The sequence below is a fragment of the Callospermophilus lateralis genome, unplaced genomic scaffold, assembly GCF_048772815.1.
Source record: "Callospermophilus lateralis isolate mCalLat2 unplaced genomic scaffold, mCalLat2.hap1 Scaffold_63, whole genome shotgun sequence".
Classification (NCBI taxonomy): Eukaryota; Metazoa; Chordata; class Mammalia; order Rodentia; family Sciuridae; genus Callospermophilus; species Callospermophilus lateralis.
The window spans coordinates 12,396,611-12,464,865 of record NW_027514713.1 but is presented as its reverse complement, the minus strand read 5'-3'; the positions used below and the strand labels follow the sequence as shown (position 1 = coordinate 12,464,865).

The window sequence follows — 68,255 nt, the reverse complement described above, 5'->3', positions numbered from 1 at the left end:
GGCGGGCTGCTGGGGAGTCGGCGGCGGGGTCTGCGTCTGAAGCGGTGGCGGCGGCTCCGCGTCAGGGGGCCTGAGGCCCGGAGTGGGGCCGGGCAGAGGGGCGCAGCGCCGACGCTTCGGGGAACCGGGGCTTAGCAGCGCCGCCTCGAACTCCATGGGCCGCTTCAGCGTCGCCCCGCACGCCATGCCGCTGAGGGGCCAGGGACCAGGGGCGGTCGCGGCGGCTGCTGCGGCCCAAGCTCCGGCTCCTCAGCGGGGCTCGCAAGCCAAGCCGGGTCCAATGGCGCCTCCAGCACCCGGCAGCCATTTGCACATTTTAAAATTATGTGTTTTAAATTGTTGATTTGTATGAGACACATAATTTGCAAATATTTTCTTCCATTTTCTGAGTTGTGTTTTCCCCTTTGTCATTATGGTCTTTGAAGCATAATGTTTTATTTTTAATATAGTTCAATTTACCTATTTCCTCTTTTGTTAATTGTGCTTTTGGTGATGTACTTAAGAAATCTTTGCCTAAACTAAGGACATGAAGATATATATATGGGTTTCCTTTGAAGAGTAGGTGATGTTGCATATTTCCTATCATAACAGAACTCATATTGCTCAGTGATATTTTGCTTTGAGATTGGAGCTAGGGGAGGAATATGAATATATTCTCCCCCCATCGATTAAATAAAATCAAGGCAATCAAGACATTTGCAATTATTGAAACCACATCACTTGAAATTTTTGACTGGACAGTCTTCATACTGTGATAAAATTTGTGATTTATTTGTTCATTTATTGTACTAGGAATTGAACCCAGGGGTGCTTTACCACTGAGCTACATCCCCAGTCTTTTTTTATTTTATTTTATTTTTAATTTTGAGACAGGATCTTGCTATGTCCAGGTGGCCTTGCTTGCACTTGGTGATCCTCCTCCTTCAACCTCCCAACTTGCTAGGATTATAGTTGTATGCCATGGTACCTGGCTAAAATTAATAACTTAAAATTGTTAATTTGGGGCTGGCCTGTAGCTGAGTGGTAAAGCACTTGCTCTGCATGCACAAAGCCTTGAGTTTGATCCCCAGCTCCAAAAAATAAAAGACAACCCCCCCAAAAAAAAACCCACCTAAAATCATTACTTTGATTATGGGAAATGTTAGTTTTCTGGAAGGTAACTGCTCTTGATGGCAGAAGACTTGGATGCTTGGGGTTGGAATTCTTTCATTCATTGACTTTTTTATTTTAGAACTATTGATTATTCCTGACATTTTTGTACAGTTGCCTTGCATTAGAGCTAGATTCCAATGTTCATTGCATTTGCAGTTGGGAGGCCAGTTAGCTTTTTCAGAGCAGAAAAAGCAACAGAAGCCTTATTGGAGCTGATTGAGGAGTAAAAGGAGGAAGTGTGGAAAGACTAAGTGAAAATCAGTTTTTAGCTAAAACAGAAGGAGACGAATTAAGGGAATTTCTTTTTTCTTTACTCCATCCTTCCTTTCCCACTTCCCCCCTTCTTTTTCCTTTGCTTTTCTTCCTCTCTTTGGCTTCCCTCTTCTCTATGCTTTCTTCTTTCTAAATTGAATAATATTAAGTATATTTATAGATTAGTAGTAAAGAATTAGTAGAGATATTGAAATACAGAAGGAGGGGATATCTGGCGTGACAAGATACTAACATATGGGAATAAGTGAACCCATCTGGAGGTTCATAACTTTCATAAGTGAAGTCATTCTATTAAAATAATTAAATAAAGGCCTAAAAAAGGAAGGGAGAGAGGATTGGGCAGTTGAAGGAACCTAAAGATTTTTATTTTTATTTTTATATGAATTAGCTTCATCTGCCAAGAGTAAGTTTTGACAAATCTGAAAAGTGTTGGGGGTCTATAGTACTTGATAAAAGATAATTAGTAGAATTATTAATAGTTTTGAGAAACCGAGAATTTTAGTCACCCAATTTCTATATTTGTCTTTATATGATTTTCCCTGTATGAAAAAACTGAATTACAATGTGGTATAGAGATAACATAGAAGGTTTGCAGGAACTGTGAGGTTGAAGGGTAGAGTGGGTAGGGATGGGAGTTGAGGTTACTAGAGAAAAGGTAATGAAGTGATTGGTAGTCTGTGGAAGATGAAGTATGGCCAGGAAGAAACTGAAAGGGGAGGTATAGGGCACTGGATTCTTTGATTAAGGTCAAAAAATAGATAAATGATAGGAGGAAAGAGATTAATGTGATTGGTTTCAGAGATGAAGCAAGTGTCATGGTAAAGTCCAGATTATTGCATCACAGTAGACTACTGAAGTAAGGTAAATACAATTCTGTTTGTTTAGATAAAGTATAGTTGAGGCATGTACATGATATGGGCTATGCTCTGAAATTGTCTAGGATAATGTCATGGTGAGGTAGAAGGATCTCAGAGCTTAAATAATCATTGAATATGGAGAGTGAGGATGAAATGGATTCAGTAAGGAGCATTAGTGTAGCAGAGGTGGATAGCATGTGTCTCAAAGAGCAGGGTGCAATAGGGGCTAGAGGTAGCCATGAATTAGGATACTGATTTTTCCCCTCCTGTTGAGTGTGTTGAATGTTGCAGAAGGGGGCATATTCACTTGATTGGGTATCATACAGCTAGTAGTGTTCTGTCAATACAAACTACTTTTAATGGCAGTAGGATCCAAAACAATGAATTCCTTTTAAAATGAAAGTCTGAGGGCTTCACAGAGCTCAGTGGAATTGATTGGAAAGGAAGAAAAAAACAGGATGATCAATAGGGGATTGAAAATATAGTGGAAAGGAGATGAGGTTGTGTGAGAAGATAGGTGACTAGAGGGCTCAGCATTTTGTGCAGGGCTTTTGGATTATATTGTGTGATTGGAAATGATTAAAAACAATACTGTCTGGCAAATTTGTCAAAGAAAAATGAAGTCAGTTTTTGCTTTTGGGTAATAATATGCCCACCAGGTGGCACTCTGGCTTCATATTTAGCTACACAAATAAATAGCTAGAATAGGCTTGTAATGGGGCCAATGTTATCTAGGTCTTTCTCTGCTTTTTTTTTTTTTGTTATGAATTTTGGTCATATTTTTTTCTGTGTATTTTTAGGTACAGTTATTTATCACCACTGCAAATAAAGCAAATACCTATTCCAAAACTGGCTGCTCCAAATTTTCTTGTTGTTACTTGGGTGGCCAACCAACCGAAGCACCTACATTTTATTAAGGAAGAACTTTATCCTTCTTGGTCTGTGGAGATAATTGCTGAATGGAATTGGGTAAAAGTAAATTCAGAAGTTAATTTATTGTTAATATAGTGTGATGTACAGGTCAAATAAAGATAATACCTACTTTTTAATGCTTAATATCTCACTGTTGTAATCCTTCAACAGGATCTAATGAGAACTTATGCTCTGCAGCTAAAAACACCTGTATCTTCCTATTCTCGCTGCTTTTACCATGTCTTTTTTTGGTGTGTCTTTTTAAAAAACTTAATTAATTAATTTTTATTTGGTCTTTTAGAGTCTATGTCTTTTTATAGTAGAGTCCCAAACTGCTGTCCTTGGGAAGTCAGTCAGGGAGATGTCAGAATGAATTTAAAAAAATATATATATTGGTGTATTATAATTATACACAATATTGGGATTTATTGTTACATATTTTTACATGTGCACAATATAACAATAGAATTTGGTCAATTTGCAGAACAAAAAAATTAAAAGCTTTGATATCTCTTGTTTAAATAACAACACACAAGAAATTTGGAAATCTATCACCAAACAAAGAGTGTTGCCCTTCCTCTTCTTCCACTTACTTACCCACAATTTCAGTTATGTTTTGTGTCATCTCCCTCTATCCCCTGTTCTCTATTGTTTCTGGGATTGAGGGCAGAAATACCAAAGATAACCATTATAGTGAGAATGAGAGGATGTATAATTAAGAAACTTAAAAGTGAAAACTAAATTTTAACTTAGGTTCTTAGTGTCTTACACACTACTAAGCCTATTTTATTTTATTTTATTTTATTGGTACAAGGATTGAATCCAGGAGGGCTTAAACCCTGAGCTACACCCTCAGCCCATACATGTGTGTGTGTGTGTGTTTGTGTGTGTGTGTATGTGTGTGTGTGTGTGTGTATACACATACATATATATGTACATATGTATGTACGTACATACATACTTTATATATATAAAGTATGTATGTATATCTATATATATGTGTATGTGTATATATGTATGTATTTGGTACTGAGGCTTGAACCCAAGGGTGCCTTTTTTATATTTTAGAGACAGGGTCTTGCTCAGTTGCTAAGTGCCTTGCTAATCTGCTGAGGCTGGCTATGAACTTGCAATCTTCTTACCTCAGCCTCCTGAGTTATAGGGATTATGGGCGTGTAGCACTGTGCCTGGCCTGAGTCTATTTTTAAAATAAATGGTTTCATCTTATTGGTTGAATGATCTTTAATATTTTGCTGCATGCTACACGAATACAAATAAAAAATGTAGAAAGAGTAATGTTTTAGTTCAGAGTTCATTGGATATACTTTTAAAAATATATTGACTATGAATTCCATAAAAGCCCTCCTGACAAAAAAGATAAGCTAAGTTATAACCAATTCAATGTTTATTATTAATATAGCTAGTATATTATTTTAGACACAGTAGAGTTGCATTTTTTTAAAGAGAGAGAATTTTTAATATTTATTTTTTAGTTTTCGGCGGATACAACATCTTTGTTTGTATGTGGTGCTGAGGATCGAACCTGGGCCGCATGCATGCCAGGTGAGTGCGCTACCACTTAAGCCACATCCCCAGCCAAGTTGCATTTTTTTTAAAAAAAAATATTTTCTTAGTGGTCAGTAGGTGCTCAGAATCGAACCCAGTGCCTCACACATGCTAGGCAAGAGCCACAACACCAGTGCCCTATAGTTGCATTTTTATGAGCTTTCTTGGTCAATTGGAATATCTTCTAAAAGCTGTGTACATTTACTATTTGTACCTACCTATTTTATAAGAATTGGTAAGACAAATATTTAATTGTATTTTTGCTCTCATGATATAACTTTGGTTGTGGTTTTGGTTGAACTGATAAAGAACCATGATGGGAATGTAACATCTTTTTCCACCCAGCACATTATGATAGCTTTTCTCCTCTTTCTTCTCCCTTTTCTTCTTCTTCACTCCCTCCTCCTTCTCATCCTTCTTCTACATCTTCCTCCTCCTCCTTCTATCCCTGCTGCATCTTTCTCCTCCTCATGGCTTTGCTCATGCTAAGCAAATCCCTACCACTGAGCTATATCCCCAGCCCTAATACTTTTTTAAAATATTTTTTTGTTCTAATTTGTTATATATGACAGCAGAATGCATTACAATTCATATTACACATATAGAGAACAATTTTTCATATCTCTGGTTGTATACAAAGTGTATTTACATCATTCATGTCTTCATACATGAACTTAGGGTAATGATGTCCATCTCATTTCACCAACATTTTTACAACCCTTGCCTCCTCCTTTCTCCTCCTTCCCCTTTGCCCTTTCTAGAGTTCACTAATCTTCCTAAGCTTGCCCTCCCAACCCCACTATGATTTTGCTTTCTTATATCAGAGAAAACATTTGGCATTGGTTTTTTTGGAGGTTGGCTGACTTTACTTAGCATTATCTTCTCCAAGTCCTTCTATTTACCTGGAAGGCTCTCTGAATTGCACCTACTTTCCTCATCCACTTCCATTTTCAAAGGTCAATACCAAGATTTCTTAGTTGTTTCAGGTTACTGTTATATTTTGATCCAGATAGCCTCTACCCTGTTAGACTAGGAGAGTTAGGTAAATGAAGATAGAGGGACAGTTGTGGAGAGAGATTTGGCTACTGCTTCTGTAGTCTCATTTTCTGAGCAAATTAGAGTCTTTGGTTTCTTTCTTGCCCCCAAATAGAAAGGAAAAGAATCAGAAGAACATGAAATTACTTTGTTGAACATGCTGTAAGAGTCAAAAAAAGCTTGTCTGGAGACTGTGGTTGAACCTACCTGCATGTGATCACTTCTCCACAATTTAAAGTTGCAAACAAAAATAGTTTCTGATAAAGCTATTTATTTGCTTGATCAGTGGAGTCTACTGAGTTAAGAGTTGATAGAATCCAGCCTTCTAAAAGATTAAGAAACTAATTAGGTACTATAATATTGATCCCCTAAAATCAAACTTTTTAAAAAATAAAAATATTAAAGAATATTTTTAAATTAAAATATTTAATTTTTGTAATGAAACAATTAAAATTATATTTGAATGCTGTTTATGTCTCTGTTTTGAAAACTTCTTGCAATTGGCTTTTTTTTCTTTTTTGTTATTTTCTGTTACTTTCTAGAGTAAAGCTAGTTTGTATCTGTTGTGGGAAATGGCTCCCAGATGACATCTTCCTGGGCCATCTCTCTGGCCAAGAACTCACCCCCACCAAGAGCAAGATCCAAAATTTATCCATTTCCACACCAAATCCCTGGAATCTGATTGCTACTTTACTATCATTATGTTTTAAAGTAAATGAAGATTTTTAAACAAGTATTAATTTTATGAATCTTTCAATTTAATTTGCTTTCAATTTAATTTTCTCACATTTTCACTTTATATAATAGAAGATATTCATTAATTTTACCATTTAAAGTTTTTGTCAAATATCAGAATCATTAATTTTGTTCATTTCAATTGTTTATTTCTTATTCTACATATTTTTCTTCTTTCCTCTCTGCATTTGATTTTCTTTCTTCCTACAGTTGTTCAGAAATCTTATTTTTAATGTAAATTAATAATCAATGCTTATGCATCATAGAATTAAAATATTTATTTTATGTAAAATTTAGCTATAAATCCCTTAAAATGAAATTAGTGTGGACATAAAGTTGGTTAAATTGCTACAGAAAACTGAAAGTTCCAGAATTACTTGTTTTAAAATACTTTTAGTTGTTCAGAAATATTAAAAATGACTCTATCTTAAATATTTTAACTTATCAATTATTAATTTAAAATTACTGATTTTTCCCTAGTTTTACTGTAGTGTTTTAATTTCAAACTTTTCATATGTTTGAAAGTATTTTAGAATGCATATGCTCTTGAATACATTTACATTTATATATCTTATGTTTATATAAATTATTCCTGCCTGCAATTTATTTTGTTCTTAGTTTTCACTTTTACATATGTTTACATTGTCAGCACCATGGATACATCAAGAATGACTGTTGAAGTGACTTTAGAGTCCCTCGAACTTATCCCCTAAGTGATGAGATACTAACTTTGTAATATTATAGTAATTCTCTGAAACTGAAAATCATGTACTCTTATATTTACTCTCTTACATTGGGTAAACATTTAATTTGTATGTTAAAGTAAGCAAATGAATCTACTTGCATGACAAATTTTGCAACCATTATACCCGAAAACAACCATCTTTGGCAGAAGTAATTCTGGACTCTCTTTAGCAGAAAGTAGGAAATAACCTTTATGAGACCAAGTACAACACTATATGATCAAGCTTTAAAAGTCATTTACACAGTTTCACACTTACGACTTGCCTCCAGCATTTGCAGAACACCTTATTTTACCAGCCTAATTATGCCTCATTGGTGGTACACTGGGAACCAGTGAAGCAGAAGAAATATTGAAAGAATTATTTGTGCAGAATACTTTCAAGACAGGGAGTGATGGCCTCATAGTGATGGCAATAATCAAAAGAATTATTAAATAAAAAAATGTTGTCATTGCATATCAGAGACTTTAAGGCATTAGCAAATACGATAGCACTGGAGGGAATCTTTTTTTTTCCATTTTTTTTATTGCTGTTAATTCAAGGAAAAAAGGTTGCATAAAATCCAATCTGTTCTAGAAATATAAGTGGCCTTTCCAGTACATAACATTTCAAATATCAAAGTATATGGTAAACATACAAATAACGAGAAGGTAACACACCTCCTATGTACAGTACAGTATTTTAAATCATAAAATACAAAAAGTACATAAAGCTCCATAAAGTACAACTGGCAAGTGATTCCCAACGTGCTCACAACACGTTGTGAGAGCATATCAACACTCTCACCTGAACAACCCAACTGCAGCTTAACAATTAATTTAATAATGTGGTCCAAAAATACCCAGATCAAATAAAATATATTTAATCAAAATAATTTCCTTTACTTGAACTTTTTTCTTTCTAAATTAAAGCTTTCATCTACCCCTTTATAACCCCTTCCCCGTAACTCCCACCCATGAAAGTTTCAAAATGTACATTGGTGCTATAAATATAAATGCTACTTATTAAGCATTAAATTAAGCTTCTTTTTTCTTCAAGTTTTTCTTTTGTCTAGCAATCTGTTAGGCTTCTGAACCAAGACCAAATATTTAAGTTCCTCTGCTGCATACCAACATTATTCCACAGACAAAAATCTATCATTTCTGCTCTGTACTGAGGAATAGGAAAACAAAACCCCCCACCCTTAAACCTATGACTACACAGTGGTAGTTGTTCATTGCTGTTGAATGCAGCAGTCACCAAAAAATACACCCAATCTTCCAGATAACCTCAGTGCACTTTAGGAAATCAAAAATTACCTGGAAGCAATTTAGTACATAGATTGGCTTAAAAAAAATTTTTTTTTAAACAGCAGCATTAACTTAGTGACATGACACTGACATGATTAATACCATCTTAACACACTCAGAATTCAGTCTTTCACATTATAATCAAGCATAGTGGTAAACGTTTATAAAAGTGACTTTGCTATGAGAGACAGGTTAGGGAACAAATACCTGACTTTTTTTTTGTAGAAACCCATAGCTTCTGTTCGGATTGCAATAAGCCACACACATTTTAAACACAACGTAACACTGTAACAGTTGGTATAGCAAAAGAAGAAATCTTTACTCAAGTAGTGTCTTTGTGCAGGACATGGTGGTAGACGACAAGTAGAACTGGCTGTTGATTTTCATCACAAACACAAGCACACAGAGAATGATATTCACACCAGTGTGTTCACTTTGTGTCTCCCTGAAGCAACAGGCTAGAAAAGTATGATGAAAGGAGAGAGATGTTATCTTTTTCTTTTTTTTCTTTTTTTTTTTTTTTTAAGAAAAAGCTTTCTGTCCATAGGTCATATCTTTCAGCTTCATATGGTTTGACTTCTTCCTCTTGCTCCCACTTATTTTCATGTTTATTTGGACAACAAGCACTGCATATATGTATTTGTGTGATGCTGTTTATTACATATATACATACTATCTTGGGAATTTAACTTCTCATGTAGGATTAAGGTGAGAAGTTTACCCTCCCTTTATATGCAGAGCAGTTTACAGAAATGTGGACAAGTACACTGCCAGGTACTCGTGCCGCAGGCCAGGGAAAGGGCAAGGGTGGCTGGCCAGAGCAGTGTAGTTTAGGGTGAGAGTGAGAAAAGCTGGGGAAGAAGCAGTTTCTTTCTTTTTTTTTCAAAACCATATGACTGTCACCAGTGTTGTAAAAAAGGGTCAAATACACAGTTTTAAAGATTCAGTAAACATTGCACAAAGCACGCATCAACATTTTCCTTTATATATATATATATATATATATATATATATATATATATATATATATATATTTTTATTGGTTGTTCAAAACATTACAAAGCTCATGGAATATCATCTTCCATATATTTGATTCAAAATCCATAAATTTTCCTTTTGATAGTTTGTCTGAAGTTTAAATTACATGTATCATACATATAAGCCTGTTGTTGAACCAGGAGACCAGAGGCTCAGAAGCATTGCATTCTTTCTTATTTTGGACATTGGTACAAGAGAAATAAAAACTCCCAACTGCATAGAAATCTAGGAAATGTATAGACAAAGAAACAAACAAGGAACCCTGATTCAGGGCTCTTAAAATGGTCTTGTCAAAAGTCACTGAAGACAATTCCTTTGGAAGCTTCAGTAGGAATTCCTGTAGTTCCTGGTGGGTTTTTGTTACTGTTGTGACTGAAAGATCAGACCAGTTTACTTTGAAAGTGTACTCCCAAAATTTGTCAGCCCTTTTTCTCTAGACTCCTTTCAACATTATCTTCTCGATGTGTACAGCTTCTCACTGAGCTCTATGAGGTGCCATGGTAAGTCCATCCTGAAGTATGGGGGCTTGTTCTATCAAGCTAGTCTCATTACTTTGCAAGTAATCACCATGAGCAGTGTCATTCTGGACCCTGGAGCCGGCAAAGTTGCACGACTCCACCTCCGTTTCTTCTGGGGCCCCCGCGGAGCGCGGTGCGGAGCCTTTCCAGATGCTTCCTCAGGGTGACCCGCTGATGGAAGGAGAAAGCCGGGTGCAGCGAAGCCATAGTGAAGAGCAGCAGCAGTTCCTCCTGGGCCCTGAAGCCGAGCCCGCCTCCTGCCCCGGGCTCGGCGCCGCCGCCTTCCGGGCCGTCCTTCTCGGCATCCTGCTCGCCATTGCCGTCCTCGCCACCCGTCTCGTCCTCCGCGGCACCCCGCGAACCCTCGCCTCGGGCCGCGCGCAGGCTCTTGAGCACCGAGTCCACCTGGGGCAGGAGGCGGTGAAGGCGGCCGGCAGCCTCCCGGTTTTCTGAGCCCAGCAGACGACGATGAGGCGCGAGCGCACGGCTGGCTCTCGGAAGTCAGCCAGAGGCCCTGGGTCCAAGAGGCCGTTGGCCTTGGCCTCGGAATCGCGCATTAATGGTAGTCCTTGCGCGCCAGGTCCTCCAGGCACGAGCCGAGGAAGCGCAGCTCCAGCGGGTTGCACAGGTCCAGCAGCCTGCACATGAACTCCAGGCGCTGCGCCGAACCCAGCACCAACCCGAACCACTCCTACACTCATTCCTGCTCGCGCAGCGCCGCCGCGGGTCCCCCGCCACCGCCCGGCATGCCCGACCCCGCCGCCGCCCCGCCAGCAACAGGCGGCCCGAGCCCCCGGGGCAGCGGCGGCTGTGGAGGCTGGGGGCCCCTGGAGGGAATCTTTGAATATCATTATTTATTCTGAAAAATAAATGCAAGGAAGTAAATGAATACTTTGAAACAAGATATTGAGCAGATGTTACATGAGGCTGATGCTATGGCCCTGGTGTAAACAGGTTATAAATGGCATAAAGGTGTAAACGTCAAGAGTTTAATCTGAAAGTTTTATTCACATGTAATCTCCTATATATGAAAGATTGCTCATAAATTTTAATTCCACAAAAATTGGTATGAGAATATGAATAAATAAATGGCTACAGCTTTGTGCAAAGATAAAGGATTAGCATGCCATATTTACTGTTATATACCAAGGTACACAAAAAACTGTCCAAAAGATACTTTTTTCCTCAAGAGTTTATCAGCTAATAGAAAAATGGATTTTGAGCACGTTTGACTATTCTTACTGTAGATTTGTTAAAGGTGAGTTATTCACTTCAAGAAATTGCTAACATACCTGACTTTTTTAGAGCACCTGAATGAACTTAATTGAAAACTGCAAAGCCCTGTCAAAAATATTACGTGCACAGAGTTTATGGATTTGAAGAAAAAAATTCTGCTTTTGAAAAAGGATTAAAATGACTCTTTGTGATACTTGGGTGGTATTATATTTTAAATCCTAAAGAAAAATAGTATTAAGACTATTAACAACACTACAAAGCCTTGAGGTAACATTTTATTTCAATGTTCTGAAACACTTATTATTGGGAAAAGTTTTGAAAATCATTTATATTTCTGTGAGGAATTTCAACATTACCTTTGTGAATGCAGGAAAAAGAAGGCATATGAGACTTATACATTTTCCTCTCATGGAACATTTTTATCCTTTGAAGAAAAAGTGATAAATATTATATTGCCCTTTGCTGACACCAACTTTTGTGAATAAAGCTTTCATTAATGGCAATCATCAAAAATCTGATGTTGCAAAAAAAAAAAAAAAACTTGTCACAAAAACGATATTTTATAAATGCAAGCTCAAATGTCTTATTAAAGATTTTTACAACAGTGTAGTTGGAAGTTTTATAGATAGTAAATAGTTTACATATGTCCTAAAACTCGATATTTCATTTTTCTTATCATAATTATATGTTATAAGGGAAATGTGATAATTTTTTTCATCAAGTTCCTTATAGGCATTTCCAAAGTGTCTCCAGGTTTAACCCATTTTGCATGTGTGAAAAGGATGTGGGAGGCCCTGGAATAGCAACAATTTTGGGGGGGGGGGTTAGAGGGTGGGAGGATGTTTTTCAAATGGAAACATGGGAAGAGCCTAGAGTGGCAAAGGAAAATCTAAAGCAGATTTTAACATCACTTGATAGCCATTCTCCATTAGAATCAAGATTTAAAAAAGCATTAAAAATACAATGAAGACAGCTTCGTCCACACTTTTCCCCTCCTGTGTTTTCAATAGATATCTAGTTCATTAATAATTATTGCTCTGTACCTATGGAAGGGGAAGTTCTGCTAACCTTGTGAATCTATTTTTATTTTCCCAATGCCTTCAAAGATAGCAATTAAGGTTAAAAAATATTTTAAAAAGTCAATGGCATATTTAGGGATGGAAATCCTTTACTGTATTCTAATTGTTTCTAAATATGTATGTTTTACTTGAGCAAAAATTAGAAACCATATGTGAGTATTTGCACATTTTCATTCATTTGGTTTATGTAGTGCTATTAACTGCTAATACATTTAATACATTGCTGGGAGCCATCAGCCAAGTAGGTATGACAATCTCCTTGCCAGCTTACTCCCATGCTGTCTAGTGGAAGGACTTCTGAAAGGTGACCTTGCTCAAGGACCAGGGCAGTTTAGCATAATAGGAGATTAGGGTGTTCCCCCTTTAGAATAGGGCAGTTTAGCATAATAGGAGATTAGGGTGTTCCCCCTTTAGAATAGGGCGTATCCTGCTGCTGAGTTCCTCTTGAGTTCTTAGGGTCAGACAGTATATTTTGGGAGACAGAAGCCCATGCGGAGTGGATTTGGGCAGAGTAGTGGATTTGGGCAGAGAGTGGATTTGGGCAAAGAACGTGGATTCCCCCAGAACATGTTTGTAGACGGCCGGTGTGAGTTCAGGAATAAAGAATTGCTGTTTGAATCTACAAGCTGTGTGGAGACTCGTGATTTGTGCCCAGCCAGAGACTGCGGCAATACATAAGATCTATGGTTTCCTGTTAACACTTTATAAGGATATTATAGTTTTATGGTTAACATTAATTTGAGGTATTGCTTTAAGAGTAAACAGGTACTTTAAAATAATTATTTCCCTGGTGTTTAATTTAGTGTTAATCATGTTAACAAAGTTTTATGCAGGCAAGAGCACAGTAACTTCATATTATGCATGTAAACTATGTAATAGAGTAATAAAATTTTTGCTTAATATTATAGTGTCCTTAGCTAAAAACATTTAATTGTGTGTAGACTTATTTTAAATTTGATTAATTCTGTTAGCCAAGCTTGTTCTTTTAATTGTCCCCAGAAATGCATTTCCTTGGCTCCCATGTTACAAAACTCTGGAGTTTTTCCTGTGCCATATTTGCACACTTAAGCAAAATTAATGTTATAATGTAAAGAAGATTGTTCTGTCAGGGGAAAGATTTTAAGTCAAATTCATTATCTCCATACTTAGGATCTATCTACATAAGTTATTGATCAGATTGCATTGTCCAGCCAATACCAGCTTGAGGTGATTCACTGGAATCAGATTGAGACAGACTGAGGTATTGACAATTATCCATTCCTTTCACAAATCTAATAATAATAGCAAGTTGGGACTTCCTTTGCAAGGAAAGCATTGTTTTAAATAATTTCAGTTTTTAGATCAATTCATGTTTACAGAAAAACTGATGGAAAGTTATAGAATTTCATGTGTCTCCCTTCCTCCCCACAGGTTCCTTCTCATGTTATTAACATCTTGCACAATGTGGTGCAATTGTTACAACTGATAAACCAATGATACATTACTGCAAGTTCACAGTTGACAATAAGGTCCATTATGTGTTGTACAGTTCAGTGGGTTTTCTTAAAATATGATGTCATGTTTTCACCATTATTGGATCATACAGAATAGTGTCACTTCAAAGGGTGTATTTTAATTTAATTGCAGTCTAAGATAGATTTGTCAGTGCCCCCACATTTTAAAAAATGATAAAGCTTTTGTGTTTGGAAAAAAGAAAGTGGAAAATATTGTTCACGGTTTTTCCATCATATCTGTAAAGAAGGTACTTTTAATAACAGAAACAAGTTGATTCCAGCAAATTATATATTTCTTTCTAGAAGAGCCAAAGATTCATGATATTTGCCTTACTTTCTTCATCTTCAAATTTCAACTTTGAATTTAATTATAATTATTAAACATGTCTCTTGCTTTAGTCAATTTTCACTTAATGTTTTTATCACAAAAATATCTTTGAAAGGCTATACACTAAATTTAATTTATCAATTATGAATATATATTACTGGTGTAAACAAGATTCTGTAATTTAGCAGTTTTCCCTCCTTATTTCCCCATTAACTTTCAAGTTTCTGTTAAAAATAAAATCCTCTTGCCAGTGGTGCACCTACCAGCTTGGGGGGCTGAGGAAGGAGGATCACAAGTAGGTGATAAGAAATTCAGTGAGACCCTGTCTCTAAATAAAATACAAAATAGAGCTCAGTGGTCGAGTGCCCCGGAGTTCAATTCCCACCCCCCCTGCAAAAAAAAGAAGAAGAAAGAAAGGAAATCCTCTTGTGTATGTTTCAGAGCATGATCCTAGAGCAGAGGTAAATCTTGGAAAATTTGAGAAAATATTCCTAGCTACACCTAGATCATAGGTGAACATGACAACAGACAATAAAAGTTAACCAGTAGATAATGATGGAATTTACATTTTCCTGTTGGAATTAATAAGCATTCTAATTTGCATAGCTTGAAAATAATAATACATCACTAACAGTGATAAAGCAAGTAACTGAGTCAGGCACTGGAAATGGAATACTTCCCAACCTTTGGATGAAGTCAGGAGTAATATCTCACCTAAGGGAACTTTCTCAATTGAAAGTGGACTAATTTTAATTTTAAGTATTAATTCTTTGTACTGGCTGAATGTGCAAAGGGAAGTATATAATGCAATATACATATTCAAGCTTGAATAATACCCCCAAAACTTTGCTTATTTTAATATTAGATCAAATGAAAATTAACATTTTTTTAGAACTCAAAAAAATTTAATAACAGATATATTAAACCAATCCATACTCGGTATAGGTTAGATAGAGATAATGTGAAACAACTAATTAACTTTAATTAACTGAACTTTATACAATTTCCTCCAAAATGCTTCTCCAGTGTCATACTCTCTAGGGTCCACCATTGCTCATTCATTGGATGTCTAGAGACCCTTTGTTTTAAAAATGTCACTTTTTTTTCCTGCTCTGCAAGTGCATTTTTCTCCAAAGCCCTCCTCTTTCCCTTACTATTATTGTGTACATCTGGAATATCTTCCCAAATTTATTATGTTGAAAGCATGATCTCCAATGTAGCAAGGATTAATCCAACAAGTGGATTAATCCATTGACAGATGAATAAATTACTGGGAGGAAGGACCTACTTGGAGTCACTTATTGTGCTTTATCTGTCCTTGACTACTTCCTCTGTCTGTGGCCTGGCTGTCAGAAGCTAAGCAGCGTTCCTTCACCATGACCTTCCACCATATACTGAATCCTCTGAAACCATAAGCTTTGGCTTATGACAAGATATATGAGTTGCTCTTCTCATATATATTGTGCATAGTGATGCAAAGAAAACTAAACACTCTCTGAAAGCACTGACACCTGGATCCAAAGAGTTAACTAGTGCTGAATCAAAAGAACAGGCACCCATAGTAACCAAGAGTTAATTCTCCTCTTCTGTCTGCTCACATTCTCACTCCACCTGAAGGGGCTTCAGCTACTGCCCTCTATAGGACACTTCGGATATATTCCAATTTAATTACTTTTCATGCACTATTTACCATGGTGCTTTCTAAAGTCTAAATTTAGCAGTTACCAGTCCTCTGTAATTTCTTTAATTTTTATTTTTTAGAGCCTTAGATTTTAATACTCAAGAGTCATGATTTTACATTCTTTGGCACTTTCTTAAGGAAATGACTAGAAGTAGAAGAGCCATGGGCACAAATAGCTGCCCAAGTTTTCCTTCTCCATCTGTAGAACAAATAGTGATTTCCACTTCAGGAGGCTGTCAAGGTAAAAGTGTATATAACCTGATTTTAAGTGTGCTGCACAGTACCTAGAATTCAGCAAATACTCCTTCAATTTCTTGCACTATCAACAAATTAATACAAATTCAGATTATTTGAAGGACCTCTATTGTTTTCATCACTAAATGTTGCTATCGCACATTAAGTTTCCAATCTGTTTCTAGTTTTTTGAAAAGTTGCAAAATTTTAATGGATTATAGAAGGAGAGTTAATGTTGTCCCTATCACCATTAGGTGTCCTAGTAAACAAAAGAACCACTATCAAGAAACCAAAATGAGTCTATATTCTGCCATTCTAGTCAAGTGAAATCTTTAATAAAGAAGCAATACTGTAGTAATTATTGTGGACAAGAAGTGCAAAAAAAATAGTTAAAATGGAGAATTTATGGCACTTAAGTCAGGGAATATGCTGGCATCTTCTGAAGGACATCTTTGGGGACTCCTCCCCCGGAATGATGGCCTGGCTGTAGGACTGTGGTGTGGAAAAATGGGAAGTGTTACCCACAAGTTGATGAGTGTGGGATGTGGGTAGCTGTGAGGAAGGGAATGACTATGGAATCTCAGCAAGGTTCCAAAAAAAAAAAAACAATTTCAGTTTTTATTTGGTTTTCTTTAATAAAAGATAAGCAGTAAATGTCCTTGTTTCCTAGGAAATATCCCTTCTTTTTTAAAAAAAATTAAATCACATGGCATGGAAAAATTGAGTAATTCTATATTAATTAGGATACTTCTACTCTAAAGATAAACCTTATGGTTTAACATAATTTAGTTTGAATATTATTTTATTTTCATTTTGAAATGACCAGGTTGAAGAAGGATGATATGTGTGGCATTATATGGAAAATAATATATTCAATAGTTAAAGTATTTTATTACTTCTATCAAGAATTTTATGTTTATGAAGGGAAATAAGCATCCATGTTATTTGGCTGTGGTTTTAGGTACATTGTAGTGAATTTATATTAATGAAAATAAAAGAGCTGATATCATTTTGTATAAGGGTAGGGGCAGTTTGTATAATTTTTTCTTAGATCATGAGAAACGTGAAAGGCATGTGGATATGGTTTGTGATATGTACCTGTTGATTGTTTTCCAAAGCATATCCTATGTAATTGGAGTCAGAATATAGCATCAGTCATTTATGGAATTGAAAAATTGCTTTTTCTTTTATGTTTTTACCTGCTAATCCCATAGAATTTTTCTTCAAAAAGAACGATTAAGGATTGTAAGGAAAATAATCTTCCTTAGAGAATATTTTTTTTATTATTTTATTTTGTCTTGAATATGTCCAATTCTTCATTCATAAAAACAGTTTAACTTTTGTTATTTGTTGAGACATCAGTGGATTGACATTCCATTTTAAAAATCAGTGATTTTCTTCAATCTTAAGTCATTACTTAAGATTGAGATAATTAAGATCCTGAAATTTTTTTGATCCTTCTATTCTTAAGGCATACTTTTTTTAAATTTTAAAATTTACTTTGAGGACATTTTTATTTTCATGTTTGGGGAAATTTTATAAAATTGCTGTTTAAGTGAACTATCACAAGTACCAGGAAGGATAGAAATTGCTAATTATTCACCTTTCAATAACCATGAAGTCTTGTACTTCTAGAGCATAAAGCACATTCAACATCAATAAAGAAAAAGAATCATAGCAGTATTATTTCTTGCTTTAAGCATTTCTTCAAAAATTATGCATTAAGATGATATGCAAGGAAATATACAGAATATCCAAGATAATTAAGGAAATTTGTCTTTATCGGCTCTATCAGTGGATATCAGGCATGTCTGTGAAACTGGTAGTAGAGCCAAGATAGCTTACATGAATTTAGAAAACATGGGGTTTGTTCTACCTTCAGTGACAATGAGATTAGGAGTGGAAGGCAACTTCCTTGAAATGCATCAAAGTGAACAGCAAGTGTAGCTGACACTGTGTACCCAGGGGACTGTGGAGAGGAGGGAAAGGCTTTGAAATGAGAGATGCCAGGCCACAAGCCCAAACTACTGTGATACAATCATCTCTTGGTATCTATAGAGGATTCATCCCAAGACTGCAGCATATAAAAAATCCAGGGATGCTCAAGTCCTCGACATAAAATAGCATAGAATCTTCATATAACCTATGCATCTCCTCCCACATATTTTAAATCGTCTAGATTTCTTATAATACCTCATACAATGTACATGTCCTGTTAGTAGTTTATCATCTTCTATAGGCAACAATGATAAGAAGTTTGCATGAGTTCTATATATATTTCAAATACTTTCAACCTGCATTTGAGGTTAGTTGAATAATCTGGGATGCAGAACCTACAGATGTGGAGAGTCAAACTGCATTCTATGAAAAGAAAATGTTGCAAATCATGTAAAACTAAAATTTGTGTTTCAAGCTACTGCATTTTATCATCTAACCTAAAATAGATTTAAGTATAAGTTGTCTTTGTATTTGTTGTGTAGTTAGACGTATATTTGCTATCTTTTACAGTGAAGTTTAGCAACTGCAATGGAAAAAGAAAAGTATAGTATGAAAGCAGCAAGCCTGCAGATTTCAAGGTGGATGAAGATGACATGGTCTATGCCATGAGAAGCTTTCCACTCTCTTCTGAGCATGCTAATTCCTAATATATGCCCAAGACAAGGAGACCCAAGAGAAGTGGCAAGTGGCAGTAAAACTAAGTCTCAAGCCAACCTCAATCCAGGAGTTGGCAAAGGTATAATATTGGAGCTGATGTCTACAAAACAAAAATTAATACAGTTAACAAAATGTGTGTGTGTGTGTGTGTGTGTGTGTGTGTGTGTGTGGTACACACATTTTGCTTCATATCACATGAAATAGATGGCCAGTACTTGAATTTTTTTATCAACTGCAGTTAGTTTACCAGTATTTTTAATCTTCTAAAATACTTAGACATGTATATTTTAAGTGACCAGAAATTATATTTGAAAGATTTTTTTATACTTTGAAATTATAATTTAATTAAAATTAGAAGTAGTTTGTTTTGCATCTTAGAAGCTTTATAAGCTGTTAAATATAACCACAAAATAAACAATTTCTTTGCATATCATCACCAGTCAAATTTATTAGATGGGAAATACAGATTTACAGTAGTAACAGTAAAGCATGTCTGACAATGAGTGTTAGGATCTCTTTTGTCCCTTAATAATCAAATTGGGAGTGTGAATTATTTATACTACTGATATGACTTTTAGGAATTATATATACTCCCTCTGGTGGAAGCTGTTGTGAGCCCACATAAAATAAACGAAGAACATTTCCAAGAGAGTACTGTTCAATTCAGTTCAGAAACATTTATTGAGCACTTACTTTGTATAAGTCACTATATTAAGTACTTTGAACAAGATACAATAAATTCTTTAGTAAAGTTATGATAATATTATTTTCAGACTATTCTAGTTCTTTGATTTAATTAAAAACAGTTACTGAGGGAGCAAACCCATATATTCTAAAGTTCATGGTTTGATGAACTGTGACTATTACATTTTGCACATTTATTGTACTGTGAGAGACAAGAATACACACAATCAGTTCTGGTATTTAATTGTAAATGTGATATACACAGCCATAATCAAATGATAATGAATACATGTAAGAAAAATGTCATTTTTTTCTTGTGCTATTTGTTGAGATTTCATTATATTAAATTTTAATTAATCAATTAACTATTAAAGGTAATCATGTCATTTGCATAATGTAAAATAAGAACCTGGTGATTAATGGAGTAAAAAGACACTTTTATTGTTTTTGATGTTTTGTGTCCTAACAAACTAACTTGGGTATTTGCACTGAAGCAGGAAGGGCTAATGGCAAAAATGTCTACAGATATTGGGAGAAACAGAAGAAAATGTTGACATCTATCAGAGATTAATACCTAGTGTGCAAAGTGGGTCATTTGAAGCATCCATCATGGCTGACATAGATTTAGAATAATTACAGCATTAATTCTGTGGGATTTAATAGGGTCATAAATATTTGAGACATTCCTTAGCAGTATGTATTAAACTTACCTTGGAATTCAAATTATATTTTAGCACATCAAGATCTAAATTTAATGTACAGTATCACATTACCTGGTATGTGGTTTAAACTAATGAGAAATATATAAAAAGGTAGTATTAACTTTTGCTCAGTACTAAGCTACTATCTAAGATGGTTTATAGAAACTGCAAATAGTTAACACACCTGAGCCCAATAATAAATTCAGTGAACAGTGCAATTCAGAAATTTTATGCTTTTTGTTTTTTATTATTTTAATAAGGGGATAAGGAAAGGGCCTCCATAGTTATTTTCTGTTGATAATAAACTGTGGTTCCTACACTTTTAGGTACCCATTAATATTGATTTTCTTTCAGAAAATATTTTTCCTAGTACTCAGGAATATCTTGTTATATTTTAATGCAAATGAGTCCCAGGAAATTGAAGAGATAGTATTTCCAAGACAATCCACCAAACACAGTGGATACCTACAAAGGCAAAAGAGAGACTGGGTCATTCCTCTCATCAACTTGCCAGAAAATTCCAGAGAACATTTTCCTCAAGAGCTTGTCAGGGTAAAATGGTGCAATTTTAATTATTCCCATGGCATGTGGGTTTTTTAATAAATCACTTATTTGTGTTGTATATTCTGTCCTTTGTACATTGTAATTCAGTTTATCAATGATCAAAACCCCCAAACAAAGGTGCTATTTTTCTGTTAAAAAAGTTTTTGTGTTTTTTTACAAAGTAAAGTTTATGACATCTGTATGGAAAACATTTTTTTTCTGTAGCTAGGTTTTCTATAACACTGTAGAAACCTATAATTGTTTTCCTTGGTTATCTCTTGCAATATTTGTAGGCAGCCCCCACTGTGGTCCTGGATGCTATGGATGTAATGCTTGTTCTGTATGTGAATACTAAGGCTACATGCATCTCCATCCACTCCTCAGCCACTCTCAGTACAGACCCTGGGGCTGCCTTGCTAGGAGCTGGGCTCTCTGTGGAGATCTCTACCCTCCACAGACAGCTTTGGGGCCAAAGGGAAAAAAAAGGAAATCACTGCTAAAAATTCCAGCACCAAGTGCATTTGAAAGTTTTTTAAAAGGGAAAAATTACCTCTGATACTATTATCAGAATCCCTAGGGCAGTGTAAAACCAAAGGCTTTCAAATCTGAAGTTAGTTTTTTGTTGTTGTTTTGGTTACTCCAGATGCATACCTTCAGATGAAGAAATTCAAAATACAGATTTTTTTGCATGTTGTATAAAATTATCAACCCATTATTCATGACAAAAGTATAATAAGACAAAAATCATTATATTTCCATTTGCTAAAATGTAAATGTTCTTATGAATGATTATTTGAGCATGCACACTCGTGTTTATTGAGAGATGTGGGTTTTTTAATAAACCACTTATTTGTGTTGTATATTCTGTCCTTTGAACATTGTAATTCAGTTTACAAATGAGCATAACCCCCAAACAAAGGTGTTATTTTTCTATTTTAGTAGAATATGAGAAAATAGAGAATGGTGCTTTAACTTTAAAAAAAAACACAACGAGATTTTAATAATTAATTTATTTTATTTACCCAACACATAAAAATCTATTATTATTTCCTCTAAATGGTATTGCCCAGTCATTGCTTTTTATGCCTCCCTGCCTTCTTCTCTACCTATAGATTCTCTTCAGCCTCCAATGGCTACTCATACATTGACTTAATTTTCCTGGGAACCATTGTATTTGTAGGAGAAGAAAATGTGCTTATAGTGGCTCTACAGTTTGGGAGTATAAAAATATCTCTTGAGATCCTTTCTCATAAGCTCCTTATTAATAAAGAATTGTAGTATTAGTTGCCTTTTTAAAATGATATGGAAAGCTTTCTTGCAATGAAGAGTCTTTGTGCAAAGCAAGTAAAAATCATGGTGTCCAGGCTCCACCATGTTGGAGTTCTGTGAAAGCATATTTCACACTATGAATAGATAATTGTTTCTTATTGTAACTGATGAAAAAAGGTGAACAGCTTTTATTTCAATTAACTTGGACACCTGTTACTATGTTAAACAGTCTAACCCAGAGTTTCTGTCTAAAACTGACACTCCTAAATTTTGACTTTTTGCACTACTCCTAGTGAGCATTCTTTTAAAGGTGAACATTGCCCCCAGTCTTTCTGGGGATAAGTGGCATCTCTTTTTGAAGGTTGTTTCCAAGAAGCAGAGAGGAGAGGCAGGCACTGGGGATGTTTCAGTGGCATTCTGGAAAGAGAAGGAGCAAGTTTGTAACAGAACAAGGGAGGAAGTGTGGCATGTGCTATCTCTGATAATGAGCTCAGTTAGTCTCTCATTTAATACCATTGTTTTCTTGGTCTTCAGATCAGGTCTTATAGGGATAAAAACCTTTCACCGTGGTACAGTGTCACTAGGCCCAGAGCTGACCAACCTCCGACTGGCATCTTTATTATCGACCCCATCTCAGGTCAGCTGTCAGTGACAAAGCCTCTGGATCATGAGCTGATAGCCTGATTTCATGTAAGATTGCAACCAGCTGATAAATCTGTGTGTTCGTACTCTTCTAAATGTGTGTGGAATTAGTGGTTGCCTCCTATGAATCTGAAATCCTGGATTCTGAGAGTTTCAACATCAGAAATGAAATTTGTAGCTTTTTGTCTTATTTTGATGATTCTAATGTCTTTATAAAATTTATTAGTGCTCTTGGTAAAAACAAAACAATGCCAAAAAAGGAAAATTGCTCCAAACTGCATTACTCTTTACATTTTATTCCTTGCCTTCAGTTATAAGGTTAAGAAAAGCTATAAGAGCAAATTATGAATGGGGTCAAAACCATTGAACATAAAATACATAGAGATCAAACCATTGTTCACGGATACATAGAAGTATAATCAAAGTGAATCCCATATTCTTATTTTCTGTTAAATATTCTTCTGGATTTTTTTTCTCTTTTTATTACTCAGAACCTTTTATCAATGAAAGATATTAATGCATTGTTTGTTCTACATGTTCTTTTTTGTTTGTTTGTTTGTTTGCTCCTAAAACCCTTAATGTTTATGCAACAATATAACATAGCTTTTAATATTGTAAAATTGATTTTTGAAAACATTTTATAATACCTTCTCATTTCCAGAGGTATTGATAAAGGTCTTCCCTCCTCCAAGATGCTTATCTCCCAATTTTTATCTGTTGGACTAACTTTTTACATTTAAAATTTTAACCTCTGTGGATTTATTTGAATAAAAGGAGAGAGAGCTACAGGCCCACTTTTCTTTTCCTTTGTGGGTAGCCTGTTTTCCCATGTATTGAATTTATTCCCACAGTAGTTTAAAACCTTCCTCCTACATAAGCATGTGCTTACAAAGTTTTTGTTTTGTTCACTTATACAATTGTTGAACTCTTGGACTTGCTCAAAGCTTTAAAATTATAGGAATTTCTAAACTAAAGTAGATTCCTGTAGATCTAAACAGACAAATAAGCATATGAAAAATTGAAAATGTTTTAGGATAAATATTACTCTGTATTTTCTCTTCAAGATTTTGATTATTTTATCAGCCCATTCTTTTAAAACTCTTGAAGGAACAGTTTATTCTAATGTTGTTTATATTGTCCTAAAACACAGAGAAAGAAATACAACTTCAAATTTTTCACAAGGACTGCATAGCATTTCTAGGGAATGTGGATTAAGATAGCACAAAGTACAGCTGGGCACTGTGGAGCATGCCTGTAAACCCAAGGGCTCAGGAGGATGAAGCAGGAGGATCCAAAGGTCAAAGCTAGCATCAGCAACTTAGCAAGGCCCTAAGGAACTTGGCAAGATCCTGTCTTAAAATAAAAAATAAAAAAGCTGGGGAAGTGGGAATGTGGGTCAGGGGTTAAGTGTCCCTGGATTCAGCCCCAGTACAAAAAAAAAAAGATTGCTTATAATAAAAGACTGTGGACTAGTCCAATTTGTGATTATAAAGATTGATAGAAAAAAATTTTCGATCTTTTTCTCTATGAATTCTCACTTCCTGATCTTCTGTCATTAAAATTCAGAAAATATATACATCCAGGTCCATTTTATAGTAAATTATTTTTCTTTCAGTGCTTGCTTCGTATATATTAAAAGAGCAATACTCATAGCAAAATAGAGTTTATTATAGAATTATAAGTATTAAGAATGAGTAACTTAGTGAGGCCCTGTCTCAAAATTAAAAAGGATGTGACTCAATTTTTAAGCACCCTCGATTTCAATCCCTGGTACCAAAAAAAAGGATCAGTATTAATATTTTACATAATTATAAATGTAATTAAAGTTCAGTATTAAAAATCTGTTAAGGAGAAAATAAGACAAGGGAAAATTATAACTATATAATATTGAAATTCAGTAATAAAATTTAGGTAGTTTTCTGTGTTTAATAACCTCTAAATAAAGAGAGGCTGTGTTGATGTTTCTTTAACTTAAAGAACATATCTGATGGAAGCCAACAGCCAGTATCAGACTAGCATTCCAGTTAAAAAGAAACAGTTCATGCCAGGAGGAGTAGTGCAAGCCTGTAATCCCAACAGCTTGGGAGGCTGAAGCAGGAGGAATCAGAGTTCAAAGCAAGTCCCAGCAACATCTGGGTACTAAGCAACTCAATGAGACCCTGTCTCTAAATAAAATATAAAATAAGGCTGGGGATGTGGCTCAGTAGTCAAGTGTCACCCACCCAAAAAAGGAATGGAATGCCTCTCTTTGTGCGGAATTGATTGAAAGATTTTTGAAGATATTCTACCAAGAGTAGCTAATTGATTATACTTGCTTTTCAGAAAAAGACATACAGAAATATTTGAAAAATACCTACAAAACTATGAGCTAACCCTAAATACATATAATCACATATTTTAATATATATGAGTTACTTTAAAACTGAAAAACAGTAAAAGCTTAGTATGAAAATTTCCTATGTACACTCACTTTCTATACTCCTGTTTCCTTGATCTTTACGAGCACTCTTTGGTGGTACCATATCTATCCTTACCCTGATTCTTATCATATATAATCGTTCAACAAAAGGATTTTGGAGCTGGCAGAATTGACTTTGGATCCAGATTCTGTCAACAGACAGAGGATTGTGACCGCCACAAGTTACCTAGCATTTCTGAAGCTCAGAGCCCCCAATTAAAAATGTTGACAGTGTCTGGCTCACTCTTTTACATATTGATTTCAATCATTTAAATTGGATTAGCACAATGTCTAACATAAGGTAATGGATGGTTTTTTGCTGCTTATCTACTGTAATTATTTGGAGTTAGGTTGACTACAATTTTTTTTAAGAGAGAGAGAGAATTTTTTAATACTTATTTTTTAGTTTTCAGTGGACACAACATCTTTATTTTATTTTTTAGGTGATGCTAACAATCAAATCCAGTGCCCTGCACATGCCAGGCAAGCACGCTACCACTTGAGCCATATCCCCAGCTCCTGACTACAATTTTTTTAATTAATTTTTATTGTTGGTTGTTCAAAACACTACATAGCTCTTGATATATCATATTTCACACTTTGAGTCAAGTGGGATATGAACTCCCATTTTTACCCCGTATACAGATTGCAGAATCACATCAGTTGCACATCCATTGATTTACATATTGCCACACTAGTGTCTGTTGTATTCTGCTGCCTTTCCTATCCTCTACTATCCCCCCTCCTACCCTCCCCTCTTCTCTCTCTACCCCCTCTACTGTAATTCATTTCTCCCCCTTATATTTTTTCCCCTTTCCCCTCACTTCCTCTTGTATGTAATTTTGTATACCCCTGAGGGTCTCCTTCCATTTCCATGCAATTTCCCTTCTCTCTCCCTTTCCCTTCCACCTCTCATCCCTGTTTAATGTTAATCTTCTTCTCATGCTCTTCTTCCCTACTCTGTTCTTAGTTACTCTCCTTATAACAAAGCAGACATTTGGCATTTGTTTTTAAGGGATTGGCTAGTTTCACTTAGCATAATCTGCTCTAATGTCATCCATTTCCCTGCAAATTCTATGATTTTGTCATTTTTTTAATGCAGAGTAATACTCCATTGTGTATAAATGCCACATTTTTTTTATCCATTCGTCTATTGAAGGGCATCTAGGTTGGTTCCACAGTCTTGCTATTGTGAATTGTGCTGCTATGAACATGGATGTAGCAGTGTCCCTATAGTGTGCTCTTTAGGTCTTTAGGGAATAGACCAAGTAGGGGAATACCTGGGTCAAATGGTGGTTCCATTCCGAGGTTTCCAAGAAATCTCCATACTGCTTTCCAAATTGGCCGCACCAATTTGCAGTCCCACCAGCAATGTACAAGTGAACCCTTTTCCCTACATCCTCGCCAGCACTTGTTGTTGTTTGACTTCCTAATGGCTGCCAATCTTACTGGAGTGAGATGGTATCTTAGGGTGGTTTTGATTTGCATTTCTCTGACTGCTAGAGATGGTGAGCCTTTTTTCATGTACTTGTTTATTGATTGTATGTCCTCATCTGAGAAATGTCTGTTCAGGTCCTTGGCCCATTTGTTGATTGGGTTATTTGTTATCTTATTGTCTAATTTTTTTAGTTCTTTGTATATTCTGGATATTAGGGCTCTGTCTGAAGTGTGAGGAGTAAAGATTTGTTCCCAGGACGTAGGCTTCCTATTTAACTCTCTTATCGTTTCTTTTGCTGAGAAAAAAACTTTTTAGTTTGAGTAAGTCCCATTTGTTGATTCTAGTTATTAACTCTTGTGCTATGGGTGTCCTATTGAGGAATTTGGAGCCCGACCCCAAAGTATGTAGATCATAGCCAACTTTTTCTTCTATCAGACGCTGTGTCTCTCATTTGATATCAAGTTCCTTGATCCACTTTGAGTTAACTTTTGTGCATGGCGAGAGAAAGGGATTCAGTTTCATTTTGTTGCATATGGATTTCCAGTTTTCCCAGCACCATTTGTTGAAGATGCTATCCTTCCTCCATTGCATGCTTTTAGTCCCTTTATCAAATATAAGATAGTTGTAATTTTGTAGATTGGTTTCTGTGTCCTCTTTTCTGTACCATTGGTCCACCCGCCTGTTTTGGTACCAGTACCATGCTGTTTTTGTTACTATTGCTCTGTAGTATAATTTGAAGTCTGGTATAGCTATACCGCCTGATTCAGACTTCCTGCTTAGCATTGTTTTTGCTATTCTGGGTCTTTTATTTTTCCATATGAATTTCATGATTGCTTTCTCTATTTCTACAAGAAATGCCATTGGGATTTTGATTGGCATTGCATTAAACCTATAGAGAACTTTTGGTAATATCGCCATTTTGATGATGTTAATTCTACCTATCCATGAACAGGGTATATTTTTCCATCTTCTAAGATCTTCTATTTCTCTCTTTAGGGTTCTGTAGTTTTCATTGTATAAGTCTTTCACCTCTTTTGTTAGGTTGATTCCCAAGTATTTTATTTATTTTTTTTTAGGATATTGTGAATGGAGTGGTTTTCCTCATTTCCATTTCAGAGGATTTGTGGCTGATATACAGGAATGCCTTTGGTTTATGCGTGTTGATTTTATATCCTGCCACTTTGCTGAATTCATTTATTAGCTCTAATACTTTCTTTGTAGACCCTTTTGGGTCTTCTAGGTATAGAATCATATCATCTGCAAATAGTGATAATTTGAGTTCTTCTTTTCCTATTTTTTTGCCTTTAATTTCTTTCGTCTAATTGCTCTGGCCAGTGATTCGAGAACTATGTTGAACAGAAGTGGTGAGAGAGGGCATCCCTGTCTTGTTCCAGATTTTAGAGGGAATGCCTTCAGTTTCTCTCCATTCAGAATGATGCTAGCCTGAGGCTTAGCATAGCTTTAGCTATTTTCCAATAGCTTCTGTCAGTCCATTCTTGCTATGTTAGTAGCATTGTGATTGTGTAATATGTGTTCTCATGGACAAATATGTTAAGTACATTTGTTTTTAATTACTTTTGCAGTTGAGGTCACATGTAATAGATATTAATGGCAACCAAGTGGAGAACCCCATTGACATTGTCATCAATGTTATTGACATGAATGATAACAGACCTGAGTTCTTGCACCAGGTGTGGAATGGGACCGTTCCTGAGGGATCAAACCTGGTAAGTTTGAAGATAAAAATTTGAAGATGGTTTCAGGAAATGCTATATAACCAGCACCATCATATAAGCAAGAAAAGGAGAAATCACATGAGGCTTTTAGTGTCATTTTCTTTCATTCATATGCTTTTAGGTAACATAGGAAAAATTGTAGGATGAAAATGGAAAAAATATGCCTCTTACTGCCCACATGACAATTTTTTGGTAATAATATATTCACATGCTAATTTTCATTAATAGATTTGCTATGCAGATTTATAACTGAACTTCATATTGGTTAAATTACATACTTGATAAATTATTGGCAGCCTGCACAATGTCTAATGTGATAATTAAGTCATGCCAACACTCTCTACTACCAAATTTTTAAAATTCTTGGGCATTTCATCAGGTTTTTTGTGTTTTTTTTTTGGGGGGGGAAGGGGGGTACTAGGGATTGAACCCAGGGGTGATTATCACTTAACCACATCTCTAGCCCTTTTTATTTTGTATTTTGAGACAGAGTGTCTCTTAAATTACCTAGGGCTTCACTAAGTTTCTGAGGCTGGCTCTGAACTCCTGCCTCAGCCTCCCAAACTGCTGGGATTATAAGAGTGGCACATGTGCCATCTCTCTGACAATTATATTGTCAAAGGCTTTTGTGGGAAACTAAATTAAATATCATTGCCAAATAACGTATGCATAAACTTAAATATTTTTTTTGGATTTTTGAAAATTGCAAATAGGTTTAACTTTTTAAATTTTTATTTATTTTTTTAGTCATACATGACATTAGAATGCATTTTGACATATAGTACATTCATGGAATGTACATACATCAATCAAATTGTCTATTCTCTTCTGCTGCCATTCCTATCCTCCCTACTCCTCCCCTCCTTTCTCTCTATCCAATCTAATGTGACACACTTTTTAAAAAAATTTTTCTCATTACAACATCATATATGTATTCTGTATAACAATGAAGTTCTCCTTCCATCTTCTGTGTAACTCCTCTTCTCCCTATTTTTCCCTCCCACCTCTCTTCCCTATTTAGTGGTAGTCTTCTTCTCACGCTCTTTCTCCCTATTCCATTTTGAGTCACCCCCCCTTATATCAGAGAATTAAACAATTTTTAACATTGATATTTTTAAGAAGCTGCAAATATCATGTATGTGGTTAGATTTTTGGTATCCCTCTGGATAGCCTTATTTAGTACAAATTGATTTTGTCTTTTATTGGCACTTGCCCCTTAACCCTAAGGTTAATTTATTCACCAGATTTGAGTACTAATAACTGCATTAATTCTACTAACATTTAAAGACATAAGTTCAGAGAAGCATACTTATGGCATATTTTGTTGAAAAGGCATACACTGATGAAGGCATTGAAATACCATGATATATCACAATCTGAGGACAAATAGTGATTGGGTAGGTTTCCACGTGAGCTTTCTCAGGGTGGCAGTCTGAGCCTACTGTGTTCTTATGCACCTCTGTGTTTTTCTTTATCTGATTTCTTCTGCCAGGAAGTTTTTCCTTTGCCCCTGTCTTGGACCTTCCAATTCCCCACATTCTGATTCCAGTTCTGCTTGTACACTTTCCTGAAATGGCTCACTCTAATGAAACTTTTATGTCCTTTCTCTCTTCTATCCTGACCATTTTCTTACTGGTTCTCAAGGTCATTTTTTTCAACCATCCATAATCATCATCGTGTGAGTGAATTATCAAAGTACCAACTCATAGAGATTCGTGCTTCCTAGATTTCTGGCTGAGCCAGCTTTTACTGTAATGAGATATCTGATTATATATGTCAAAAAAACACATTATACTCACCACAATAAATACTATTGACAGGGATTTTAGAAGTTGGGATTTTTTGATGATTTATTTGCTATAGGAGCATTCACTTGAATCGGATCGAAGAAAACACTGCTATTGTAATTAATTATATACACAAGATAGTGCTAGAAGCTGTATAATAAAGTAAAATGAGCCAATCAAGATTACTTTATTCACAACTCAGCTGCAAGCTTAACTTAGGAGTTAGGGATATGCCTGTGACATTGTACCTATTAACTCTGGCTGCCAGTGGAACCATTTTCTAGGAATGTTTTTTGAATTGAATTTGGATTTGCAGTAGTACTTTTAGATCAATGATATTTGGAATATGTATGTCTTTTCACCTCTTCCATTACTGTATGAAATACTATTCTTATATGCCAATAAACTCAGCATGGGTGCCATATTTTATATGAGATTACAGGGTATTTTTCAATATTCTCTCTTGAATGCCAGGTTGCTCACATAGCAAGTCGATTTAGCTCTCTTCACAATCCTAATATTTCTCTTTCATTCACACTGTCATTATAAGATTCAGAAATGGGGCGTCATTATATTTTCATCTGTAATGCTCCTATCACACTTAGCCTGGCTGTTTTATGGCAAGAGAGAGGCATGGAGAACTAAAGATAGTTTTTCTACAGTAGAGCAACCACGTTTAAAAATCAGAGACTGTATTTAGTTTAAAGGTTGAAAGCTTGAAGTTAGGGCATAATCATGGGTAAATCCATCTTCCAGTGGCCAGAGAGAGGCCATTCACTGTCCTTTGGAGACACTAATGCAGAAATAAATTCCATACTACAGAACTGAGGATTAGATACAATATGCAAAATCATCTTTTCACATTGAAATTATTAAACACAACAGTGAGTTACTGGGGAAAATTATAGAAAACCTTCATTTTTGAAAAGTCACTTAACATAGAAAAAGCATCTATCTTGGATGGTTTATGGTAATTTCTGCCTGAGGCCAGGGATAAATCACTTTGACTTTTTGAGACCTCACACAGGCTTAAAATTCTTTTATTTCTATTAGAATTCACAGTTTCCTTTTTGTCAAAAATCATTTTAGTTGTCATTCTCCCAGGGTATATGACACCTTTAAGGGATGGAAGGCCCTAATCTCTGAAATGCTTACTGAGATTCAGCCTTTGATTTTTCTTTAATCTGTTGAGTTTAAAAAAAGAAAGAAAGAAAGAAAGAAAGAAAGAAAGAAAGAAAGAAAGAAATCATTTGTTTCTTAGTGTCTCCAAACCTAAAGCTGCACTACCACATTATCCAGTCTTCAGCTTTTTATCTCCATTGGACATATTACTAGGGGTGACTTTTCCTGGCATTTTCTTTCTTTCTCCAGCCTTGTGTCTTTATTCTTGTTGCCTGCCCTTTTTGCACAGATGGTCCATGACTGACTGCTTCACCATGATTGAATTCTGGCTCAGCCTGTTCCAGCCTATTTGACCTTCATTAGCCTCTAACCTCAGCTTCTGCATTTGTAAATGGAGATCACAACTCGAGGTGTATCATGGGGTGGCTCTGAAGATTGTGCAACGTGATGCAGGAAGCATTCAGCAGTGTCAAGTACATCTTAATGACATTTTCCCTGTTTCCACGCATGAAGACAGAATGTTTCTCATGGCAAAGAAGGAATGACACTTCCTGTTTTCCAAGCCTATTATTTTTTTAACTGTGCCCTCAACTCCTTGTTCTGCCCTGAAGGCACTGTGTTTTTTTTTTCTTTTGTGGTGAATTCTTTATTTCATGTAACTAGTGTTTTCTCCTTGTCTTCTAGGTTGTGGTCTAATTGTCTTTACCATATACATCTACTAGCTAATACAAATCTGTTCAGACATCATGATTTTCTCAGTTTCACCATGCACATCTCCTGTATTCCTTCCTTCCTTCAAGCTTTGAGGACTGGTTGGGAAACTCCTATTAAAAATTCTTAAGAAGGAGCTGGGGTTGTGGCTTCAATCCTCAGCACCACATAAAAGATAAAGAAACAAACAAACAAACAAACAAATAAAGGCTCTCTGTTCATCTACAACTAAAAAAAATATTTAAAAAAAAAATTTAAGAAATTGACATCAATGGGGACCTGAAGAGCTAGGAAACTGAGGAGGTAAAGGTGCTTGTTTTTCATTATATACCTATTTATTCTTTTAAAATATCATACCATATGAATGTACCACCTTTTCTAAAAAATAGAGTTTTAAAACTGAACCATTAAAAAATAATAAAAAATAAAGACTCCCTGCATCACTTTTTCCTACCCTGAGTATAACTGCATAGTGTATTTGGTGCTGTGATTCATTCCAGTTGCTGTCACTTCATAACACCAATACCATAATCTGATTTTATTTACTATTTTATCCAAGTAAATACAGCATTGCCTGCCATATAATAGAAGTTCAGCAAATCTTTGTCAAGGGAATAACTGAATGTCTTTAATCTCCTCTTTCACTGATTTCAATCCAGATCAGTGTTTTTAAAATGTACTCCACACGTATAATGATTTTGGTTGATACAAGTAGAGGACCCTGTAGGAAGAAAAGCCCTCAAGTCTTTTAGATGCTACTCCATCAAGTACAGATACCAGAATCCAAACATCCAAAAATTTATTATGTTTATTCTTTACACTTATATTTATGGCATGTGAAAGCAGTTTTTCATTCATGGTACTGCTATCATAAATAAATAAAGCTTTGAAAAAATATGGATAAATAGGAAATGACTCATAGTATAGAATTATGAGGATATGGGAGAATTGGGAAGATGGTGGATGCATCACTGTGGTTTGAGAAATAGCTAGTTTGTGCTCTCAGTATGTTTTAATAAATAATCATAATTACCCATGTAAATAAGAAGATGATTTTACCCTAACCTGGAATGAGTTTTCTAAGGTAATACAAGGCTGAAGGTTTTTTCTCCATTCACTCATTCATCCACAAAGTCAAATCATCCATGACTTGCTCGCTGTCTGTAAGACACTGTGCTACATACTGATGAGACAAACAGAGCCCTGGGGATGGAAGTGTATAAGTATGTGCTCACAACACACACAAGCATGGTGGGGCAAGAAGAGTATGAAATATGATAACAGCAATATAAACTAGAAAGCGTGATAGAGATGCATTGCAGTATCACACTCTTGAGGACTGGAGAGCTCCGCCTCAAGGATTTTCAGAAGTCACTAACAAAATGACTTTGAAGCTGCTTGTTTGGCAGGCTCAGAATGAAGGAAGGATATTCTGGCCAGGGTTTCTCAACCAGAGAACTATTGACATTTTTTGCTACATAATTCTTTGTTGTGGGGACATGTCCTATTGCATGTTCTGCATAATTTCTGGCCTTAATATATTAGAGGTCAGAATTATTCCTTAGTTGTGACAACAAAATTGTCCCCTGGCAGAACACAATCACCGTGGTTGAGAACCACTGGTCTAGGCAGGAGAATTGCCAAGTGCAATAGCATGGGGTCATGACAGTGCATTTGAAGATAAATATAAAAAGCTCAAAGTGTGAGGTGTATGAATGACAGAGGATAGCTTTGGTAACATGAGTAAGTCACAGAGAGGAGAGGATTGATTAAAATCTTGATGAGTTGAGAATTTATCATATCACAAAAAGTAACAGAGAAAAAGTTTTGAAGCAGAATTCCCTATGTCCATTATAATACTGTGAAGGTGAGAAGTCAATTTGTAAGGGAGTCTAAATGTTAGCCATTCAGAACCACATACCCCATGAGCGATTTAGGCAAGAAGCTCTGAATGGTTTTGTTACTTAAAATATAGGTTATCAAACCTTCCTTACTAAATATAAGACCCTTTTACAGTTAGACATTTGAAAATGTAGATTACATTATTTACCAACATAAGAGATGTATGTTAGAAATAACAATGTTCTCTTAAAACTTAAAAGATTTCAAGATGAGCTTGAAGCAATAGGGAATTTCAAGACTCAGTTACTGATCCCAATTATTTCAGCCTGTGCAAAATTGTATGTATTATGCCCATATAATTTTAAAGATATTCATGAAATAGTCAGGAAACTGCTCAATTTTCATATCTAATCTATTGGGAGGGTTTTTTCATCTTCTAAAAAAAATAAACTCCATTTTTTCTTTTTAATTGTTTTTTGAAAATGTTCATCTGTTTCTACAATCTAACAACTATCAAAAATTGGCATTTCAAAAGTCACAAAAATTTTTGTTTTCATAACTTTCAGTGGGGACACTGAACTGAATGCCCTGCAAAAAAATTATCTTAGTAACCACGAGAACATTGAACTAAAGCAATGCTCAGGACTGAGAAAGGAAACCATTGAGAGACAATGTACACTTCTTATGCATCCTCTCAAAGTGTTGTGGGTTCAGAAAAATTTAAATGGCTCAACCAGCACTATTTGTTTGTGGGTTTTTTAATTAATTCAGTAAAATGTGGTATTTTGTCTTTTAAAAGAAAAAAACAACTAAAATAATAACTGGTAGAGGCTGGCATTTGGGAGGCAGAGACTTAAAATCTAATGTGTGTCTGTACCTCCTACTCCTTTCTTTTCCTTGCCCTTTCCTCTAACAACTAAATCAAAAGCTACAATTTGTATCTGTTCCGTCCAAGCTCCAGAAATCCCTTAGGAATGGACATTCATAACGGGAGCTATATTTAGAATCAGGGGAAACGGCACTTTGCAGTGATCATTGTTTTCTTTTGTTTTTTGGTTTTGTTTCCTATGAAGAAGTGAGTCTGGTTCGGAATGTTTTTAACATTTATGAAAATGATCTAAATATTTTTATCTGTGCCAGCTTCTACAGAGATTCAAAATTATTTTAGATACTGTTTTTTTTTTGTTGTTTTTTTTTTTGGCTAGGTTTTCCTAATATAAAACTTTGTCAGCCAGTACTTGTAGGCTTCTCAGACAATCAGAAGACTTGCTCTTAGATACATTACAGCTTGATTTGACTCCTTTCTAAAATAGTCAGTCTGGAATTTGAAAGAACTGAATGCTTGTCAGATAATAGTCATCTTCATGGAAATGTATCCATGTCTATACCCATTATAACTGTGTGCTCAAAACAGTGGACACAATGAGTATCATGTCCAAATACCCACCCATTCGGACCCTGCCGGCTGCCCTCTAGTGGCCATCAGGAAGTGCCACATGAATAAAGAAAAAAAAATCTAGACAATTTGCTTTTGGTAGAGAGGGACTGATCTTTCTATGCAGAAAAAGTGGAAAAGGATTTCATTACCTTCTAGGATTTATTTAGATATTTCACAAAGGCAATATCTGAATGAAAGTTCAAATAATGCATTGTTAAAGATATCTGTAAATCCTGTTTCCCTGAATGGCCAAGAGTCAATTGCATGGCTTACAAAAGTGGTTTTACTTAAAATGTTATTTCTCGAAGCTATTGTTCTCAGTTTATTGTGCACTTACACAGTATTAAGAGTCTATATTTCTATAGGATAAAGACTATTTCACTATAATTTATATATAAAATTTCTAATCAGCTCCTAACACATCCAACAATCAAACTCATTTTCACTGGAAAAAAAAAAACCAGCAGACTTCAATTATTGGCATTTGCTACACACCATGTACCTTAAATATGATATTTAGTCAAATGTGGAGAACTAAGATGAGGAATACAGGTGTGTTTTAATGTTATGTATTCAAACTTCAATTTCTTGGTTCTGGATTTTGTATCAGTATATTATTAAAACATTTCTTTATGTTTCTTATTTAATGTTTATGGTTTAGCCCATCACAAGTTATTTTGTTATAAGAAGCAAAGCAGAGAATGGGGTCTGAAGTTTGATTGCACTAGCCACACACTTGGCAAATGATGACAGATAAGCCTGAGGGCTCACCTGTATAATGAGGAAACCTGTCACCTACAAGGATGCTGAGAGGTATGAACACACCTAGATGGTAAAGCAGCTGCTCAGTCTACTCAATGCAGTAATTTGAACAACAGACAAAAGAATCATGTTCCAAGAAGTTCTGGCTAACTTAGGGTTATCTGTACAAATGTATTATCCAACTTTGAGAACAATATTGAATTAGTTCATGAATATTGATCTCCATTTCTTTTTCTTTAGCTTTTAAAATGTGAGGCAAATAAAATACTGACAAATAACTCACTGTAGGAGGGGAGATTGTTGCAAGATGAACATGCTTCCCATCCCCTCAAGCATCATGGGGAAACTAGGGTGTTCTGCTGCTGTGTACCTTTCCCTGACAATCCTCTGTTCCCTCTCACATGCCCTCCTTCACTCATTCACCTGAAGCCTTGACCCCCTCTTCTGCAACCCTTGGCTGTTCAGATGCAGCTGCTTGTGTTTCCTCTCATGGTGACTGGGAGCATGGCTGCAACCCAGCAGCCTGAGTGGCCCCCAGGATTTTGTATAAAGAAATAAAAAGTAGTGTTGCCCTGTGTTTTCATTCATTATCCAAATAATATATGCTCAGGACCTAAGAAAGCCTCTCCCTTAGAAAAGCTTACATTCCAGTCAAAAGTAAATTTTGAAAAAATAAATTCTATTTCAACTTGCAATTTCTATGAACATGAAAAATGCAGAGCAAAACAGAATGGGGGGTTTCTGAGAAGCTGGGTGGGAGGGGAAAGTTGCACAAACTCATGGGGGGCAATAGAGAATGTCAGGGGACACTGACATGGAATCAGACTTGGAGAAGGCTTAGTATAATTTTCTCAGGTAATGCTTTCCTGACTCTCACTGTCAACACAATCAAGGCCAGAGTATGTGCCCATTGCAAAATATACTCTATCACAATTGTCTTTTTATACTGATCATACACCATGAAGTAAAGCAAGAGCAATATATATATATATATATATATATATATATATATATATATATATATATATATTTCATTCATTACCATTCAACCATCACCACTACCAATTTCCAGGATCTTTGTATCACTCCTAAAAGAAATTCCAGTCCCATTAGTCATCCCTCTCGCTGTCTTCTACTCTCAGGCCCTAGCAACTACTAATTTACCTTTCATCTCTATGAATTTGCCTATTTTAAACAGTTCTTATAAATTATATAAGATGTGACCCATTGTGTCACAGTACAGGAACAAAATAGGGGCTCCATAAATATTTGCTGAACCAATAGAGAAGCAGTATAGAAAGAAAGAATTTGTGGTCTAGGAAAAGATCACAAAATTTTAGAGGTAGGAGAAACTTTATATGGCATCTAGTCCAAATATCTTAATTTTCTAGGTGAGAAAATTTAGATCTCCCAAAATTTTGGACTGACCCAGGGGTTGTCAGACATAGAGTGACAGAAGTGAGAATTAAAACACAAGGGGTTTGATTTACAATGTAGGAATTTTTGTAGACTGACTTCCCATAATAAAAGTTCCCTTTTTCTTTCACTTCATCTAATATGATGCATTGATCAGTACCTCCTTAGGTATTGGGCTTGCTTACTTACTTGTGTCTAAACATGGTTTTGTCTCTTTCTGATGTTTCAGGATGAACTTGTTTCAAGAAAAAGAACCAAATTATTTCTCAATATAACCAGGCCCCTTCAACCTCTAGTATTTGGTTGCTACTATTGTTTCTTCCTTTAAGCAGGTGTTTTGTGGAGATCTCCTACTAAAGTACAAGCCCTGCTTAATTTTGAAAGCTCACAAGCTGACAGCTCCAGGAAGTATGAGTCTAGAGTTCACTCCTTCTCAGAGAATAGCTCTGAAATGTATTGTGTCCCCTTGTTCTTATTCATTATCTAAAAACTAAAAATATATTTCACAACTAGGGACTTTAGGAACAGAACTCTATAATGCTTTTTGCTTATACATTTCTTTACATACTGGATCCACAAACATGTGAAACTCTACAGGGTATCCATATTATTCACTCTTGTTTGATATGTTTTCTCTGTGATGAAGATTGATGATCTTGAGAATAAAGATTTCTGTGATCTTTTTTTTGGAAAAAAAAAAAAGCCTTACCTCTTGACCTCCACCACAAACTCTCTATTTTATAATCATGGCAAAATTACTATTTTACCCTTCAGTTTGTGAGTCCTATACAAAGATTAGCCAGCTGTTGTTTTTTTTTTAATTGAGAAGTAAACCATTTTTCGCCCTCCATTCCAAGTGAAGCAAAACCCACAATCTCTTAAGTTTGTCCAAAAAGTCATACTTAATAGACTAATGATTACTTTTTTAATACTAAGAATTTATATACATTTTCATCAAACTTCTAAAACCATAGTTCTTACAGGAAAATCTCCTATCAACTGAACAATAGACAACAGATGAGTCTCACACTAATGAGATTTAAGCCCTTTCAGGGGCAACAACCAGTTTTTCCTTTCTTTTCACCAGGTGAGCACAGCCACTGTCACATTTTGGTGACTGGCCAGTGTTAAGGTCCAGGACACTGGCCACCTTGGCCTGTTGGGAGAACTGAAGTCTACATAAATTAAGGGGCAAACCCTCCATAAGGTGAGAGAGAAGTGCAGGCCATCCCAGGAGACTGGGGGCCACCTCATTCATTTCCTGGTCTGCACCAGGCAGTCATTACAGGGGGAACCTGCCAATGGCAGAGAGAACCTGATAGGTGGAAGAAGACCCCCAAAACTCCACAGGCGCCTTGGCCCAGGGCACAGCCGGTGGCTGCCTGGAGGCTAATGATGGCTGCAGGGTCCTAATCCAAGCCCCTCCCTGAAGTGCCTCCAAACTGAACCTTAAGCTTCTAGACAGCCAGATGCAGGGGTTTCAGCACGTTTTTTATTTCTTTCTCTGTCTCCTTTCTGTAAGGTTTGGAATTTTTCCTGGTGGAAATTCGGGGGGTCACCCATGGCCTCCCCTCTGTCGCCTGCTCAACCCTGCATTTCCGCTTGTCCTCGGAAAATTTAGGAACCTCCGGGAAAACTTTAAAATTGAACTTCCATTTTCAAGAAGAACAAAATTTCAACATGAAGAGCTCTGGACTAACAGGGCCCAAGTGCCCTTTCTCTGGAGGCAAGGCCTAGGACAGTGCTCACCTCAGCCGTCAAAGCCTCCCTCTCACCCTGTTGCCCTGGTTCCTGAGCCTTTTCCAAAATTGCCTCTTAGTTCATGAATAATCAGCCCCGCCTTCCTAGGTGGGGCGATGCTTCCTCATGAAAAATAAACTGGACTTCTTGGGCCAGCGAAGCTTCCTCATGAATAATCTGCCCAGCCTTCCTGGGCGGGCGATGCTTTCTCATGGTCAATGTATTTTTCGCTCTGGGCTTTAAGGAAATGAGGCAGAGCTCAGTCTCATGAATAAGCAAAGCAGAAGAGAGTGGCAGATTATGCTCTCCTACCAGGCGGGGCCCCTCACAGCCTGCTCCAGCTCTCAGTACAGAGCCCTCCAGCAGCCATTGCTGCATCTCTCCCGCCTTTCTGAGGGTCGCTTCGTGCTCCTGGGCTGGCGAGACCCACACCAAGCTCCTGCCGCCTCGGGAAGTTGGCGTCTCTGGCTGCTGTGCCTGGGTAACCCATAGGTCGACGACAGCATCCTGGGGCTTCTTGAGGCAGTGCTGCCCTCTGAGGTGAGGCGCCAGCTGGGCGGGTGAGGTCCCTGGGGACCTTGGGTCTCCTAGGAAGGGCCGCTGAGCTGGGGTTCTAGAAAGACTGGAGGCCAGCGCAGTGCGGCGTGGGCAGGGGCTGACTAGACCCTGGAGGGACCTGGGGTCCAAGAGAAGGACAAGTTAGGGATCCAAAGGGTAGAGCTCCACAGTGTTCCAGGGTATCTCCCATCATTTCCCCGTGAGTGACCCTCTATGTGTAATTTTGAAAATGAAACAATCTTTACTTTGAGTCCTCTTACCCTGTCCCCGAGCTGAGCCCCTTCTTCAGAGGTTGCCCCTGGCTGCAGCAGGACCAGGGAAATCAAGAGGAAGAGGATTACTATATATTTTCTTATTTTACATCTAAGATTATGTCTTCAATTACATAGGGCAAGATGGTATTTTTAAAAATGTTGTTGGAATAACATGAGCATGGAGAATAATAAACTCTTGTCCTTCATCCAAGCTATACACACACACACACAAAATGGTTTTTAGATTTATTCCACATCTATATTCAAAATCTAAAACAAATTTCCAAATGATAGATGTGCTAGAAAATATTGTACATCTTGCTTAGGAAAAAAAATATGTTTCTGCCACTATTCTCTTTTTCTCCTTGAATATTGCTTGTATGGTTGCATGTCAGAGGCAAGCTCTTTTCTCAGATTGTCAAATTTTACAACTGTGCTTAATGTAGTTTATACTTTATCACTTGAAACTGTCAAAAATATTAATAAGCACTTCCATAAAAGTTACAGAGGTCACTGGCTTGATGCCAGGATTTTGAAAGAAAAAATAAGGAGAAGGTTAAAATAATTTCTTTCCTATATTTCCAAAGCTGTAAAAGGTTTTCACAAAGCCAAATTTTAGGTATCAAAAAATTCCGAGAAGATAAGATATTTTTAATCAAATTTTCAGCAATATAATCTCTATTTTCAAAAAAAGTGAATATCATGTATAATTTCAGGCAATGTGATTATCCTTCAGAATACTTAAATATGTACAACTTAGTCTGGTCTTAATTTAAGTGACAATAATAACTTATAATAAGTTATTATAATTAGTATCATTTATAAATTTTCATATTAACCATAATTTCTCCATTTTATTACTTTATTATTAGTCTTTACTGAATACTATGTATTATGTTACATACCCTATAGGCTTTATTTAATCTCCAGACCAACCAAGAACACATGCTAGCAAGATATGATAATGAAGTCTTTAAACAATTTTACATATTCAAAATGCAAACTGTTTAAAAAGCTATGTTCCTCTATTAATTTCTTTGTATATATATTTAATAACACTATAAAGCAGATGATCCCAAATCTAAATTCTGAAGTAAAATTAAATTTAACTATTTCTACATAAATTATTATTATTATTATTATTATTATTAATTACATGTCCATTTTTTAATTTTTAAAAATTTTAAATAATTGTTTGTATTTGAAAATATAAAGTGTTGTATTACATGAAAACTTAAGAGTTAGCATAAGGAAGCTATAAATAAGATTTCAAAATGAAAATTAAATCCACATAAAAATCCTGTCACTTTCCAGTATACCCCAAATATACACAATTTGTTAATAAATATCACAGGTAAAATGTTTTAAATATATTTCATGTTCTTTATTTTTTTTTAAAGAGAGAGTGAGGGGGGGAGAGAGAGAGAGAGAGAATTTTTTTTTAATATTTATTTTTTAGTTATCGGCAGACACAACATCTTTGTTTGTATGTGGTGCTGAGGATCGAACCCGGGCCACATGCATGCCTAGGCGAGCGCGCTACCACTTGAGCCACATCCCCAGCCCCTATTTCATGTTCTTAAATTTCAGTTCCTTAACTGATTTATATGTCAACTACGTCTGTGATGTTCACTCTCTACATGTTGTTGACTCTGTCTTACTGATATATTTCAAAAACATTTTCCTTCCTAAGAGAGGATTAGAGAGATGATGCTGGGTCTCAGAGCAATATCTGAAGTAGAAAAAGGCTACAAATTGCCATAGTTTTGCTTTCTGTTTCTGACACTTTTGGCCCCAAGGTCTGTTTCATGGGAAGAAAATTTTCTGCCTTTATTTCTTATTAATATTTAATATGTGAAGATATTATCTGCTTGTTATAAATTGACTCCTTAACCTTCCTTAGTGGGATCATTTTAGTAAGTCAAGCAATATTCTATGCAAGTGTCATGTTGGCTGTAAATATATCTAAAATGCTTCAGCACTTCAGAGAAAAGTATATGCAGTCTATGAACTCTGGATAATCCAAATCTCTTTTTCATATTGTTTGTTCAAGGAGAGGTAATCACAATTCACAGATTAATATTTAATTTATATCTTCCCCAAGTATATCTACTAATCAATGTCTTTAAAAAAAAATCTTGTGCACAGAGCCCTTTGCAAAAATCCAATAAAATAAGCATCTAAAGGGTGCTAGAAAGAAGTTTGTTATATAATAGAATGTCTAAGATTGATTTGTACCACATGTATTATATCTGTTTCTGCAAATATAAATCAGAACAAAGTAAAATGTTCCAGAAGAAAGCACCTTTCTTATTGCCATAAAATAGCACCAGAGATTATCTTGGTCAGGTATTCAATATCAGAGAATATCTAGAGAAGATTCAATATATAAATTATAGCTTAATTTTTTAAATTTTCTGTGTATAAGAAGAACTCTGAGATGTCACTAGAAATTCCAAGAAACATCAAGTTAATTCAAGACAGAAAGTCAAGAGTTTAAAAGAAAAGAATGTGTAAGATGAAAAGACAGAAAGTCAAGAGTTTAAAAGAAAAGAATGTGTAAGCTGAAAAGACAGAAAGTCAAGAGTTTAAAAGAAAAGAATGTGTAAGATGTTGAGGCAAAAAATAAAAAATATTTGTGGAAAAGCAATATTGAGAGGAAGAAGCAGGAAAAGAGAAAGGTCAAAAGTATAGCCATAAGTAAAAAATAATAATTAAATAAGAGCACATATTATTATCTTTCTACAAATGAAAATAATGAGCACATACATTATTCTCAAATAAAATGTGAGAACTAAACATTTAATTTTTGTGCAGTAGGTCTTCAGCTTAATAGGAAAATTTTCCTTCTAACTAATTTACCTACTGTGAAGGTGATTGGATTCTGTGTATAAAATGATCTAATTCATTTAAAATAGTAGTTTTCATCAAGTGAATATATTTACTAGTCTCTTCTTTGTGTTTGCTAATCACTAGGTTTGACTTTTATATCTAGACTAAAAGTAGGCAGCCTCTTTCTGGACAGGGATTCCTCAGGTTGTTACAGGCCATTTTGTACCATCCCCACTTTCCATTGCCTCCACATCAATTTAAAAACCTAATAATTTCTTAGCCAAAAATAATAAGTTTAAATATTTTAAAATTTAGAATACATTTGATTTTCAAAGTATTGCATTGTTACCCAGATAAAATTACCTTAAGAAATGAAGATGACATGGAACATTGTTTTCAATGAAATTTATTCTAGATACTATCAGTCCTACAAGTGGCTTTATCTTATGTTTAAATAGGCACAAATTTAGTTGGAAGTTATCACAGTCAATTCAGAATATTTGACAATGAAAAATTATATAATGATAATGATACATTGATTTCAAGTCCTTTTGTTTAATTCCATTATTTCTCTGGCTGACCCACTGTTTCTCCTTGTTCCTGCCAAATTTTAATATTTCTATTATTTGTCTTAGACTTACCACAGTAGTGGTCTCACTTCAGGGGTCAAGTTTTGTTTTGGTATAAGTAAAGTCCAATTGCATCTAATCCCTTATACCATAAAACAGTACCTGAGATTATTTTGGTTAGGTATTCAATATCAGATAATATCTAGAGAAGATTCAATATAAGAAATATTGCTTAATTTCCTAATTTTCTGTGTACAAGAACTCTAAGATGTCACTGGACATTCCAAAAAACATCAAGGTATTTCTTTTCTTTTTTTTAAGAGAGAGGAGAGAGAGAGAGAGAGAGAGAGAGAGAGAGAGAGAGAGAGAGAGAGAGAGAATTTTTTTTAATATTCATTTTTTTAGTTTTTTGGAAGGCACAACATCCCTGTTTGTATGTGGCGCTGAGGATCGAACCCGGGACGCACGCATGCCAGGCGAGCTCGCCACCGCTTGAGCCACATCCCCAGCCCCCATCAAGGTATTTCAATGCAGAAAATCAAGAGTTTAAAAGAAATGCATGTGTAAGTTGTTGAGGCAAAAAATAAAAAGATCCCTAAGGTCATTTTATATGAGTAACAAGGCAGTATTTTGAAAATCAAATATATTCTAAATTTTAACATACTTTAAATGACTATTTTGGGGTAAGAAGTCATTTTGTTCTTAAATTGAGATAGAGTCAATTGAAAGGGAGGATGATATGAAATGACAGTGTCTATAACAACCTGAAGACTCCCATTCTGGAAAGAAGCTGCCTACTCTGCTGATTTTTGTGTTTCTAGCTCATCAAATAAAGGACACATGTTTCTTCTCAGGAATGGTTTTATGAAATTATAAATTAATTATGAACAAATAAATTAAAAGAATTGATATTTTTGTTTTCTTTTTTGTTTTAGTATGTAGGAGTATACAACATAGAATGATGTAAAATCCATGATAATGGATAATAATTATCCAGGAATTCAAATCCTAAACTTCTCATATATCACCTCTTTGCTATTGTGTGAATTACTGAATTTCTTTGTACTTCATTCCTCATATACAAAATATGGATTATAATATTTATAATGATAATTTGTAAGGGTACTTTAGATGATGTGACTTTATAATATTTGTTTTTATTTCTTTTCTCTCCCTTTACATTCAAATAAACCTAATTTAGCATTATTTATTTCAGTTTATATTAATGCATAAAACAAAACTAATTGAGTTCCAAATAATAATAGAATTCCCTATTGAGCTTTTATTTTTGGTTAGGCAATTATTTAATGCTTTTTATGAATAAAATCACTTTTAAACTTAGAGTAATTTATCAGTACAACTTTACTGTTATTATCTTCCTCTTGTAGAGAGAGAAAGCAAGATAATCAAGCTAAAAGCTCCATGTTTACAAATAGAAAGACACAAAGCTGAGACACAAAGCAGGTGTTCTAACCCTTTGTCTTTAAACTTGCACTTAAACCATCAGTTCACATTTAATTTCATTACAAAGTATATTTTTGTTGTTATTCAAGTTTTGAAACTGTTAGAGTCTTGAAAGAAAAAAAAATGAATGATCTGAATAAACTTGAAACTTTGATCCAATAATTCGAGTAACAACAGATGGAAATTACCCAAGAATTTGTTTTGTGCTAACATTTCCTTGAACAAAACCAGATTTTTATTATTGTTAATTGATTCATGAAAATAGTTTCATTAAAAAACAGTTTATACTGCCCATTAGTAATTGTACAAGGTGCTAGAATTAAGAACAAAATTCAGTACTTTCTCCCAGGAGACAGGATTCCTGTGGTGAATAGCTTGCATCATGACAACATAGGCCTTCATTCAAAACAGTTACTTTTTATATTTTTATGACATATTTTCCTATAGAAATTTTAGATAAGCATATCTTATAAAACTAAAAGCAGGTACTCTTTGCATCTTATTTACACATGTATTATGTTTGTAGTTAGAATATTTCTGTCTTAATAATATATTTAGAATTACTAATACTATTAGAAGTCTTTTATGAGGTGAGAGGGATACTGGTGATTAAACTCAGGAGCACTAGGCCACTGAGCCACATCCACAGAACTATTTTGTATTTTGTCTCAAGGAGTTGCTTAGCATCTCACCCTTGCCTAGGCTGGCTTTGAACTTTGAGATAGATTCTTCTATCTCAACCTCCTGAGCCACTGGAATTGCAGGTGTTTGCAAAAGTACCCAGCCTCTTTGAAGTCTTAATTTTATATTAGCAATACATGGCCATCAACTAGAAAATATTAAAATTAAATAGGATATAATTTATCTTTATATCAATAAAATATTTCAATGAAAATGTTTCCTGAAGTTGTGCACATTGTTTATACCATAATTTGCTTTGAAAGATAAAAAGATCTATTATTATGAAAACACAATGAATAATTTTGCTTAGTTATAAAAATAGTTATTAAGCTATTTTCACAATGAACTAACAAGTATACAAATAAATATGTGAATTATTTGATTATTTTTATATCGATGTGTGTATATAAGTGAAAAAGTGAGAGGTATTTTTGTTTTCTTGTATTCACAAAAATAGCACATTTTTGTAAAATAAATAAAAGTGTTATATTTATTATAATATAAAACAATGCTCTGAGAACAAAACCTGAATTGTAGGGTGTTGAAGTCTGGCTGGGCACAATTCACAAGCCACTTGTCAAGCAGGAACGAACTTGATTTTAGCACCCACAATGCACACTGCACACTGCACCATGCGAGCTCTCCAGGAATTCCGAGAGCTTAACCGCCACCTCCAGCACTTACGCGAGCACTCAACCGGAACCCTAACCGCCAACTCCACCCACACGAACTTTCTAGGAATTCCGTGAGAGCTCCTCTGGAACTGCGAGAACTCTGCAAACTTCACCCTGGCAAAACGCCAGGCACCATCCTGATCCAGCTACGACCCTCAACATCCCTGGCTGCGACTGTCAACATTAGGGTCTACTTACTTTCAAGGGTTGTTTAAAGGTGACCCATTTTCTGTAGCATGCGTTACTTTTGGGAGTGCTTTTGTGTGTTCAAGCACAAAGCCTCCTTGCTGAAGTCTTTTATTTTCTTAATTCAATCTACAGTAACTACTTTAAACAAATTTGAAAGTATAATATCACAAATGCTCGAAAAATAATTCTAAGAACTTAAACAGCTTCTTTTGCTTGTATTATGTGTCAATATTTTTCTTCCAAATTTAACTTAAAAATTCATATCTCTCAGTCTTATATCATAAAGTATATCATAAATATTATATTATTACATGATAATTTATACATTACATATTAATTTTCTGCTCAATAGTATAAAATTGAGTCTTCTTAATACTAAATTTAAATATATTAATGATAAATAGTAGCAGTAATTCAGTAAGTGGCATCTTATTTCTATATACAGGTGAGTTAAACTTTTTTTTTCTAAAACTCTCATTATAAACACATTAAGGAAGGAATCATTCTCAGATTTACTTTTTTTATACTAGAGCTAATAGAACTCCCAAGAAACCACCAAAATCCTAATAGTTTCACTTTAAAGAAAAAAAATAGAGTAAAAGATAAAGAAAAGCCTTCACACATCTTGAATTTCCATTGCTTTTTGTAAGTACATACCATAGGATGCCTGCAATTGATTTTGGAAAATTGCATTTATAAAAATCAGAGATTATAATTATTTTTAAACAAGGGATTCAGTATTATGAAAGCAAATACATTATTTTATATTGAAGGGACCTGAAATGATGAAAAAAACTTTAAAGTCTGATTCCTTTTTAGAAGATACTAAATTTCTTTGTTAGTAATATTATCCTAAAATATCATTGAATCTATGTTTGAAGTATTTTTGTGCTTGTAACACATTTTTTTTCTAAAACTGATGAATGCTTTGGATTTTAAAGTTTTATTATATCCAAGATATAAAAGGAAGTTTGTTTACTGATGGTAAACAAACACCTTTCTCTAGGTAGCTTTGGTTGCCTAATATGTTGTACATAGAATTTTTGAAACTAATCAGATTTGAATTTTATTTTATAATTTTATTGTATACTTTTAGATCATTAAACTTGAGTATACTCAACTTAAAATTGAATCTAAATCATGTCTCATTTCTCAATTATAACTGAACTGTAACATATGGGGCACTAGGCAGGATAGGATCATTTACGAGAAGATTCTTCTCCACTTGGTGTATGTTCCTTGAATAATCCCCAGAACTATGAATACTGCTTGATATCACTCCTATGGTCTAATCCTAAAATAAGGAGGTTATTTTTGTGGCCTAAACTAAGCATGTGAGACCTTCCAAAAGATAGGGTTTTTTTTTTTCCAATTTAGAAATGGAATCAGAGACATGTCTCAGCTAGCTTGAGGAAGGACCAACACCAATGTGAGCTGCTGACTGGTGAAGCAACCACCAGGAGTTGAGGACAGATCCCAGCTCACAGCTTGCAGTAAAAAAGAAACTCTACTCTCAGATAGAAAGGAAATGACTCAGTCAACAACCCGAATGAGCTTGGAAGCATCTTTTAAACTAAGAGCCTCATTGATAACTTGTTTTCAATCTTGTGAGACCTTGCATAAAGAATCCAGGTATGCTGGCTGGGACCTCTACCATCAGAAGTAATAGCTAATAAGTTGGTGTTGTCCTAAGTTTCTTAGTCTGAGTTTGTAATACAGCAATAGAATGCACAACATAGCTGAACTCAAAATTAACATAACTTCATTTAAAAGAAAATTAAGTTTTTAGATTAAATTTACGATTTTCATTTCTTGGTTATGTGACATGATTTAAGGCATATTATTTGTTTCACTTTCCTGTTATTATCACTTTTCCTCTGTTTCTGATTGAGAACTGATTAAGTATTAATAATCTAATCTCAATGAATCTATTGATATTGATGTTTGCTGCATTTGTCCCTTTGGCCATCATATGGGCAAGAAACTCAGGTTTGAACCAAACTTTCTAATAAAAAAGAACCGCCACTTGACTATTCATGCCAAATTATATATCTTCTTAGTAGAATATCCCCATGCTCCTTGCCTTCCACAATGAATAACACACAAAGGCACCTCTGGGTGACATCAGAGGAAAAGAAGCCTACACAAAAGGGGAAATTAAGAGTAAAAAAATAAGAAAATTACAGAGGAAACAGATATGATAACATCTTGTTAGTTTCAGGGCATATTCTTGACTCTATACATGTAAGATCCCACCAATTTTTCTAAATATGAATTTGGTTTTGTTAGTCTAAAAAAAAAATCAGAGAAAACAAAACAAAACCTGCCAAATTTATGCCAAAACAAAGACAACCCAATTTTCTTTTTCCATAAAACAAACATTTTTGGAGCACTAGCCACAAGATGCAAAATTTTAGGTAAACTCCATCAATAAGTCCCCAAGAGAATAATATGATTGTAAAATCTTTTGTTGTACATTAAAGTCAATAAAGAAATACAGTGAATGTTAGTATTGCTACTATTTCATTCTTTATGCTGTTTAAAACAACTCTGTTTCTTATGTTAGGTCAAAATGAAGCATCTGCTAACTGCATCTTGTGAAGGAGGGAATCCTAGGCTATGGCTCTAGTAAGTTGCAATTTTAGTTTTGAGGACAGAATCTTCATCATGTAAATATTTGCACAAAGGCAAATAAATTTGTTTTGTATTGACAATTTTTGAATGAGCCCATGCTTTTTCCATTCAAATAATGAGTTGATTAAATTTAATCAAATTTATGGATTCCTTAAATTTTTAGGATCCCTACCAGCAATATCCAAGCCAGCCATTCTAAGCACTTTATTTAAACAAGAAATTTTGAAGATGAAAGCTTAGCTGCCACCTTATAATACTGAATGTATGCTTAATGAAGCAGGGCCATATTTTGTAGTTTCTCCCCATCCTCTTTTCTAAATTTAGAATTGAATTCACACATATAACCTCTCATAGATCTAAACTTAAATCTTCTGCATGATCCTTTACAATATTATAATTTAGTTGCTGCCCAAGCCAATCTCCTCTTATACTACTTCTTGAGAAAAAATGTTTCCACAGAAAACATTATTTTTCTTCAATTCCAAGTTTTTATTTTGCTTACATAAAAAATACAATGTTGTATTTTAGGATAAAACATTCTTCATTTATTGCCTTACAAAATGTTGAGTATTTCTCCTTCCATGATCTGTTTCTGCTTGCAGATATAATAAAGTGACCATTTATTTTATATCCTGAAGCCTTTTCTGAGTATTTTGCACATCATTTGTTGGTTCTGAGAATACAATGGCCTCTAATGAAGTTTGAAATTTATTGGGATATTCATAATATAATGACAAGGAATTCTAGCAGTTAGCTCACATACCCATCAGTTCACAAAGCTGGAGGAACAAAGATGTACACTTGAGGCATAGACTCTGTCATTCTTTTTCTAGATCTACTTCCATCATTTCTCTGGAACTGGCCATTCTAGATTATTTCATAATCCCTGAAATGGAGAGTAGGGCTATGTCGAATGCCAGCTGTCCCTCAATTTTATAACTGATGATTATATGCATATATCATTCCAAATAATATTTGTTATCAGATATAAAAATGACTATTAGGTACTATGAATTGATAAGGAGATATAACCTTTAAAAAAAGAATAGTCTTGGGCTGGAGTTGTGAGTCTGTGGTATAGCACTTAACCTCGCTTCTGTGAGGTTCAATCCTCAGCACTACATAAAAGTAAATAAATAAAATAAAAGTATTGCGTCCATCTACAACTAAAAAAATATTAAAATAAAAAATAGTCTTCATGCACAATCTCTGATATAGCATAAAATGAAGCCATTGAAAGTGAAAGACTCCCGAGAACATTGTTACAATTACTTCATTTCACTAATGAGGAAATTGAGACTTAAAAAGGCTAAGTAATTTTCCCAATATCATAGAATTAATTAATTATAGAAATAAGAATGGAAACTTCTGTCTGCAATTCTTTACATTATACTAAATGAAATTACCTGTCAGTACTTGGACTAGGTGGCCCATGAAGGGAGACTTATAATATTTAATGAATCAAAATACTATGTTACTATAAAAGTTAATGCATTTCAAAATAAAAGCAACTTAGTTTTCTGATGGTTTCAGATAAAATAATAATAATATCATATATAAATTCATTATAGCACTTATATAAGGAAAAGACAATACCATCAAATGGCATCAAGGACTGAGACTAAATCAATGCTGGGAGAAGAAAGGATGACACCAAGTTCAAGCCTCATTTGCAATACAGAAAAAACAACATGATAAAATTAGTAGATATAAACTTTAATATCAGAGTTGAGTATGTGTGAAGAAAAGAACATAAATCAAAAAACATGGATTTTAAATTCATTAATTATTATACTATTATTTCTCTTTGATTAATTTATCAAAACTCATGTGTTGTTTAACAAAAGTTGTCGTTTTAGACATTAGCATTCTTTTTCTTAACAATGCTATTGAGGAAACCAAAGCTTTACATATTAAAAGTATGTATCCAAAAGACTGTAGTTTGCAGGTTTAGAGATTGAGAATTAAACTTTGAAGATGAAATTTATGCAAATAGAAGCCTTGATTTTTATTTTACTATATTTTATAAACTGAGATGCACAAGATATCAAATGACATAGATATATTGTTCCACCATGAGAAAATTATTGTTCTATCATTTTTTAATTTATTTTGTAACATGCTTTTGTCATCAAAGTATAAATGAAACCTCGACATTCAAAAGGGAAATATGAGTCTGTCTCTTCTAACATTCCCATTGTATCGTATAGTATCTGATTCAAAATATGAGTTTAAGAGCAATTAAATTTAACATGTTTAAAACTCAGAATAAAACCCCTTGAACAGTCCTTTCTGGTTTGATATTCCATCAGTTAACACTACACTGTTTTCACAAGAAATATAAATTGTTCTCAGAAGAACTGTAGCATTTAAAACATATATTCCCAGAACATGTCTCCAAGAGTACCGTATCCATTAAATGTCTTCCATAATGTCAGTGATAAATCTTTGTATTAAAGGCAGCATCAGTTAAAGACGTATTTCTTTGGAACTGCTGATCTAGTCCATAGATCATGAGCTATGGAGTTTTCAGAAATATGCAGAGGTGAATTTATCAAGGTGTTTCTCAAAGAAGTAATCTCATCAGTAAATGAAGGCATAATATTTTAATCTATTTGTCATTTCTATGTAGCTTTAATGTAGACTATAATTTAAATGCATAGACTTTGGAACAAAACTGCTTAGGTTTTGCACTGTGACCTTGAAAAAAAAAACAGTAAACGTCTTGGTTATAATAATCAGAATAATTGTGAGAAATGGGAGTACTAAAATGTATAGTAAAAGTTAAGGGTTTTGTACCATGCAAATAGTAAGCACTAGATGTTAGCCCCCTGTAACTGTGCCTACTTTTTTCTCCTGAATTTCAGTTGGAGATCATCTCCTCTTTTGCTATTTTTACTTAGTTCCAGTCATGCTTTATCTTCTGCCATCAGTTTTTTTTCTTTTTGTTTAATTTTCTCCTCTTCATTTCTTGCCACATTTGATGATCTGAATCAGTGTCTATGTCTAATATGAAAGTGACATATGGAATATGGAGAATACTGAGAAAATGATATCTTGATAACTGCAAAGGAAATTAGATCAATGGTATGTGTAAGTCTCATAGAGGGAAGAAACATTATGCTCTTTGGGCACTCTATGTGATTAACCTATATGGAAAAGCAAGGGCTAGTCTACAATGCTTGATTTTTGTTATAGCCACCCAGAGTCATCCTATAACCAAGATGGTTTAATGGTATAAAATTAAATAATGATTGCTGATTCAGACTTCCGTTATAAATGAGTGTATGGGTTTTTACTGGCTGAAAATATTCATCAACTGGTAGGACTTTAATCTTTCTCTGTGTATAATTTATTGATGCATTCAACCTACAATGATGGCCTAAAAATGAACAAATGCCATTCATTTTATGATTCTATTCAGCTCTAAAAGAATATTTCAGGAAAAATGGAGTAATCTGATCATTTGCATCAATTAAATGCAAATGGATATTCTTATTCTATAATTTCTCCAATTTTATAAATTAGAAAATAAACACCAAGAGATGCTAAATTACATGCTCTACCTAAAATATTTAGAAGATGAGGAATAAAAATGCTGATTAAATTCCACACTGTTTTCCACTATTGTTACAGCTTTCAGTAAAATATTTCTTCAATTCATGAAATAATAAAAGATAGTGAGGTATGCTGCATTCTATTGCACTGAGAACTTCTATTTGGGGCCATCCCTTTAACAATAGCATAGCCTTATGGGATCTGATTGCAAAGACAAGTATTTCAAGTTCTCTCTCACATGCATAAACCAACTAACCAACCAAAACTGCAAGTTGAAGAGAGACTATTAGGCACTGGGAAGGAGGCACAGGCTGGGCAGGAAAGTAGGTGAAAGAGGGTAGAAAAAAAACTGGACATAATCAACACACATTATATGTATGTATGGAAGTGTAACAGTGAAACCCATTGCTTTGTATAATTAATAATGCTAATTTAAAATTATGCAGATTTTGTACCCATGCTATAATACATCAGCATCCCATTGTCTTTCTGTAAGATCCCATCTGCATGCTTCATCAGGATTCCCTTGACCCCCCTACCCCCCTAAAACCCCATTACCCCTTCCTTTTCTTTAAAAGATGTTCTACATTAATGAGTGTTCTCCTTACTGCAGTGGTCTGAAGAAAGTCATCTTCTTAAATGTTCAGTGCCATATTTCTTTGATATTGGACAGTCGTAAGAGCACAGCTCATTTTGTAAAGCCCTTGATCTTTTATGGGGCTCCTTAGGATGATAACTGTGGAATATTAAATGACAACAGCAGCATAGGGGGAAAGAACCTCCTCACCTGTAGCTGGGTCCCTGGCTGAGGTTTGGTTAATTGAAGTCAGATGAACAAGGGAAAAGCATAAAGAGTTATTCAATGAGTTTTAAGTGACATTGGGATGGTTTCAGAAAGAAATGAAGATTCAAAGAAACAGGGAAACCTATACATTTTTATAGGCGATGTGTGATGGAGAAATGAACAGTCAGGGAGAAGTATGAGAGGATAAAAGTGTAATCGAACAGTAATAAACTGAATATATATAAATATCATATATATTATATATTGCATATATATTCATTTTTCTCTTCATTTTTATCTCATTTTTCTTTTTTTTCTATTTTTTTCTCTTTTTTCCACAATCATTTTTTTTGTCTTGATTTGAATTTTGATGGGTAAGGTTTTACACATATTTGGGTTGGACTTTCTGTTTCATTGGGTTCATTTTTATTTCTCATACTACTTTTCCCTCCTCTCTCTATTCAACAACTTCACTTGTTCTTTCTCTTGTTATTTCTTTATTTTTTTACTCTACCTTCCTTACAAACATCACTTGCTACCTCTTTCCTGCTGTAACTTTGTTCACCTTTTGAATAGTTTAAAATTCCTTTTACCTACCTACCTCATTTTCCTTCCTCTTAATGAACTGTAATTTTGCTATCTCTAAGAATAATTTAATCCATATAATTATGGCCCACCATTCATGCTGCTTTTATTAGTATTGCACAGAGCATAGGTGACACCCACTGTTTAATAATAGATATAGTTGCTGGCTGTTTGCTGTTGTTAAATACTGACCCTGTCATTCCTCTTTATGTGGTAATTAGAGTGTACGTGCTATGTCAGGCTTGGGACATTTATTCTAATGCTGTATGTTGATCACTATGGTTGCAGCTGTTGCTCTTTTTGCCTTTTTCTTGGAGAGGGCTGGGAAGTGACTGGTGTCCTATGCATTCGTAGGCTTGAGACTCTGTGCTTGAACTACACCCATAACTCAGCATAGTGACAGTTCACAGAAACCGACCCTGATGAAGCTTCAGCATGGTTTAACACATAGACTAAGAGAGCCAAAATCCCCAAGCCATGTTTGTGCCCCAACAAGGCACAACTAGAGGGGGACATCAGGTCCCAATCTCAGTTATACTCCTATAGCAAAATAAGAGAAAGATTCCAAGAGGACATGCAGAAAACCCCACCATGTTAGAGCAGCTCTAAAAGAGTGAATTAGATCAGCAGGTCCGCAGCAGCAAACTTAGAGAAACCGGAAGTTAAAAGTAACATCTGAGTTACACTGAGCCTACAAGAAAAAGTTAAGAAGTACCAAAACACAGGATTCACTCTAAAAGAGAGAACTATAAGACAAAGGACATACTCTCAGAAAAGGAAGAGGAATCCATCTAAATAGATGCACAGCTTGAAACCTCTGAAAACACAAGAAAACAGGCAAAAAAGTCTCCCCCCAAAAGTTGTATTCCAACAAAAGAACAGACAGATAGGGGAAGGGATAAAATGCAAGAAAAATGCTTTAAAAAACTAAATATTAAGCTGATTCATGATATAGAAGAAGATCTAAGAAATGAAATTAGAGCAATTATAGGAGGTGAAAGACCATTTTTTTTAAAAAGAGATTCTTAAAGAAACCAATCAGAATTCCTAGAAATAAAAGACAAAACACAGTGTGGGATTGTGGCTCAGTGGTAGAGCACTCTCCTAGCACAAGTGAGGCCCTGGGTTTGATCCTCAGTACCACATAAAAATAAGTAAATAAATAAAGGTATTGTGTACAATTACAACTAAAAAATAAATATTAAAAAAAAGAAAGACACAGCATATCAAATGAAAAATGCACCTTAAAGTATCATCAACAGAAGCAGTTGCATAGAAAACAAAACCTCAGGCAGTGAAGACAGTGTATTTGATTTGGAACACTAGGAGACATTAAAGAAAGATAGAGAGATAGATAGATAGATAGATAGATAGATAGATGATAGATAGATAGATAGATAGATAGATAGATAGAAAGAAAGAAAACAAACTATGATGAGAACATTCAAGAGCTCTGGGAAAAGATTGAGGTCAAACTTAAGAATTATTGGGAAAGAAGAGGGTATAAATAAATGGCTAATAAAGAACCTTTTTGGTGAAATAAGCAGAAATTTTCTAACAGCACTGATTTTAGGAACAAGATGGACCCCCCCATGACACACACACGCACACACACACACACACACACAGACACACACACACACACACACAGGAGGCATATAATCGTAATAAACTGTGAATTATAAAGACCTATTTTTGTAAATTCTTGCCCAGGACCCTGTGTCAAAGATAAGAATGATTCCTTCCTCAAAATAGACAGAGTACCTCTGTATTGAGGGTCTAATGTCCTGCTTCAGAGAAGAAGGGGCAAGGGGAAGGTGACCTTTGGCTTCTACTATTTTCTCAAATGCCAAAATGTCCTATTTGAGGGTAGTAGATCCTGAACCTCATTACTAGAAATAAGTACAAGCTGATGTATTTCTGAAAGATATTTTTACCCCATCCCCACTTAAAAGTGACTACCAAGGTTACTGTGGCAGGACTACATTTATAGTATTATAGTAGGCCAGGCATTGCCGGAACTAGGGACTGGGGTAATAGAACAGAGTGGAGACCCTCTTGTCACCCCTAAGATAGCTGAAAATCAAGGCTGCTGGAAATGGTCACCAGTTTCCATTCAACCTTCTTTCAGAAAATTCTGTGAAAATATAGCAGATGAAGAACTGGATTTTTCAGATATAATTTTTTAACGGAAAGTTATGGAATCTTGACTAGAGCTTTGAAATTCAAACCAAAGATAAGGTTCAAAGGATTAAGATGAATTGGGGGTCTAGGGAGAAGTTTTAGGGCTGCTACAAAACATCAAAACATTTTGAGTGCAGAATGGGAAAAGCTTAAGTGATGAAATTGCAAATAATAATGGGTTGCTTTTTTTTAAGAATACCTTAAAATATGCAGAAAGTAGGCTAAGTAATTTACATTCATTATCTCACTAAATCCTTACAGTAACTCTAGGAGCTAAGTACTGTTATTATCCCCACTTAACATAAAAAGTAACACAGCCTCAGAGAGATTAATTAACTTGCCCTAGATCTTGTAGACAGTAAGTAGCTAGGGTGCCTGACTCAAAATCATGCTGTAATAATGTTTCCCTAAGTACTGTTGCTGCAGGTTCTTTCAGAACGGTATCCAATATGAACTAAAATGCGGGAAAAAGAATCAAAGTAAACATGGGATCAGACCTCTGGCAAAGTCAGGCAGTGGGAACTTCACTCTGAGGAAATGGGAGAACAAGTAACAATTGCCAGGGATGTAAAGCAAGAGGTTGGCATCTAGCAATGGACACCCCTGTCCCTTAGAGACTCACCAGTGGGTCCCCTCTAGAGCATCCAAATGAACAAGATTAGGTGAATACAACTTTGGGCTAAAGTTCTTCAGCCCAAAGAAAGAAAGAAAGTCGACTTTAAATAAGACAATCTTTAAAAAATCTTTAGAAATCTGCATATACAATACTTACACTATGTACTTGTGTGTGTGTGCATCTCTTACTACTGACAGTTATTGAGGAAAAAAAAATTAGTGTGCTTTCAGATTACCTAGCAAAAACATCCTACCAGCTCTAAGGGACTTTGAGGGTATAGGAGGTTGGTTCACACTTCAGATTGTGCCAATTAAATATGATGACTACTGCAAACTAGTGGGTAACACAGTGAGATATTTAAAAACTTCAGTAACTGGATTACTGCCACTGCAGGAGACTTTTCTCTCCCCTGAAAAAATAAAATGTGGTGTCAAGAGAGACAAAACATAAAATGCAGCAGTAATTTTTCTTCCACCAAGTTAAGAAGGTTGGTATATTAAACTGTTATTTGGAAGCTTGAAAACTTTTAACAAGTGAATAGACTACAAAAGTGAAAAGAGAAATTATTGTTAGGGCTTTAGACTTAACATAATGTTTTCATAAGCAAATGTTTTCAGGTCCATTTTTAAATACCTTTATTTATTTATTTATTTATTTTAATGTGGTGCTGAGGATTTAACCCAGGGCCTCGCAGGTGCTAGGTGAGTGCTCTACTGCTGAGCCACACCCCCAACCCTGTTTTCAGATCCTTAATGAATTCTACTAAAATTATTTATTATGTCACCTTTTTTTTTCCATCCCTGGCAGGAGAGAAGGAAAACAAAACACAAATGTGTACTCCACATTCCATAAAATCTAAAATGTCATAAGTGCAGGAAAACACTAATTTCAGAGATGAGAAATATGAAAAATTATGACTATTAGAATCAATAAAATACAGTACAATAATCATGGTCTGGAGTCTTCCTGATTGAGGATGCTCTCTCACCTTCTAACCAGTTAGTAAGGCCCACCATTAATGTGTAAGAGACCTGTTCAGGAGTGATGCAGAAACAAACTTTCAAACACTGAAAAGAAATGAGCCTCATGTCAAATGCTCTTCAACATGGTGAGGACCATAGTGGTAAGTCAAATTGAGTAGACATCTGACAGATAAGCTTGACTTCGTTAATGTGTCTTTCTATATATGTGTGGTATTAATCCACCCCAAAATATGATGTCATGCCCCTGGAGGAAATAGCAGAAGCAAAACAGTCTCTGAGGTCAGGCACTGTGGCCCAGGCACACTGAAGCAGGAGGATCAAGAGTTCAAAGCCAGCCTTAGCAATGGTGAGGTGCTAAGCCACTGAGTGAGACCCTGTTTCTAAATAAAATACAAAATAGGCCTGGGGATGTGCCTCATGGATGAATACCCTGAGTTCAATCCCTGTCTCTTTGCCCACTCATCATAAAAAGTCTCTGATCTTCTCCTGTCCTCCTCTTTTGTACCAAGTCATATAAGAATTATCTGATCTTCCTCTGTTATAGGTCATAAGACTCTCATTCCAGAAGTGCCCTTCCTGTACCTGGAGATAAATGACGCAGATTGAATATAGGGGTCCCTTCTGAATTGGGAAGAACTGCCTTGGCCTAGAGTGAAAGCTAAGGGATCCCCATGATGGCCTGACCTGAAGCCCAGAAAGGTGAAAATGGAGATTGCGTCCTGTCCGGGTAGTCCAGCTGAGGCTAACTAAATCTGCATATGTATATTTCCTAGCTTCTTGTTTCATTTTGCCTTCTCTTTAGGCCAACTAAATTTACATATATAGATCACCTCACTTTGTTTATTTAAATTATAACTGCTTAGGCCTAGCTGCTTCACCCCAATTTAGTCAATGGCATAAACTTTCATTTAACTTTTGCATTTTCCATCTGCCTATTTCTTATGCAGAAGGATGGCTGATACCAAACAGGGGGATCCAGGCCAGATCTCTGGGCTGGGCTCCTAGTAACAGAAGGAGCATTCTTATCTCTGAAGATATGGGGATGATATTGAAAAATCTTACCGAACAGGCTTTACTAAGTTCTACCCAGATCACAATCATTAGATCATACTTTCTCATCTTCCAATCATATTTCTCTACAATTATCCACTTCACCAAACTGAATACAAAAATATACAGACTTTCCTGTTTCTATGGATCTTTGTTTCTGAAGCCTCCTATGTCACATAAAACTTATATTAAATAAATGTGTATGGTTTGTCTTGTTAGTCCATCTCTTATAAAAGCTCATCAACTGTAAAGGAGAAATGTGAGAGAAATCTTTTCTCCCTCATAGAATATACCTAGATCCAAAGCATGTCAAAACATAATTTTCTTAAAATTTAGGAATAATGCTTTCAAAGAAATAAAGTGTCAAAGGTTATTATAAATTATTAATGAAGGAATCAGGAAGATGGTGATCATGGTTCAAAGGGAATTAAAAAATCCAAGAACAAATAGGCACAGACAGTGCTGAAGGTAACCGGGAGCCAAGTGCTGTCAGAAGAGAATGACAGTTTAAAAGGTGCCTAATCCTTTGAAGAATGAAGGCAAAAACTCCCCATCCACTTGGGAAATGGCTTACTGAGAAGAACCACCCCATGCAGATGGCTTAGATAAGACTGTCCCTAATCCCTCTGAAGACTACTGGATTTGCAGACCACACTCTTGTTTACCTGTGACAATGACAGAAAGAGACCCAGCTCCTTTTGACTCCAGCCAATTTCCAGTTCTGCCACAGTGGTTAACTAAGATGAGAACTCTTTCTAACCTGAAACTAGCTGAACTATAAGATCAAGGTTTCCTGTTTTCCTTCCTAAACTTTAATGGCAAAACCACCCCTGCTATAAAATTCATTAAAGCTGAGAACTGTTAGGTCCACTGGATAAACCAGCACCTTTAACATTATGAAATGACCTTTTTACCTCTGTTGTCAAAGGACAAATTGCACCAATATGCTTTAAAGAGTTTAATTGGCTTTATTTTCAATTCTAGAATTGAGCAACAAGGCTGGTGAGGAAGGTCGGTAGCAGAGTGTTTGCCTGCATGTGAGAGGCCCTGGGTTTTGTGCCCAGCATCAAAAAAAAAAAAAAAAAAAAAGGAAAAATTCCAAAAGCCAAATTCAGACACAGAATCAAGCAACACTTCACTTCATAAAATGTAGTAAATAGAATAAGTGTTCTAATGAGCTTAGCAGAAGAGGTTGGTTTTATAGACAGAGAAGGGCTTTAAAAAAACGCAGAAATGAAAGACAGAAAACAATTTTGGTCATTTGAAAGATAATTTTCCTGAGAGACAGAGGTAGTGAGACAATATGATAGAAAAATATCTAATTGATTAACATCAGGTTACTTGAGGTCACTCATTTTGTATAAGGATTAAATCGAGGGTATTTCATTAAAACAGCTTAGTTTTTGTTGCATGACAGGAATGTTAGCATGGGTGACTCCATTTTGAGTTTTAATGTGGTCTATGGGGGTCTAGTGCAGGAGCCTACTCTGAAACAATGCCTCCCTCTCATTTTTATTTATGTTACTGTTATTTCTTGATTGAATTGATGAAATCAACTAACCATACAAGTTTTATGAAAGTACAAAGGATTTTAAAAGCTAAAATTATTTTGAAAAAGAACAAAGATTAATGTTAAAAAATAAACTGAGGACCAAAGTAATTTGTTTGAGCAAAAACAGCACTATACCACAAGGGTCCAGAGATCTTCCTAAAGGGAGACCTTACTTTGATTATTTCAGTGAAAAGTTCCTAGTAAAGAACAATTTTTGTACAGCTTATATTGAGTATTCATAATGAGATGGGTTTCAGTTTGCTTTCATAGAAACCTATAATGTTGGAGTCACCCAGTTTAATTGGATACTGATTATTTTTTTAACAAAAACTTAATAAAGAACAATAATAATCAAGAAAGCATGGTTATTATTGTAAAGATTAGATCTATATCTATACCTACACCTAAATCTTATATCTAGAAGAATAAAGAATCCAGAAACAGAGTCACTATTTTCAGTTAATAATTTCAACATATGTAGCAAGGTAATTTAACAAAGTATAGGCAGTCCCTCTCCCTCCCCTACCCCAAACAAATGATCCTGCTATAAGTGGCTGTCCTTAAGAAAAAGAAATAAACTTTAATTATAATTACACTCTACAATTACACAAAATAAATTATAACTAGACCTAAGCAAAAAAAAAAAAAAAAAAAAAAAAAAAAAGCTAAACTGGTAAACCCTTAAAAAATTACTTGATAAAATTTTACAACCTCAAATTAGACCAAAAAAAAATTGTAGCACACATAATGCTTAAATAAAAAAAAAGAAAGAAAATTAAAATGATTTGGGTTTGATGAAAGTAAACAACTTTGAGAAGGCCTAGTTAAGAAAATAAGAAGGCAATTCAGACTAGGAGAAAATATTTGTAATACATTTTTCTCATACAGGACTTAAATCTGGAATGATAAATCAACTCTTCCAACTCAATAGTAAGATAAATCAATTAACAATGGGCAAAAATGTTATAATGTCATTATACAAAATAAATCTTAAGCACAAGAAAAAATGCCTATCATTGGCCATTAGGGGAATGTATATTCATATCCAAATGAAATGCCACACATAATTAGACTGTATGAAAATATAAGGCAAAATTACAAAGCAAACAACACTAAAAAGCTTCTCAAAAGGATATAAGGTGCAGCATCCACTTATCAGAGAAAACATTGGGCCTTTGAAGGAACTTTGGATAGGACAAAGGAGTGTGGGGAGAGGAGAGAAAAGGGAGATAGGGAGGATGGTGGAATGAGACAGACATTATCACCCTAGGCACATATATGATTGCATGAATGGTGTGACTCTACATCATGTATAACCAGAGAAATGAGAAGTTGTGCTCCATCTGTGTATTGATGATTCCAAATTCATTCCACAATCATATACACCTAATCAGAATTTTAAAAAGAGACATAAGGAAGTAATAATGAAAACAGGATTTAAAGTGGGATTCCAGCTGTTGCCTGAAATGTGAACTTTGTCTCTTTAACACTTTGCCCCCAAGCATCTGGAAAGACCTAAACAACTGACTAGACAAAAACACTATTTTCAGAGGCTCAAAATGTATTATCAAGAAGTTGCCAGACTCTTATTTTATTGGCCCATCCATTCTCCTTATTTTTTTATTGATCAATCAGATTCCTTTTCCACATTCAGTAGCCCATACAAAATCCCACTTTCCTGCTTTCTTCAGCACTAGTTAGGAGCTATCTGAACTTTTGCCTCCTGAACTGCAATTCCTAAGACCCCAATAAAGTCCTTGTTACTTTCACAGTATCTATGTTTGGATTCATTGACAACTGACAATATCAAGTGTTTGCAATGATAGGCATGATTGGAAATTTCATATGTTGCTTGTGAAGCACTAATATAACCACTTTGGAGAACCGTTGACAATTTCTCATAAAATTAACTATAAATGCATCATGTGTCTCAATAATTCCACTACGGGGTATTTACTCAAGAGGAATGCAAACATATTCCAAAAGTATACTTATATATGAAACTCATTGAAGCTTTTTTCATAAGAACCATAAAGTAGAAACACCTTAAATGTCTATTGCCAGATGACTAGATAAACAAATTCTGGTCTAATCAGACAAAAGTAGTACCCAGCCAGCAATGAAAAGGAATAAAAGATATAATTTACAAGATTGAGAAAAGTCAAACATAAATAGTGTATGCTGCATAATTTTCTTCATACACAAATCTAGGAAAACAAATCTAAATTTAGTAAGAGAAAGTGCCTGATGTCAGGGGTAGTAGGCAGGAAGGAAGTTGAATGCAAAAGTGTGTGAAGGAAATTTTTGAAAGAATAGAACTATTCCATAGTTTCAGTTGCACCAATGTACATATTTAACAAATTTCAATGTACGGCATAAGTTAAAATGTGATTTGTTGTGCACATGTGTATCTCTGAATACACACACACACACACACACACACACACACACACACACATATATATATATATATATATATATATATATATATATATATACTAAGTAAAGGGCTTAGTTGTCAATATGTTCTTCATTTGTAACCTAGACTCACACAGTAGAATTGACTTCCAGAAAAGTGGTCTGGATAAAGTCAAAGTTTTGTTTTGTTTGTCTTGAATCGAAGACATTTTGGACTTCTTATAGGAACTTGTCCAATTTTTCTAAATATTTTTATTTTGAATTATTTGATCTGCTAAAATTATGTCCTGAGGTGGTTGACTAAGAATACCACCCATAAAATATGTGCTATCAGCTTTTATTGTGTTCATCACAGTAGGAGAAATGCATACCAGAGATAGATCCCCAGAGAAAGCCTCCCACCTAAACCTCCCTTTGACCCTGCTTTCAATCCTTAAATTCCTGGGAGAAAACATTCTCAAAGGACTGCCCTGCAGGTAGCAGCAACCTGGTGGGCAAATATAATACTTCCATGTACAGACAAGATAACAAAGCAAAATCAAAAGGAGAGATTGACAGGTTCAACTAGTAAAAGATTTTCAATACTTTTAGCTGAATATTCACTGATAAAGCCTTACTACCAATTACTTAGCCCACATTATACATTAAAAAACAAGAGTAGTCAGAAAAGCTACAGCTGAAAAAAGAAAAAAAGAACACTGCAGTGGAGGGTCACCATAGGAGACACTCAATTTAAGAACAAATTTGAAAATTTCCCCAGCAGACACCACACTTTACCAATAGAAGGCGAAAGTTCTACTGTCTCATTTAATCCTCATAACATTAACAAATTTGTTAACAGATACCAAGTTGATAGAGAACTGGTATAAAATCATAATGGAGCAAACACCATAGATGAGCCATTTAGAAATCTCTGCACATCTTCTAATCTAGTTAATATCTTCAAATCCTAGTTAGTTGGCTAAAGAGTCTCATTTTTTCCCTTAAAATGTTTAGGTGGTTCTTGAATGCTCAAGTACTTATCAATATACCAAAACTCTATTCACATCATGGACCACTTGAAGAATTTCAAAGGAAATTCTGAAGAAATGTAATTTTTACTCAACCTATTGTTTTCTTTTTTTCATTATTAATCCCTGAAGAGCCCTTATACAATTTTTCCTAATAACCTCTTGAAATTTTAATAACATAGATATGCTGTATATCTTTTTATGTCTTCTGTGAATAAAAAGAGTAATTTTTATATTGTTCCTAAGCACTAATTATCACCTGCATGAGGGTTATATCATCTCCAACTGAGAAAATATGACCTAATTATGACCTCCACCTTAATTACATGCCTCCTCTGTTCACCTTCAGTGTCTGCCTTCAATAAAAGTCCACTTCCCAGAACCTTCTGGGGTTGGGCATATAGTAAAGTTGTGTTGGTGTTGTTGTTGTTGTTAACACTAATTCTTTTCAAACCTTTCCAGTGATACATATATGATAGTGCTTAGATACACTCTGAAAATGAAAACCACATATGGACATATTCCGTAAAGTGGGATATATAGCTGATCCTTGATACTTTCAAGAATTAAGTGAATGCAGAAAGAACAGCTCTTTAAACAAGTGGTTCTAATACAGCTGAACATTCACAGGCAAAAGAATGAAACATGACTTTCATGTCATGTCATCTAAAAAAATTAACTCAAGATAGATCAAGGACCTAAGAATTAAAAGGAAACACAGGTATAAATTTTCCAGTGTATGAATTAGGTAATGTTTTCTTAAATACGATGCCAAAAGCACAAGGAAAAACACTCACTTTTATGGACTTTTATTTTTATTCATTTATATGTGATGCTGAGACTTTGAACTGAATGCCTCACACATGCTAGCAAGTCCTCTACCACTGAGCTACAACCCCAATCCCAGCCCCACTTCTTCAAAATTTAACAGTTTATGTTTTAAAGGAAACCATAAAGAAACTGAAAGACAATCTGAAATACTGAAGAAACTGCCCACAAATTGTGTCTGAGAGAGGACTTGTATCAAAATATATAAATAACTTTTACAATTCAATAATAGATAACCTGAAATTTAAACATGGATAACACATCTAGACAGACATTGTCCAAGCACAATACACAAATGTCCAACAGGCACATGAAAAGATGTACAACATCACCATCACCCAACAGAGAAACGAACATCAACAGCATCATGAGATACTACCTCACACCCACAATGATAGTTCAAACTGAAAATACAGTTAACAGATATGCTTGCAATGAAAGGGAGATATTAGAACTCTCATACACTGCTGGTGGTAAATGCTGCCTCCTCTTTGAAAAATGTCCTAGCAGTTTTTCAAAAAATTACATGTAGAATTACCATATGACCCAGCAATTCCACCTCTAGGTATATGCTGAGATATAAAAACGTAGGCTCACATGAAAACTTGTACATGAATGTGCACAACTGAGGAGACAAAGGGGGAAACACCCTCAAACACCTATCAACTGATACAAAGATAAGTAAATTAGTGAGGACTACAGTTGGCATTAGAAATTTGGACTATGAGCGAGTATGAGGTTTTTTTGGGGAGTAATGAAAATAGTCTAAAGTAAATTATGATAATGTTTGTAAAGTCTATGAGTGTATGAAAAACCACTGAACTTTAAATGGGTGAATGAATGATACAGTACATATATAATATCTCAATACAGCCATTTCCAAAATGGAAACAAAGACTAATGTTTAATATCCCAGATTCCCTTTCTTGCTCCATATAGCCATGACACTTCCATGCCCCACCTTGGCCAGTGACTTCAGCTTTCCTCCAATAGGGGGCAAAATAGCAGGTTGCCAGGCTTGGAGTACCTCAATAACAAAGCAGGCTCCAGGAGGGACTTAGAGCAAGATAAAACTGATAGGATGCTGGAAGTGTGTGAACAACACACAGAGGTATTCTAACAAATGGTTAAGATTCTGGGATTGAGACAGGGATAAATAAAGCCAAACACATTATAAAACAAGATAATTTTTATATCCAAAGACAACAAAATCAGAGTAAACTACCATCATAATTTCTGTCCTGCCTATCAGTCAGCTTCATTTGACATTTAAATAGTACAGTAACTTAGGGCTGGATGTATAGCTCAATGGTAAAGTGCCCACAAGGCCCTGGGTTCAATCCCACCACACACACACACACACACACACACACACACACACACACAAATTACATTGTAGTCTGATGTAAATATTTAATAATTTAATACTGATTTCATCTAATTTACAATAAAACTGCATTAGGTTAGAGATGAGTCATAAGTGGCATGTGTACAATAGAATATTAAGTCCTCTGTTTCCATAGTCAAAAATCAAGAAACAAAAAGCTTGAATTAAAACAACAACAAAAACAAAAATAAAAACCTTAGAAATATAAATACACTACAATGTATTTAGAGGTATGGAGCTAAATACTAAAATAATGCATTAAAAACAGTATCAGGAAGAGGGAAGGAGATATTGTAAGGGTTTTGCTTTATTTTGCACACATACATGCACACAGTCAATGGGAAATGTTTGCAAATTGTAGAAAGTAATAAAAAATATTAGAAAACATAATAAAAGTAAGATGAAAAAGTAATGCTATTATAAAAATCTTATGTAAATTAGGTTCTCAGTAATATAAGAAATATTGAAGGAATATTGTTATAATACAAAATGTTTTAAGTTACTCACCAGGTATAATATTTAACTTTGTTCTTTCAAAATATGTAGGTAAAATTCCCTCCAAAGATGCCCTGTATTTATTGTGTGCCTCCCCACGCCTCTGACAGAATGCCAATTACCCCTACAAAATCTGTCTGAAACATTAAAGTGTTTCATATTTAGTGCTTTCTACATTAAATATCATTAATCCCTCCATTCATTTACTCAGCAAATATGGAAGAACTTACTAATGGTCAATTCAGGAAAATTTTTTTTAAAAAATAACATGTGACATAAGAATTGCTGTAACAAATTACTTTTCTGGCATTATTTTTTTTTTCTAAATTGTCAACTACTATAAACAGAGAAGTACCAAGCCATTTATCCAGGCTGTGTGATATTTAGCCCTAATCCTGTAAAAACCTGGACTTGATAATCCATCAAGCTATAATATGCACACATATTTGAAGGACATTTTTTTAAAGAAAGAGTGAGAGAGAGAGTGAGAGATTGGGAGAGAGAGAGAGAGAGAATTTTAATATTTAATTTTAGTATTTGGTGGACACAACATCTTTGTCTGTGGTGCTGAGGATCGAACCCGGGCCTCACGCATGCCAGGTGAGCACGCTACCGCTTGAGCCACATCTCCAGCCCCATTGAAGGACATTTTTAAAAGCACTAATCTATAAATATTCTAATTCACTGCTCTCTCACACATACTAAAAATGACTTCACGCAATCACTAACCAGGAGGTAGGTTTTGTATCTCACTGAAAATGTCACTTAATAAATAACCTTTAAATTTAAATGCAAACTATGAATATCATTCATGGATGCCCAAACTTGTCCTTGAAGTCTAAATGGGCAAGGAAGTTAACTAAAAATATCTTTTCTGCCATTAGCACACTATTGCTTTAAACTCCTTGAAAATGAGTCAAAACCTCAAAGTTTTAGCAAGATGTTCTTTCATTTAAAAATCTATATCCCTTTTGATTAAGGGTGTTAAATATGGTTTTGAGATAAGTAATTATTTTAACTTTTCATTCTCAGATTAAGTTCTACCAGCTTTAGGGGAAATCACTTTATATTTAATACTAACTAATCTATTTTTAAAAAGTGGGGTCTTGCTCACAGCCATATTACCCTAGTGCATTGAATATATCTTTTGGCATACACTAGGTGCTCAGATATTTTTAAGATTATCTGATACTGACTTCCATTTAGTCAATAAGCCTCCTTAATTAAAATAAATGCACATTGTTTACATTTCTAGTCTTCCAGGCACTTTACTATGATCACAGAAGGTATGGTAGATAGAAAAATGGTCATCAAAAGATGTCCATATCAGAACCTTTGAATGGCAAAGGATATTATGGTTGCAGATGAAATTAAGGTTGCTCATTAGCTCTCTTTACAATACAGAGATTAACCTGAACCCATATCAACACAAAGAGTCCTATCTCAACAGTCCCAGTAATCACCAGTGTCCTCAAAAAGTAGAAGAGCGAGGCTGAAGAGAAAGTCACAGTCACAAGAAGTGAAAATGAATTCACTGCCCTTGCTGGCTTTTAAGACAGTAGAAACCACGAGTCAAGTTTCTAGAAAGTGTAAAGGCAAATAAATGGACACCTTCCTGGAGGCTCCAGAAAGGAACACAAGCCCTATGGCATCCTGATTTTAGCTCAATGGAACCCAGTTCAGACTTCCAATCTCCAGACTGTTAAATAATGCATTTTGTTGTTCAAGTCACTGTTTGTGCTAAACTGTTATGACATTACTATAAAACTAATACAGTAGATAATCAGCTACTTTCAAAATAACTAAAAGAGAACAGCTAAGTTTTCAAGAAAGGTTC

The 68,255-nt window shown here is 35.0% G+C and overlaps 2 pseudogenes; both read right to left on the bottom strand.

The window, feature by feature from the left end:
* The window catches only part of LOC143389475 (akirin-1 pseudogene), an 865-nt pseudogene extending 623 nt beyond the window's left edge, over nt 1-242 (bottom strand).
* Nucleotides 243-9,697: 9,455 nt separating this feature from the next.
* LOC143389682 (zinc finger CCHC domain-containing protein 2 pseudogene) lies at nt 9,698-39,603 on the bottom strand (annotated as a pseudogene).
* Nucleotides 39,604-68,255: the final 28,652 nt, after the last annotated feature.